Source organism: Scophthalmus maximus, chromosome 4 (genome assembly GCF_022379125.1).
Source record: "Scophthalmus maximus strain ysfricsl-2021 chromosome 4, ASM2237912v1, whole genome shotgun sequence".
Taxonomy (NCBI): Eukaryota; Metazoa; Chordata; class Actinopteri; order Pleuronectiformes; family Scophthalmidae; genus Scophthalmus; species Scophthalmus maximus.
The window spans coordinates 20819070-20890714 of NC_061518.1; the positions used below are offsets into that span (position 1 = coordinate 20819070).

The 71645-nt window shown below is 42.9% G+C and overlaps 3 protein-coding genes across 15 annotated transcripts in view; all 3 read right to left on the reverse strand.

Moving 5' to 3' along the window:
• Window positions 1–19997: 19997 nt before the first annotated feature.
• cylda (cylindromatosis (turban tumor syndrome), a) lies at window positions 19998–40027 on the reverse strand. Of its 3 annotated transcripts, XM_035627647.2 has the most exons (17): window positions 38737–40027; window positions 36820–37362; window positions 35360–35668; window positions 33528–33633; window positions 32551–32652; window positions 32049–32165; window positions 27920–28308; window positions 26657–26822; window positions 26415–26556; window positions 25774–25896; window positions 25341–25432; window positions 25186–25252; window positions 24717–24849; window positions 23753–23861; window positions 23391–23509; window positions 22798–23014; window positions 19998–22319 (listed from the first exon to the last, which is right to left on the reverse strand). In XM_035627647.2, exons 2-17 carry the CDS (start codon window positions 37309–37311, stop codon window positions 22135–22137), a joined length of 2868 nt encoding a protein of 955 aa, XP_035483540.1. In that variant the 5' UTR covers window positions 37312–37362; window positions 38737–40027; the 3' UTR covers window positions 19998–22134. The 3 variants fall into 3 exon arrangements, with proteins under 3 accessions (XP_035483540.1, XP_035483541.1, XP_035483542.1); XM_035627648.2 differs by lacking the exon at window positions 32049–32165; XM_035627649.2 differs by lacking the exons at window positions 32049–32165; window positions 32551–32652.
• A 153-nt stretch (window positions 40028–40180) lies between these two features.
• nod2 (nucleotide-binding oligomerization domain containing 2) lies at window positions 40181–45929 on the reverse strand. Of its 7 annotated transcripts, none has more exons than XM_035627641.2 (10): window positions 45026–45929; window positions 44122–44248; window positions 42126–43899; window positions 41878–41961; window positions 41702–41785; window positions 41492–41575; window positions 41319–41402; window positions 40996–41079; window positions 40758–40882; window positions 40181–40523 (listed from the first exon to the last, which is right to left on the reverse strand). In XM_035627641.2, exons 1-10 carry the CDS (start codon window positions 45545–45547, stop codon window positions 40519–40521), a joined length of 2973 nt encoding a protein of 990 aa, XP_035483534.1. In that variant the 5' UTR covers window positions 45548–45929; the 3' UTR covers window positions 40181–40518. The 7 variants fall into 7 exon arrangements, with proteins under 7 accessions (XP_035483534.1, XP_035483532.1, XP_035483535.1 ...); XM_035627639.2 differs by having other exon boundaries at window positions 40799–40882; window positions 45026–45928; XM_035627642.2 differs by lacking the exon at window positions 41319–41402 and having other exon boundaries at window positions 40799–40882.
• A 14644-nt stretch (window positions 45930–60573) lies between these two features.
• nkd1 (NKD inhibitor of WNT signaling pathway 1) overlaps window positions 60574–71645 on the reverse strand; it is a 76606-nt gene continuing 65534 nt past the window's right edge. For all 5 annotated transcript variants that reach the window (XM_035629544.2, XM_035629541.2, XM_035629543.2 and 2 more), the window contains 6 exons: window positions 69309–69412; window positions 69046–69141; window positions 67124–67271; window positions 66176–66257; window positions 65641–65768; window positions 60574–65108 (listed from right to left, as the gene is read on the reverse strand). In XM_035629544.2, coding sequence (XP_035485437.1) covers window positions 64579–65108; window positions 65641–65768; window positions 66176–66257; window positions 67124–67271; window positions 69046–69141; window positions 69309–69412 — 1088 coding nt within the window. In that variant the 3' untranslated portion in view covers window positions 60574–64578. The remainder of the gene's footprint in view (window positions 65109–65640; window positions 65769–66175; window positions 66258–67123; window positions 67272–69045; window positions 69142–69308; window positions 69413–71645) is intronic.

A 71645-nucleotide genomic window follows, 5' to 3' on the forward strand; every position in this document is an offset into this window, starting at 1 on the left:
CGACTCCACTCTACATACCTGTGCTAACCCCGGCAGTGTAAGCATGTCTTCCTCTCTTAACTCTCAAGCACCTGTTAAACTCTGAGAACACTTGACCGCATGGCTGTGTTCTCTGAAAAGAATTGAAACGGCCTGCTGGGAAAGCACAAAGTCTTTGTGTGCAGAAAAGAAGTTATCAGAAATTGCAATGTTGGCAGTGGGAATGTGAAAAAGGAAACTTGTCCTGCTGCAACACTCATTCAAAGTCAATGGGGTTACACGTAGTAGTATAGTAGTGTAAAGGTAACTGGAAAGTTTATAGTCTTTTGTATTGAAACATAATATATTGCTCATATTATAATTTATACCATTCATAGCTTTTATATTTGATGTAAATGTTGGAAAAAACAGTCTTCAGTAACCTTTTGAAACAAGTCTGCATAGCACAGGCCTACGAGGATCTGCACATAGAGGTCAAGTTACGCAAGGTTAGTTTGATTTAATCTACATTCGTGGAATACATGTTCATGGAAAATGAATGAACTCTACTCTTTTTGGTCATACAGAAACCTGTGACTTTGTTTAACCGCAGATGAAATTCATGCCGCAAGGGGACAAACATCCATTAGCATGGGAAACGTAAACCTTGTTAGGGCTTCAGATTCATCCCGAGTAAATACAGGTTAATCTTTTAATGTGATCGCTATGCCTAATATATAACCGCATACGTCGCGGTATGAGGTTAACGGAAATTACCGGGAAATCGGAATTAAAACTTAATTGTGAACGTGGCCGAGGTGAACTATTCTATCAGTGCCCTCTGCACAAAGCAAATTGTTATGTCTGAGGCAAAATATGCAGAAACAGCACCAGCGGTGTGCGCAATAGGCTTCCTGCTGGAGTTTCACCCAGAGTAAGATGCATTCCAGCTCAGTCAGGAGACACCACGTCCAAACGGGGAGTTTAAACATTTGTTCGCTGTCACGTTTCTGTTTGTGTTTCTGTGTGTTTGTACACATGCAAGCACAATAAAACACAACAAAAAAAACATGTACACACTTGCTGTTTCGGTGTGTGTCCGTCCATGTGCTCTGTCTGGTAACAGTTTGTGATCTGGAGCACAGCGCCCCACAGTGGCCCAGTCTGGGACAGGTTTCCTCTCGCCAACACCTTCGCCCTCCTGGCCTGTGCTCCAAGGTGGACGGCACATTCACGTGAAGGTGCAGGCCCTTTTTGCGCCTGTGATCATCAACACTGTTTATCATTTGATCAGCTATGATTGATGCCCTGTTGATACAAATTTAACTTAGCGTGTTTCCCCCCTGCCAAGGGACCCATGAGGAGGTTCAATTACAAAGCAATCTCATTAATTCGAGGGCTTGTTACGGAGAGAGGACTGCAGGGTTTTTTTTTTTCAGGTTAAATTCTGGAATGCAGATGTGTTAGGGACATAATTAGTAGATAAGAGTCCTAATTGGATCGTGCTGTGTGGCCGCAGAGGGTGTAGCCCTTGCTATGTTTTACAAGTTCCACAGTGTGGAAGTACACTTTTTTTTATAACCTGCTCTCACACACACACACACACACACACACACACACGCCATCCGTCACACACAAGGTGGGAGGGGAGTCCTCGCATCGCCGCTATTGTTAGCAAAAGATCATCACTGCAGACGTATGACACTTGGCGAACTTTGCCTGCGTGCATATGGATATGACTCGCATCACTTCCTTGAGGCCACTGGCACTTCCGTAATACGCCGAACCAAATAACAGGCCGCTCGTTGCAGAAACTTAAAATTGGATGGACATGTTTTTTGCGTTGACAAAGAATGTAAGGGTGAAAAACATCAAACGCTCTCGCGCCGCCCGCTCCCGAGCAACGTCGTAATGTTTATTTTTACGACACAGGTTCTTTTTTCCCCGGCCATGTCTCCCAGGCCATGTAAAATGTCAGAGAGGTGGAGGGCTGCGCGAGGCCCACGGGGGGGCCGCTCCACAGGAGACATATCAAAAGGCCGACCACCCTCGGGTCCAGCACATACAGGCCAGCTTCATTGGCCTCGTTAGATGGCCGTGTTATTTAAGCAGGCCGCGTCTCTCGGCCTCCGTGGAGGGGAACCTGCTGTGTAGACAAGGCCAGGGCAACTCAGCCGCCCTTCATCCCCGGGTCTCCGAGGGGCAGATACCAGCCCGACGGCGCTCGCCGCGGTGGTCCACTCACGTCTGGAACTCCCACGCTCGCCTCCCCTCCTGTTAGGCGGGAGTGCTGTGCGGCGGACTGAAGGCGCGGCGGACTGGCAGGCAGGAGCATGGGGAGGAGGCAGCGGCTGGGTGTGGAGGGGGTGGGGGTGTAACCCCCGGCTCAGGGTGGTGGATGTCCCCCAGCTGTGCCCATCTGAGGGGAAAAGCAGCCCAGAGGAAGCCCCATTAGTTCCAGGGGCGGCCCCGGGGCCCTGAGTGGCGGATAGCAGCAGCAGCAGAGCAGAAACGCTCTCTCCCTCTCTACCAGCATCAGCAGCCCTCCACACTCAATTACTTCTCTGAGAGAGAGAGAGGGTCCGTGGACAATGCACACAGCCTCTGGAGCTCTGATTTATACTCGCACAAGTTTCTTCTTGTTCTTAGTGAAATTAGCTTTTGGAGAAAAAAGTGCACAGGAATTTCGTCCGAGTCTTGTCTTTGGTGGGGTCCGAGGCCCCGGGAGCCATTTACTACGTGTCTCCCTTTGATGCAGGCCGCCGGCTGTGAACGGTGTCCAGCGCTTTACTTTGTTTCAAGTATCGAATCACTGCAACAACAACGAGTCCGGGACGTCCTAGCACTTGTCATGTCCACACGACATGGACAAGTCGCAGAATGGAAGCTGAACTTTCTCTTTGCCTTGTCTTTTTTTATAACAGCTGGAAAACGAAGCCGGTCCAGTATCAGTGTCAATGTATTGAGTGCGAAGCAGCCCTACAATAATGTTGTTTTTTTTCTGAGCACATGACCGGCTGGAGGACAAAAGTCGTCCAGCACACTTTTATAGAAAAGGACTGTGTTGACATCAAAGTCAGACGTGCTCTCGGGAGCCTCCTCCCCGCCCCGAGTGCTTCACCAGAGGTTGATTCATTCACGCCAGCGAGTGCTCCTCTTGCCAAAACCAGACAGAAATGTCTGAACTCTGAAAGAGGAGTCTCCCACTCCTCATTTTTTTTTCCCAGTTTAGGATGAATGAGAACAACAGGAAAAGTCCCACCGACAAACGAGCCCTCCCTCGCCCACCGACCCATATCTCTGTTAATAATGAACGTTTAGCCCATGCCCCGCGCCCTCGACTCTTACGGTCCGCCCGCTCTCCCCCACAAAAGAAAGAAAAGAAATGGACGAGGACCCAGATCGGTGACGGCTCCATGGCCCCTCTGTGACACCGGCAACTCTTATCTCGCATCTATCTGCCCAGCCCGGAGATGTTGTTGCAGTGTTTTTTACATGTGGAAGGGGACATGTGAGAGCATGTTTTCCTCACACTAAATATGATGTTTACACTGCATCTCTGCTCGCCTGTTGTTGATTTTTAAATTTATTTCATGTTTTTGCCGTATTGGACGGAAAATGGAACAAGCTCAAAGTCTGTGCGTAGCGGAAATGCATTAATTGCTTCAGTACTTTACTTGCAACCACCATTATGTCTTTATGATAAACATCTTGGTTTTCATGGGTCAGGTTTTTTTAACCCCTATCCCTGTGTTTCTTCGAAGACACAACACTCGCCATCTCCATCTATCCTCTTGGTTCTATTTGTCTGTTGCTCCTTGTTGTTGTTGTTGTTGTTGTTGTTGTTGATAGCACCTAGCTTGGCTTTGTGTCCGCGTCTCCATGTTAACTCGTTTTGTGTGTGTGTTTGTTTATGTGCCTCGTAAGTCGTGGCCAGGCCATCTTGGCCCGGTTGCCTGCTGTGCTGCCTGTCATTCTTGCTTCCATTGACATTCAGACGGAGCAGCTGTGCCTCTTCATGTTTTTCAATTAGACATCACTTCAAACCACCCTGTTTGGAATTTAAAGGGCTCACTTTCCTTGTTTATACACCCTGGGAACACGGGGAATAAAACTCGGTACTTCAAGCTTTTTTTTGGGGGGGGGGGGTGGGGGGGAGGGTGGAGTAAATATAAATGCATATTTATTGCTTTCTTTCGAAGAACAGTCATCAGAGATTATGACTGGGATACACACGAGTTTAGCATCTACCGATGGCGCTCTTTGGAGGAGGAAAGGCACATTTATATATGTAACCAGGGATTTTATTTTGAAAGGGAAAAAAACAAAAGTATGAGCAGATTATCAGCATTACCTCAACAGGTGTTCCCTCTCGACCCCTGCAGTGGGGGAAAAGACCAAGCACCCAGCGGTGGGACTAAATAACCCAAAAGGATTGCATTTTTCCAATCACAACAGAGGTGTCATTTACGTCGCCGTCACCAGGCATGACCTGGACCCAGACTGAGCCCCGAGGAGACACGCTATTGATCTGCACAGCCAAGAAAGCCAGCTGCCATTAAAGCCATGACAGTGGAACTGTACGGCATCGATCGGGCCGCGCCGGGTCCCCACCATATTATTTATAGAGGAGCGCTCCATCCACTACTCTCTCATGTCTGATAATTGATGGCAAGTGGGGCCCTGCTTTCTACCCTGACCCTGACAAACTGAAAGTCAGATGGATTACATCTAACACAATTATGATTGATATTATCAGATTACACCATGCACGACACGGCATTGCTGGGTGAGCTGAACTAAGTTATTCACTCTTTCGGGATGTCTCGCTTAATTCCTCCAGTGGGAAAAAATGCTGGCTCTGTGGTCAATGGGTGAAGGTGCGTGTGTGTGTGCGCGCACGCTTGTGTGTGTGTGTGTGTGTGTGTGCGCGTGTGTGTGGTCAAGTAGTAGGTTGTATAAGAGGACCTATTAAGAGAATGCTCAGAATTCCTAAATTATTGGCTTTAAAACTTTGATTTGAATCCTTGAGTGTCCGATCACCTCTTATCCATGACGCTTATACACACGATTTACGTTACTAGCAGTTAGCAGCAGAGTTTGTGTGTGGTGTGAAGGCTGACAGTTCAGAAGCTGTGAAAATATTCTGGCTGTTGACCTTGTAGTAAATTTACTTACATCCAAGTTGGTGCATTCCCTCACTTATTCATTTCCAGCGCATTTATATGACTCCCCAAGTGGAGCGGTTGGATTGAGCACTTCACATTTCCCTCCACCTCGATACATAAACTTTGTTTTTTATGGTTTTGTCGTTTTCCTTCACTTTTCGGAAAGCAGCGCGACTTCTGTCATGAGAGATGTGTTCAAACAGAGAGGGCAGACTCCCTCCTCGGCCATCTTTCATCTCCATACCAATTTCTCCACTTCGCGGGGAATAAATGTATCAGTGATTCTGCCGTAATAATATTAGCTTGAACTTGGGTCGGAGCCCGTGAAAGAGAGCGAGTCTCTCACATGCAGAGCCCGAAGCTGATACTCGGTGTTGTATGTTTTTATTTACAGTTGGAGCGTGATTTATGTTTGCGTGCATGTGTGAGCGAGCTTGTCCATGCTCGTTCGCCATGAACCCTCTATTGTAGACACGGCAGGCTGACAGTGGCACATTCAGAGAGCCACAGAAGCCGCGCAGCACAGACCCCCTCCTGTCCCATCAATGACCAGCAGACTGCTCTCAATCCATTTCTTTATATGTTATTATTATGTAGTTTACTTGCATTTTTCCCTCTAATCCGGTTACTCTGGATGACTATAATGCAATTGAGACATTGTTTATTATTCAATTACGGAATATATCCCTCCCTCTCAAACATGTAATGCTTGCCCTTAAAGCCCCTCTTTATGGTTCAGAAGTTTCTGCGTTCTGTGGGAGATCATTGTGATTGGGAATTGGATTAACGTGACAGAAGGAGTAGCTCCTTATTAGACCTAAATTGTAACGACAAGCCCGTTAAAATTCATTTTCCACTCTGATTCGATTTAGCGTTATCATCATCGCTTGACAGATATGTCTGTTCTCGGTTCATATTTGAAAGGAAAAAACATAAATCTTACAAATTGGTGCCTGTCTCTTCTTGTTAAGATGATGGGGATTTATGGCCCGGTCGCAGCACAAGGTCTCAACCCTTCCCCTGTTCTCGCTAACAAACTGTTTCATAAATACACCAACAAAATATGTTTCATTCGCCAGCAGACAGCTATTTGTACCAAATTAAATTAAATTTTCATCCGTCTTCGGTTTGATTTTTATGCCCAATTCATTAGCAAAACTAACATTCGTATTAGATACCGAGAGAGGATGATTTGCACTGCAGAGCGCTGACTAAATATCTGCTGAGTGTTTTAGTATGAAGAATGTGTAATACTGTAAACACCCCCCCCCCCCCCAAACCCCCCCCCCCCCCCCCCCCCCCCCACACACACACACACTTATGTACTTACGTTTCTGGACTGGTGTAATTCTATATTAAATAAGGACCTCACAAAAACAGAAGAATCATCCATAGTAAAGGCAACTTTCCAGTCCACACTTCTAGGTGATAGTTGAGGTTATATTTAGGGTTATGGCTAAATATACTTCACCTGGGTTTAATGTTCAGTTTGTAGGATTTAGTGGCATCTAGCGATGAAGCTGCATATTGCAACCAGCGGAAAACCCCTCGACTCACCCCTCCCCTTCCAGCCGTTACGTTAAAAAACATCTCTAGCCAGTGCTCGCTTGGTCTGCTCTGGACCTGTGAGGCTTGTAATAGTGATGGGTTTTTATTAGAGTATTGTAAATGGATGTGAGGAACGCATGCATGCACCTCACATGCTGTCATTGTGCATGCAAAATGTGTGTGACCATTTGTGTGTGTGTGTGTGTGTGTGTGTGTAGCACTTGTGGTGGAATATGTGGGAATTAGTGTGTCCGTGAGGCAGCGAGGAGACCTAGAGTGCCCTCTAACAGTGTGAAGGAGTGGAGAAGGTGAGGAGGAGCATTCGTGGGGGGGCTGACTCTCCTGCTGGTCCGGCCTTTTGTCCAAAAACAAGTGCGTTTTAACACCTGGAGTCCTGGCTACTCCCTCTCAAAGCACCACACTATAATGACTTGTTAAGGGAGCTCAATGGGAGCAATTCACCTGATGAAAAAGAGAGGGGGCAAAACCGACTAGAGATTGAATGTCAGCCAAAGACAAAAAAAAAAAAAAAGTCCCATTCAAAGGATGGTGTGTGTTACACTCTGGTGAGCCTCTATCATCTTAATTTAATGGGTCTCTCCTCATTTGTGACATTTGATTTCATTTTTCAGTTCAGCAAAGAGAGGGGGTCCTATATGTATGGTCAACATATGGCACATCTTAGATTACTCATATATTGTGTTTTGTTTTGGCAGTATCATCTTTCTCATCCAATGGCTTCATGCAACATATGTTCTGTTCCATCGCTCATATCACAGAGGCCATTCAGGTCTATTTGGAATCCGATAGCAGCTATTATCTTACTCCATATCTGACTAAAGGACCATTCATCTCTTGGCAACTAGCAGGTTTCTTTAGGTGTGAGTTTTTCTTTCCTTATAAACCAAAAAGTTGCCTGTAAACTTGTTAAAAACCTTGGGAACCGATTGCAATGCATTGACCTAACAAATGTTTTTTGAGCTATCAAGCACATTTAATGGAACCAGAACTGGGGCTCAGAGGATCGCTGAGATGTTGAAGAAACCGCCATTCAAAACAGTAGGCTAAACCCTGCACATTTACAGGACACATGTGCTCATGGTTAATGCTAAGCATGCTAATGTGTCCGAAATGAGATTGCAAACATGTAGAGCTGAACGTAGACAATCAATCGTTTAGTTAATCAACAAAACAAAAAAAGGATAATAATAATGATACCAAATTCTTTACAGAACATATAGAGCTGTGTGCAGTGCTCTTTTCCCTGGTGTCACTCACTCTCTCTTTCTCTCTCTGTCTTGCTCTGACACAAACACACTGACCATCAGAAGCAGAAGTCCGGCCCGTAACTTCCTCAGCAGGGAGGCAGCACACAGAATCAACATTACAAATGTCCCTGTGCCAATTCACATGACAAGCATAGAGTTCTCAGCAGACCTTTGTTTAATACTATCTGGGCTCTGACGATTACTGTTCATTACATTCTTTATGCTGACGCTTTTTGTCCAGAGCGACTTACAATCATCGAGGCAGGTCACATTAAGGGCGCTTGCCTCAGGGCCAGCACTGGGATGACCTCGCATGGAACCCCTAACCTCCTGTAACAAAGTCAGCAGTTTAACACACTAAGCTATACCAGCTGATGTTGTCTAAATGTTTAATCATCTAGAGATACCTTCCCAAATAATATGCCCACAAAGTTTGGGGGAAATCCTTCCATGAGTTTTTGAGTTATTTTGCGCACAGGGGTGTAAACAATACCCTGCGCTTGGCTATGCCATTGCGTCAGGTGACAGTGGTTAGTTGACGTGTATTAAGCAGGCAAAGAGATGCTAACATGCTCTAATTAGCACTGACCACAGGGCTGATGGGAATGATATTGGCTTTGTAGGTGATTGGTCATAAACCAAAACCAGGACATTATCAAGTTTTGACCTGATGTCTGATGAAAAGGTCGGGGGATCAACAAAGTTATTACTCTTTCATCCTGAGGAGGATAATAACAATTGCCATATTTCTCTGAGAAATAAAAATCCTCATTATGGCACTGGAGAACTGATCAACATCATTTCAGGCCATTTGCTTAGCGAAAAAATAGCAGAAAAAAAACATACACAAAAACATACTGAGACATGACACCATGCCATTTTATATTTCTTTCCAATATAACATTTTCAGACCCCAAACCTATAATTTCTCAATACTTTAAGTAACAGACAAGGTGTCATTGCTATTTTTTGTAAATAAGCCTGTTTTGTTTTGTAAATTCACTGTTCTACTATTAGCATTATTTGTTGCGGTGGTTGCAGTAAGCTTTTTATCAAGACATTTGACTTGGTTTTATTAGTTGAATAAGTATGTAGACTTTGTCTCCACCAAACCGAACTAACATTTAAAAACTGTTGACCTTCTTGGCTGCTGCCTGCAACTCTGTGTCACGGCGCAGAGAAGCAACAGTAGAGACAACAGAGTACTGAAAACACTGGCATAATGCTCCGCTGAAGGGAGAAGAGTGACATCATCGTGGACACTACTGGACACCACAGCCTCGCTGTTTTTTCCCCTCACAAAACATAATGGCAGTTTGTCTCTCTAGTGGTGTCCAGTCTTTGTGTCTCTCCCCAGGAACAGGAAATCCATGTGAAGGCGAGCTGTGGCGCTCCAAAAGAAAGTGATGACTGCGGAGAAAAACCTTTTCAACATAAAACCTGTCATAGCAGGCCCAGTTGAGCTGCTCTTGTGATTTGGCATCAGTGCAAAATGGAAGTTGTCTTCCAGCAAACAACCCAGAAATAATTTAAAGCACTTTGACGGATACATGATCCAATGGCCAATATTTGCCAGTATAGGCAGATTGTGAAATTCAGGTCATTCTAGTTTTTACATATGTACAATGCTGCTGAAATTAGATGTCTTTTTCTTTTTTGGTTTGATGTACAATCCTAAATGAATCATCAATTGTCTCATGTCTCCGTCTTCATCTAAATTGTATCATGAAGTCAAAACACAATGCAAAACATTTTCAGCCCAGCTATTGTGGCAAGTAATTGAACACGTCTTTTCGGAGGAGACGTAGTTTTGTGATGTGGGAATCGTACATTGACAAACGGATTGCATTTATTTCTGCCTGCCCTGCTTATTATCAGTAACGTGTAATATAAATATGCAAATCTGCTGCTTGAACTTTAGAATCCTCCGTTGAGGCCATTCATCTCCTTTAAAGTGTTCATTTACATGTGGAGAGGCCCCATGCATCACGCCGTGTCATTTTGAAAGCAAATATTAATCAATTTTGCATTGTGGATTGCCCCAGAGCAGTGCGTAACACATGCGGTGTCTTCGCCAGGATGGATGTAAGCAGACGCCTCTCCGCCCAAACTCCTAATGATAACTGTGAAGAGGCCGATTCAGTATCACTGGGCTTTATCATATTAGGTGCACACATGCCCCTGCAATGACCCATCTTAGATTGCTATAATTGTGGTGACAGTCTGCCTCTCTGAGCTCACATTAGTGGAGATCCATGCTTTTAATTGAATAGCCAGAGATGATTGTGTGGATATTATCTTTTTTTTTTCTATAATCACACATTACTACTAATCTTTTGTGATGCATTGCCCTATAGTACGTACAAAGGGAAAACTCGCGGTGTAACTATGATTATTTTCATCAAACAATAATCAAATTCTTTGGTATGGGAGACTGCACACCTCTTCAGCTCACCACCACTGCTTTGAATGAAGACTTTCTATCATGGTGAAATAATGGATACACGTTGTTTCTTGTTGAAAAAACTGAGCTTGGCTCAGAGAAGTAAGGGCCAGCGCTGAGTCACGCAGCCCTGCAGAGAATTCCACTGCACTTGCTATCGCGAATGGCGGCGATGGCGTCAACATTACTAGCAGCAACAGCGCTGGAGCTGCACCTGCACCTGCTCCTGTTGGCCACCGTGGCCCAGTCAGTCAGTCCCCTGGTCCCTGAGAAAGACCCTTTTATTGACGGGATAAGACGAAACAGGCATTTTAACTTTTTATGGTCTTTTTATAAAAGTAAATTGGGGCCGTAGTCTGAATGCTGTCCCTTATCTACACACAGCATACAGCCTAAGTCACGCTGCCACCTGGTGAAGAGATCTCGATACTCTAGATACCTCTTAAGACTCCTCTCTCTGGAGAAACGCTTGTAGGGATATGTATTTGGTTTACTGTCGGGTTTGCAGTTTGATTTCTATTGTTATTCTTGCAATGTTCCATTACTCATTGGGCATATTAGTCGGGATATGAAAATGCATTCGCTGGTATTCTGATGGTATTCAGCCTCTGTTGGACCTTGAAGTTCCAACTGCTTCAATGGGAAATTGTCGATATGACCTTTCCAACTGATGATTATAGAGAATCAGGAGAGCCATCTGGCATGTTGGCTTACTGGCAGTGGCATGTGTTAACTGTAAGTGAATCAACCATATTGTCCAACCAAGTGTTGGACAATATGGATAATAAGTGTTGCCTGTTCAGTTCATAATACCTGCTGAGCCATCCGTGATAATCTATCAAAAACAGGCTGAAGTCATTCATGAGTCATGAAAAACTGGTCTCTCTCAGTTGCCACTGGTCTATTAATGTTAATACCAGTCAGACCTCATTAACCTCATTCTGCTGGGCCACAGCATGAGTACTCCGTTTCAAAGGAAGTTTCATCAGTTTCACTTGAGTGTAATGCATTGGAATAATACAGTGATTTCCTGTGCTCAGACTCATAGCCCGAGTTATTTGCTTCTGGGTAACATAATGTGGCGCTAACAAGCTCCAGTGTCCCATCATGTTTTAATATAGTGGGGACTGCCAATATCATCTGCCAGCGATGGTGAGAGCCTGTTTGGCCTTGTTAGATAGCTATAATCTGAACTCCTGTGCTTTTGCCTGCCATAGTAGAGAAACATCTATGTCAGTTATGGCCCCTTCAGTTGAGAATACAAAAAGGTATAATAGTCATAGTAAATATGATAATTCTAAGTTCTACGGAGGGGAATTTTGTGTTTTTGAGCAAAATGTCTGAACTGTATTTCCGTACGCTCATGTTCCCCAAAGGACTATAATAACTTTGAACTATAAGGAACTATAAGGTGAAAATCTTAATAGCTAATTTTAATATTAAAATACTACTATCCAAACTGTTCCCGAAGTAGACAAAAGTAAAGTGATGTAAATTAGTAAATGGTGCAGTGACAATACAAATCACAAGTAAAAGACAAAACATAATCTTGCTTCGATTAATTCAATTCAAGTTTTCACAGTGCCGTAAATGTGGCAAGCAAACCAAAGGAGATCATTGACACCAGCGCTATTTTGTGAACCTGTGTAAAGGCAGTCACACTTCTAACGCTTCTTGCCTTTGTTTTACTGCCATTGAGTTCTCGATGAGCTATCATATTGAGTAATACAACATGAATCCAGACTGTTGTTTTTTGTAAGCATGTGTCACAAACCTTACCGAGCAATTTGACAGGCTGTAACAACAATTCTGATAAAGCGAGCCGGTTAAAAAAAGGAGCATACAGCAAATACAGCAGCCTGCCCCCATTTCCCTAAGGGCTCCCTCCTACTCAATAGCATCAGACACGGCAGACAAACGATGATAAAGTGATCCTCTCATGACTTTGACAGGCACGACAGACAGCGACAGGGCAGGCCCACGCAATAACGCCGGGGAACCAGGCTCTCACTCAAAGCACGGCATTGAGACACATTTCATCTGCAACAATGCAGTCAAACTAAACACCTACGCCTACAATTATGTCCCTAATTATTACCATCAGCTTCTTAACGAATGAAAGCATATTGCTGCTGTCAGATCAGTGGCACTGGTCCTTTTTTTGGGTGGGGGGGGGTGGGGGGGGGGGGGGAATTTCAAATGAACAATCATGCACATCTTTCCTACAATATCCTCTAGACAAAATAAAGGTTGACCTTTGGCCTCGAGCTTAGCAGGGGTGTAGAGATGCCTGCTGATGTGGCTATATATTAAAAACAAACATCAGATATTTGTAGTGATTTTGACTGTGATGTGAATTTTGTAATGGTACAAGGTACTATTACCTCCCAAGTGGGTGGCATTGATAATGCTACACTGTAGGTGAGAAATTTTTGTTGTTTTTTTTTTTAAATGAGCAATGACCTTGCAACTTAAACTGTCAAAGACCTTGTACATGTCAATTGATCTTATACATATGAAAAGGGACAAAGAACTAAAAATGTTGAAGCTGCGATCATTTCACAACAAGAACAGTGGCGCTCGTTCAGAAAATAAGGCTTTTCAAGATAGTGACAGATTTATATGTAATTCAGTAGGAAATTATTGGTATAGGACCCTTTAGGCCCTGTTTGGTCTTCCAGGGGATTCTAAGCACCTGGAAGGACAACATTTGATTCCAAGAACCTCACAAAATGCTGCAAGGCCACCGGGAGAGAGGCGGAGTCAAAAGGCCAAGCACGTTAGATCAAGCAGACAGCACACTTGACTACAGTGCACAATAGCCTCTGGGAGCAGACGGACTCTAGCCAATTCAACATAGGCCATCCATTCCTCTCATCCAATTCTGATTACAGACATATCGCCGCATTGAAGTCCACTGTTCCTTAACATATTCCGTGTCTTGAGTCCTTTTTGTCGCAGGTAATGGAATGCCAGCTCAGTGTGATTCCTCAGCGGAGTGTTGATCAAAGTGACCTCTGCTCCCGCAAATCAATACACACAGTCAACAGGACCTGACAGGGGCAGGCACAACATATAATACATGACAATTCCCCATCACAACGGCGAGAGCATATCTGACAACTACTGCTCATGGCAGTCATTTTCATGTGATGCCTCGCTGTTATGTTTCAAAGTGGGATTCATTTGCCAGGACTGTCTCGCACAGATGCTGATAATACAAGGCCGACTTGTAAGCACCTCATCCCCCAGTCATACGTCCGCGCCAAAGCTGTCCTGGCCAAGTGCTGACAGAGGCAACGGCATTACAGTTGTATCTTTTTTATTGTTGTTGTCTTTCAAAGGGAGCTTATATTGAAAGCAATTTTCCTCTTAAGGGAGCAGATTGTTCACAGAAAATTGTATCTGCCATCGCTCGGTGATGATTGGCTGCATCTTTTGGTGTTTTTTGCAGCCAAGAATTGGAAGGATTTCATATGCGGGGAGGCGAGGAGGAAGAAACAAGAAAGGAGTGGTGCATATTAAACCATGTGTTGGGGAAAAATGAGTGTGAAACTTCACAAGCTCCGGATGACGAAAATGGCTGCTGTTTTGCCAGGTGGACGGGAAATAGAAATCTGATGCGTGTTTGCTGACATGCAAAGAGGCGGCGGCAATCTGTGGGGTTGGGAGACGCAGGCCTTATTACAACCCACACTTAGAAAGAAAAAAAAAACTACACTCAGAAAAGAGACTGGCCCATTTCACTTCATGTTTCGCAGGTTTGCAAGGATCAAGAGGATTTGTTTTCGGCTGGCGGCTGAATCAAAGGAACAGGGCTTCTGGGTCGTGTTGTGGACCATAGCCGAGAACAACTCGTGCAAAATATCAAATGTCTGCCACTTGAGGAGGGTCACAAACAATTAGAAAAATATCACGTGTGTGGCTCTTGTTTCATAGTGGTGAACAAAATTCTGCCAGTCTGCTCTGAGGTCTGTTGTCTCACTGCCTGATGGCTCGGCTACCACTTGTACATAATCATAAAACGTTTCAAAATAAAAATTAAAATACGAATACTTGTGTTGTATTATGCCACATATGGGATGTAGCATTTCATACTCTGCATTAAATCCCTCTGAAGCATCACACAGTGAGTCTATCGTTTATTCAGAATTATGATACTTGTTGAACTGTAAAACAACTCACATCTTCTCAGCGTATCGCTCGTCCTCGCTGTAGCTGTTTCCGCTCCATCTCTGTCTGTTCTCCAGTAAGCAAACAGGCCACCGCCGCCTCCCCGCGTCCCTGCAGCTGCTGCTAATTGCCCAGATCCTGACGTTCCTCTTACTATGGACATAATGAATTATGAAAGTGCCAGATCAAGCCTGCCCTCCCTCTGGACACACACACACACACACACACACACACACACACACACCCTCAGACACCTACCAATAAACCTGTTTGTTTTGGGCTCGCCTGCTCCATCCATTAGTCGTTTATTGTTTTCTCTAAACATGACATCGATTCAATTTGGCGCCAATCAATTTCAAATGGTTCTGACATTCAGATATGACCTTAAAGCGGGGCAGAGCTAGGAACTATGATTAGGATTAAACTTTTGTTAATGAGGTGATTTCTCTTCACACGGGGGGGGGGCGTGTGACACAATCCAACAGGAGTGGTCAGTAAAAAATTAGATCAATTATTGTGAACTAAGCCGCTTTAACTTGATTACCCTTGCACCCGCTAATTTGTGTAATTAATAACCTCCTCTCAGCTGTGGAGAGCAGTTTATTAATAACAATCTATATCTGTGCTCCTTAATGAAATGGATGGGTCCAGGCCATCCGTTCTGCAGGTAATGTCATAATCAATGGTGCCCGGCGCGCATGTTAATTACCGTAGTTATTAATTGTTACAGTTGGACTTGAATGCTACATGCTGTCAGCTCCTTTGTCCCTCCATGTATGGCAATCAGTGGATTGAAAATGGCAAATCTAATTAGCCATTCAGCGAGCAGACTGGGAATCCAAATGAGACAGTATCAGCCCTGACAGCTGGCAGCCGAGGCGCCGTTCACACTGGGCCGTGAACAAAACCGGCATTATCCACTGCCCCGGGAACAACAGGAAAAGGCATGTATCGCAAACTAATAAATACATTCACAGCAGCGGCCTGCCATATCACACAATGGCCTAATGAAATGCCTGCTTGATGCCTTTGTCTGGGTACAAGGAGTGTTTATGCATTTATCTGTACAAGGGCGAACCTCGTCCGTCCAGCAGGCAGCCGGGAGTCTTTTCTGGGACTCTGTATCAAGACGTGCTTCTGGTAAAGTAAATATTAAGGGATGTTATGACATGGTCATATGGGAAAAGGATAGACTATTTTTATTTTACCAAGATGTTTCGGATTTATATAAGTTATGCTCGTTTAAGCATTGTACTTATGACAAATTACATTACAATAGGATAACATGTAAATATATCATATTATAATATATAATAAATATCTGATGAACTAAAGACCACTTTACATCTCCATAAAAAAGTGTCAGGTTTGAGGATAACTCTTAAAGTAAAGTAAACTAAACTAAAGTAATCTAATCTCATCTAAACTTAACTTAACTGAACTAAAGTTTCTTATCTTGAGAGTCGTGATTATTTGCTTCTGATAACTTGAATGCTCTTTGAACGTCCGTGCAATCTGATCACTGTTGTTCAGTTTGTGAGATAAGTGGGTGCCGGTCAGTGTCGGTCTAGGGTCCGTCTCTGTATGCATTGTCCTCATGATGACACATACTGTCTGGTAGGGATTTAAACCAGAAATGATATTGCTGCACTTCATTATTGTGGAGATCTTGTATTGTACATGAGGTACTGGCTGTTACCTCTTGGGTAACAGGGGTTAATGGCACTAAGTAGATCAGAGTGGCAGGAGTGAACAGCGTCTACTCCTGTTCAAAGAAATGACCCCCATTGACCCCATCGTCCGTGCAAGCAGTTTATTACAACCCATAGCTATAGTTTTATTGTACAGGCGACTGTATGTGGTTATTATGACAGGAGCAAAGGAGGAGGTCAGGTACTGTAGTATACAGAGCGATGGAGTCTGCGGGTTCGGGTAGATGGCCTGGTCGACAAAACACAGGATTCTTCACATCCTAAAATCCCTATAATCAACATTATTCATGATTTTTTCCTTATGAACATAAAGTTAATTTTTAGGCCAACCTGCTGCTGGTAGGCTCCTATATGTCATATCCGAGGGTAGGGACATGCGGACAGGTGGTCGTTTAGGTTGCAGGTTGATAAAAGCCCTTTTCACATTGTTTTCACGTTGTAATTTGATATGCTGTTTATGGTCGCTTGGAAATACAGTAAATCAATCTTAAATTAGGATAACCTGGTAACCAGTATCATGTATCGGTGGCCTGGCAGCTACTTTTCCAGGAAATTGTCCCGGAGAGCAGAAAAACACCAGTATCTATGGAGACATTTGTAGACACACCAGTTTTATCTGATTATCGATATTACATCACAAATCGAGTGATTACAGAAAGAGTCAACGTTGTCAGACAATTCTGCGCATTGCTGTTGGAGGCACATTACCGCTGTTTGATAAAAGACAAGCTGACAATTACACATTTCAACAACAGGCCTCTGCTGTAGCCACTGAACAATGCAAGCTCTCTCTCTCTCTCTGTCTCTCTCTGTCTGTCACACGCACACACCCACACGCACGCACCCACACGCAAGCACGCACGCACGCACGCACGCACGCACGCGTGCACGCGCGCGCGCACACACACACACACACACACACACACACACACACTCCAGAGGGCACCTGTAAATAATGCAGTGTTAAAGGTGGCAGCCATGAGGGAATTAGGGAGCACCCTCCACCCTCCACCCTCCACCCATACACCCACCCATGCCCCGGTGCCACCACGACACACAGCCATGCCGAAGTCTCACTCCCAGCCCCACCATGCGCAGTCTTAACACCACAGGTGCTGAGCTCCAGCATGGCAGGCCCAGGGGGGCCGCCGGCCTTTCCTCTCGCCATACTCAAAGCAGTGATGGGCAATAAAAACACTTCACACCTTAAGTGAAAGATACGACTTTAAATATTTTACACACATTCTGCATATGCAATTTATCCACACCTGGCTCTCAGGAGCAACAACATCTGGTCGCAGTTGTTTTAGAGGCAATTAATTCTTCATCCAAGCAGTCGGGGTGCTTTCTGAAAATGTGGGGACTCTTCTTCTTAAGGATTCAATGAATATGGCTCTATTTAAATATTTAATTTCCATTAATACAATGGAATTTGTTTAAAGGATGTTTTAAAAACCGGCAGACGATCAACCTGTGGATCATTTGGAAAAAGCATGAGACAACGATCACAAGGGTGATGATGAAAAATTACTATCTGCCGAGGCCTAAAGATAAAAACTGAAGGAAAGATTTTAATTAAGCTTAAAGTGACTGAGTAACTACTGAGTTAATACTCTTGGCTATAAATATTTAGGTTGATTACACTACTTTGACTTCATCAGAACCTGACCTTTGAAGACACCAAATCAAACTGGTTATCATGATGGAGTTAAAACAACACCTAAGTGGTATATTGGGTTAGGACTGATTGGCTTAAAACCAAGCGCAACTCTTTTTCATCTTCAGTGCCGGAAATCACTGCTTTCCTGTTTTCTGAATGGCCTCAAATATTGACCTTCCTTCGGCAGTGATAGGATCCCTTTGTTTATTGCTGCCTTTTCCCATGGGAATGAAAGTAGATTTGGAGTTCAATGCTAAGTGACAACTGACCTGCATTCCCATGTTCTGTATAACAACAGTCGGGGGGGGGGGGGGACGACACACCATATTCCCTTGTGAGGCGGTGTTTTCTATGACCATACTGCCACCAAGGCCTGTGTCCATGGCATGGATGTGAGAACCACCCAAATGAAATCTTGGCAAGGTTATTAAAAGAACAACACAGCCCTCTGCGAGTGAGAAAGAACAGGGAGGTCGGATTTTTCCAAATCAGCACCGAAATACGAGTTTCTGTTTTGAGAGATTTGTACAGTTTTAAGGTCAGAGGGGGGCTTGTTGTGGTGCGCGGAAATTATTGAAACTCTCCGCAGAATCGGGCAAAGTCATAATGTACTTCCTGTCTGCTGTCTGTTTGGGTTTGGCCGCTGTTTTGGTGAATAGAGAGTCTCAGCCCAGAGCAAGTGAGGGTGAACTACTGTAATCCTGTTACCAGTTAGTGGGTGTGTGTGTGTGTGCGTGTGCGTGTGTGTGTGTGTAGGGTGGGGTTAAGGTGTAAGATGGACAATGGTTGCACTGGCTGTTTATCATAAACACAGCCTAGCCCAGAGAGGTCCATCTGCTTTGATTTTATTTAGTGATTCCCCCCAGGGGCCCGGAGCTGGAGAGAGAATAACAATACTTGAGCCCATCTGTTCCCGTAGAACCAGCCCCAGCTAAATTACCACGCACTACGAGCGGCTGGCATATGCTGTGGCATAAAGCTACAAGAGGGCATTGTGTGCCAGCTGTTCTGTTGACAAATACTTATCTGGCACTTCTGAAGTCGGCGAGCTAAGCTGGTTTCAAGTTTGACTAGAAACTAAGAGGGGTAAGATGTGGCACGGGGCTCCTGGTGGGGGAGATGCACGGGATTTGCAACGCACGCCGATTTATCCCGGGGGCATCAGTGTGTCGGAGGTTGTCCGGGGAATTGGGACAGTGGACGTGCAACATAATCTGAACATATACAGTAGGACAGACAGCAGACTAGAACCAACCAAGTGGTCAAAACAGTAGGATTAATCTCTCTCATCCGACTGTAAACATAAGCTGGCGATCATATTGATGTGATATATTTACAAGTCAGCGGATGATCACTGTTTCAGAGGCTTAAATTGGGCTTGATCATTGTAATCCTATCAGTTCAGAACCAGATCGTTCTATGGGTGGATAACACACACACACTGGAAAATAGGAAACAACAAGGATTTACTGCTGCAGCCAAAACCTTTCTGTGTGATAGTAATAATAAAACAAGATGACATCTCCAGCCAGTGACGTCAGTATGCTTCTGGCCATAGTCAGTGTGTCATTTTGCAGAAAAACTCTGTATAGCAGTTTAATTGTCCCTGTAAGTGTTTTTTGCAGGTTTTTAATGAATATATCTTCCAAATGCTTCCAAAGAATTTTTTTTTTTTTTGAATTTTTCCATTTAGGTTTATATAGAAACAGCTATTTCCATGATCTAATATACTGCTGGTAGCAAAATTCTTCACTCTCTGTTACTTGTTCAAGCCAAATAGTGAGCTTATCTTAAAATGATACATTGTATGTAGAAAATTTGCATTTATTTGTCTTCAAATTTTATAATCACTCCAACCTTTTATTGTGTTTTATCAGAGCTTTTAATTATCCACTGTGTACTACATTTCCACTCACAGAAAGTGTGATATTGTATTGTCATATTTACCTTCTGTGCATGGTGGCTTCCCACCGCCATTGGTGTTGCTGTACCGTGGAAGTGAAATAACTGAATGAAAAGCGTCGTCAATATCGCTGAACCTGCCGAAAGAAAAGCCACACATGCTGGTTACCCTTCAAAATGGGCTTTATTTTTTGTTAACATTTACAGGAACATCACTGACATTAATTTTTCCACCCGTTACATACTGTATGTCTATACTGTACAGATGCAACAGAAAAAAAATCAAAATCAAAATCCCATGGTCTGTTCAAGGCTCCAGTCAGTGACGAGCTTCAGCAGTGCATCAAAACGAAGGGTCTTCCGTCTGAATCCCTGGGACAGTGGAAACAAACGGAACGAAACAGAAGTCGTCATCTGGAACCTAATTGATAAAACCCTTACACACCTATTTCATGCTCACAACTGAATCCATGATTAAGTTGCGATTTTGGAAAAATACATGATGCCAACATCTGGGGTTTGTGGATTTTATCCAGTTTAGTAGGATATATGGGGGGGAAAACAAAAAAAAACTACTTCACTTTCTCCATCCGTGGTATAATTGAACTTGAAGTATTCTGTAAAACTCGAATACAATGGAATCAAGCTTTTAATATTTTTAATTCTTTAAATACATATACATGGTGCCGCAAGGTTACCAGCCTTGTGCCACTTCATTTCCCGTCCTCTGTTCAACGCCACACTGTTCAACGTTTCACTATAAACATTCAGTAGTTGCTATGCGACAGCGTAAACTACAAAATCTCACTTCAATATACAGTGAAAGAGGACGAGGAGTACCCAGACCTTACAGTGTCTTCAACCCTGCGTCATTTTCTTAAAGAGGGACGACATGAGTTCGTAATAGGATTAGAATATAATAAATAATATCTGAACACAGTTCTTTAGTTATCGGGTGCTTGGCTGGACATCATGGCACGTCGCATTTTCATGAAAGGCAGCGAGAGTCAATGCGCGCTCCACTTCGCCCATAGGAAATTAGACCCGCCGCGACGGGCAGGGAAAAGGCTTCATAAACATAAAACTATAATTTAGATTTAGTCATCAAAACAACGCATCAGAGACTTAAAACACTGCATGTGAAATCCTTCACATCACACACACACACTCTTTGCTTCCAGTATTTCACCTCATTGACCCTATGAACGCACGGAGTGCTCCACCGAACGGCTTTACAACAGGAGCCATTGTACAAGTCTCCCTTCATGCATTTAGCTGGCATCTACTCTGCATCAGCAATGCAGCCCATTCTTTACAGCTACAGAGAAAGGGGCACATTTGTATTCTGTAACACAAAACTCGGATGTCTCCCGACCAACAAATTAGCGTTCGCCATGACTTCCGATAGGAGAGAGAAAAAAAAGAGCAAAAAACCTAAACCTTTCCTATAAGTCCACTTGGGGATAGAACAAAAGTGCAGCGTTGGTTGAGTGCGTATGCAGTCAAACGTGAGACTTTTACAATGGCTACATCTGTTTCTGCAGAACATGTACTGTAAGGACATTTTAACACAGAGCGTTGAAAAATGCAAACCGGTTCACAAAGAGCAGAGCGTTCTTAATGCAACTGCACAGTAGGTTCTACGCTGTTGATTTGACTACCTGGAGTGATCTATGCTACTAAGAGAGTTTACACGCATTTTTTAGGGCAGTACACACAAAGTTGGATGAGGAATTGTGCACTGGATTGCTTCCTGAACATGGCGTCGCTCGTCGTTTACAGTGATTAAGAATAGCAGGACTCCTGTTTTCTTAAGGTAAATGAGGTGGCCAAGGTTCTCCCACAAGCTTGTCTTGTTTTTGTCGCGTGCTTTGTCAGCCGCGACGTCGCGGACATGCCCCCCCCCCTCCCATCAACCATCTTCTTCTCCTTCCTCCCAGCAAAGGGAGGGAATCTTCATAAGGCCTGCTTCATCCTCCACCACCAATGCTCAGCTGTGAGTCATAGGGAAGCTACATAGGACTAGATGAAGAACACAACATTTGAACAAATGCACAGTGCAAATAGGCTTCTCCCACTTTCTTCCATCTCGCCCAACTTCCGGAGACGGGCAGGCGTAGAGGAGAGAAGGGGCGGTGCGGGTCAACCCCAGACAGCACCCCTGCCGGCAGGCAGTCTTTCTTTCTTTCTTTTAGTTTCTTTTTTTATTTTTGGTCTTTCTTGGAGTCTCCTGCCCTGGGGGGAGGGGAGTCTGTGTGGCTGGGGGCCAGGAATGGAGGGACAGGGGTTTGGGGAGAGGATTCTACTTGTACAGGCTCATGGTCGGGCTCTGGTACATGCACATGTAGGCATCGCACAGTAGGCGTCGCGCCTGGCCCTGGATGCTCTTGGGATCCAGAGCGTGCAGCTCCTCTGGGGTCATTTTCAGGTAGGTCTCCACCTCAGGACAGGGGGAAACCTGGGGGATGTTGAAGCCATTCTGCCCTCCTGCAGAGCCACATGTAGAGGCGTTAGAAATAATAACTTGTAGCGTCATAGTCTTGGCTATAAAGTATAAACTAATTATTGTCTAAGTCAAATCTTAGTGTCCTGGAAGATGCTAGTGGCAAACTAGTACATCACGTGTGTTTTACATTCACCCTTTCACTGTAATGTTTTACATAATAATTTCAAAGAGCAACTGAAGCTTAAACCATTCACGGTGGATCAATTAGTCCATCAACAAAAAATATACATCATTTTTTTCAACTCATCTACTGTGTACACTGCGAATCCAGGTTTGACAATATCACAAATCCTTAGTTTGGTTCTAAATTTAAACTGTTACTTAGAATGCATCGCTTAGAGTTAATCTTTTTACTGTAGTTGCAACATTTTCCCACATATATCCAGCAGAACATCTTCATTTCAAGGACCAGATTTATGTCATAAAGGACACAGCATTAAAAAAGGCCAGGAGACCCACCATCACGGTCTGCCATGCTATCAAAGAAGAGCCAGGCGGAATCTGCGCTGCCGTATTTGACGAAGGCCACGTAGTGACTGGTTTCGATGCACAGCACGGCGAACAGCTCCATCCTCTGACGGGGGAAACTGCCCTGCCGCACCGTGCCGTCCTGTAGCTCCTTGGGGACGGACAGTTTGCCGTGCCGATGGGTTTTCCTCCTTGGGTGGAGGTGAACCTAAAATCAGTGTGCCAGCAGAAACACCATCACACACACACTCTTTGTTACTGTGGCCTATAAATGGGCTCAACAAAATGTTTAAAAATTAAAACTTTAAATTAAGCATTTAGATTTTAGATTCATACAACATGATAGGCAAAAGAGATATGAATTCAATACTTTTTGAGTAAATGCAAAGACTATTTTACTAGAAAGAAATGAAAAGACCATGTGTTACAATTTACTGCTGGAGCCACTGTTCCGCAACTAAACGGCTGCATTGAAAAGGTACTATTCCTTTGGATTTGGCGCCACCAAGTGGATAATCCTGACACAGACTTTGCAAATTCTTTTTTGTTCAACTGGTGTTGCCACAACGCCCTCTGTTGTTTACCTGTGTATTGCACTTTTCGCAGAACTGTTTAATCTTGCCAGCGGTAATGTCCCCGTCCTCATAACAGTCCCGGCACTCGTAGAGAGCCAGGCCGCCGCAGATTCGACATTCCCTTGGAGCTGGATGATAAAGACACGTAGGTTTATTATTGGTGACATATCACACGCAAGTGTAGTTTTTCAGTTAAGAGCAGGTTTGAAAGCGAGGGGGAAAAAAAGGTTCCTTCATCTCAGCTGAGTCGCAGTGACAACTTTCACAAATGTCATTACAGAACGCCACACAGCTCTGAATTATCATTGATTGGCCAGAAGACAACCACACTCGCACACTGGAAACAAAATAAGATGTTGGCTACAACTCACTGTCTTCAAGAAGGTCTGTGATGTCTAACTCTAGCGAGGGGAAAATCTTGTTGAACATTTTAAAGTCCTTGCCAAAACGGGGCATCTGGATGATAAGGCAGGAGGGAGCCTGTGTGGGTGGAGGGGGACAGAGAAAGAGAGAACCGGAGTAGTCATCAACAAAGCAGCATGAACGTATCAGCAAAGCTCAGCAAACTGAAACCTGAAGCCAAGGGGTAGCCAGACACGTACTTGATGTCCATCACATTACAAAAACTGAACAACTAAATCTTTAAAAGTACGTAAAGATAACAACCAACCTACATTCTTTATTTTTTATTTTTTAAATAAAAGGATGATCAAATATAAGGAAATTAAAATATTAAATTCTGAATACAAGGATCACAGCTCACGGCATTTTCTTCTCACAATCCTCATTTAACAGCCAAAAGATTCACTCGATTTTGATAAAAAAATTAAAGGATAATACTCAATATACAATTGTATTCAAAACAAAATAAAACACCTATGTACTAATAAAAATTACATATGTAGTTATGCCACATGTCTTTCAATAACCATTAATTCTCACAAGGTGGAGACAATCCTATACTACAGTGTTATTTTACACACATGTACTATCAGATTAATTAAGAGGTGTATGATTGATCTTTTTTTTTTTCACTAAGCCATTCATAAGTGCACCATAAATTACGAAATAAGATTTAATATTTTCTAAATCTGAATCCTCACACTCTGCCTTTGTTGGATTAACAAGGCCATGTTTTGAATGCTAATTAATCTCCTAAACTTTCAAAAAAACCTGTACCTACACTACAACAGTATAAGATATGAGATGTTGTTGGAATCTATGAGGTGGGAATGACTGTACCAAACCAGCACAGTCTGACCAAATCCAGACACGGCAGCATACGACCAAACCTTGTACTTGCTGACCTGGTAATTAAATCAAAATGAAAGTCACCTCTGCAAACTTCAGGTCACTGTTGATGAAGGACCACTCCAGGAGCTGCTGGATAGTGGGAACTCCCACCTTGTCCTTCTTGTCCATGAATATCTGGTAAAAGTAACAGTCCTGGACCTTCTGTCCGGCCGACCTGGAGAGTTTGATTCACATTGTCAATTTTCACGGGACAAAACTAACAGAATATCAAATGGACGTTATTTTCACAATCAATACAGTTTATTCAATTAGGAAAATCATATTTTGCTTTTTTTCACCATCTGGTAGTTTGACATTCAACAACTTGAAATTTGTTGACGTAAGTTTTTGTATCAGCTTTATTCTCTCTCGGATGAACTGTTAAGACAGATATCCACCAGCCTCTGATTTCAATGCTGATCAATTTTATCAAAACATTTCACACTGAAGCAAGGCACTCAATTTGGCCAAAGAGATTTTGGATTTCTTTTAAAGGAGGACTGGTCCTTACCTTAGCCTGAGCAGCGGATCCACCCTCAGTATGTGATGGAACAGGATGTTGAGGAACTCCTCAGGATCTACAGCACAAGATTTGCACTTTAACATTAAAATAATCATCGACATCAATGAGACATTATTGAAAGACAAGCTGTGTCCTTCTCCTACCTTTCTCTTCAGAGGTAAACCCAGAGGCAGCTTCGACTTTCTCCAGTATCCTCCGTAGCTTCATCACTTTCGTAGCACACACGTACCCATGTCTGGTGGACAAAGGCAGAGTAAGTTACAATGCTAGCTGATTAGCCAAGTATGCTATAGTGACTTTAGATTTGCCAGTACACTTGTGTGCATTCAGGAGTTAATGGACTTGATAATAGCAATAAAATCCCAGATTCAAAAACATGTGTTTGAGTTTAAATCATGTGTGAGCTTTGATTTAAAAGTTGTATGAAATCTTCAGCATGCTACTCTAGAAGAGACGCTTTGAGCTTATCATAAAAAATAAAAAACAAGTCAAAACCTGTATGTGTGTGCTGTACTGTGGGTTTCAATGTCAAAAACCTGCGACACAGTATGCATGGAATTAAGCACCTCGACTTACATTCGCAGAGGGTTGACGATCTCTGTGCGTAACAGCTCTTGGGTCTCTCTGTAATACTCAACATCGGTCTTTGATCGTGGTCTCAGCAGAACTGTGTCCAGAACAGAACTGAAGGAAAAAAGACTGCAGGGCAGAGGGATTCAAATTAATGCATCTGTTATCTAGTTTACACAAAGTAACTCATGGTTAAACTGTATCACTGGGCTGATAGTCACTGATAGTCAAAAACTGATATTATATTAATAGTCATTCGTAAACAATCATGTGATGAATGCTCAATTGCATTTGTAACAACTGTGTAGTAATTTGGAAAAAGACTTTCTATGTGAAAGTCGGATACTGAATTTGCTTTTTTTACTGGAGCTGAAACTCTAATTTTAAGGGATCTCTTGTAGTTCGGGATGACTGCTTTGTTCAAAGGCCCGTTGGCAGTGTTGGCAGAAACCTCTGCTAACAGCTGGAATAACCCCGGCTGTCAGGGTTAAAACAGTTTACTAATAAGGCTCTGCCTCTGGGCAAACACAGCAACCGCCGGTTGAGGAAGCACCATACAGTCAATCAATATGATGGCAGGCGTTAATATAAAACGGCATACGCTGTAGCGGATTAAGTATTTAATGTGAGAATAAAAGAGTGCAGACCAGAAAAGAGTTGAATCCAGGTAGCAAGAGTTGTAGTGGCCCTGGATGCCTTTCTTTTTCCCCACCATGACGTCCAGACCATCGTTCTCTGTGCGGGGAGGCGTGTTCTCATGTACTACCTCACTCAGGTAACCCCCAAATGCTGCATGAACCAACAAAGTACAAGTGTAATCACAAAGCATTTTGGATGCAATAGTTAATTTGGTGCCTTTAATAAACTCATACTCCTCGTACTGACTCACCAATAGAGTTGCACCTCTCTATGGGATTGGAGGAGTGGTGCAGGGACGGGAAGCGGGAGTCGGGCCGGCAGCACTTGAGCTTCACAAACAAGGCTTTTTTGGGTGGGCAGGTGAAATACCGCGTGCCTTTGAAGGTGCCATCAGTGCAACCTGGACACTCTTCTTCCTGGAAGAGAAGGTCAAGGTCTGGTCATCCAATCACTGACTGGTGCTGCCGGTGTATACAATATCAAAACATGGCCTTTCATTTATTCTGCCTTAGGCTGCCCTTATGACCGCCTGATCAGGTATCAGGTATTTTGAAACTGAATATGTTTGCCAATTTCATAAGCAGTAAGTGGCTGTTTGGTGACAAATGTGATATTTTACTTTACTCAGACCTTCTGCTTACAGCAGCATTGTGTTTGAAAGAAAATGTGCTTATTTTATATTCTTGTTCTTGTTCTTTTTATAAGGTGCAATGACTTCATCGAGTCTTTACCACAAGGTTGGCCACCAACAGATCCATGAAGTCGCTGTGTCAAGAAATAGTCAGGTATTAAGCCCCCTATAAAATCACAATTTGTCATTTGCATTATTTGTTTTTTGTACAGATTAAGCTACTAATATTAAGAAAGGACAGTGTTTCCCCCGTGTCCAGTCTTTATGCTAACCTGAGGTTATCAGCTGCTGGCTTTAGCTTTATACTATCCAAAAATATCAAACTATCCTTTAACAAAATGTTCTTTAACTGAATCAAACAAAAAGGTGATGAATTAGTTTTTGTGGGACAGTTAAGGTGTATTATGTTAACAGGAGTCAACAAAATGACAAGATAAATGGAAAAGTGTGACACTTTTATCCAATTATGTGACAAGTATTATTTTTAAGCACCTAGATTTTTCCAAACACTTCCCAGATGGTTCTGGGTAACAAACTATCTGGCACATCAAGTTAGCATTCAGAAACGTATTAAGTTAATATCAATAACTGAGGGAAGGCTGGGATGATGGGTGTTATGCGAGTTAAACACTCTTTAAAAGGCTAAATCAATCTGGAGCAGAACAGTTAACATGAAGAGTAAGAGAGGGTACACCAGTGCCTCAGTGTCACAACACATTACATTTGATATAAGTTTACTAATGATGTTTTGTAACAGACCGTCTCCTGGACTATGTCTATGTCATTTGTCACACCAGTATCATTCACTATCTGTGATATTTTCCCCAAGTGATACTGAAATCTAAATCTAACTTCTAACTTTAGACTCTTGAGTTGTCTCACCAGCTCCAGCCCAGCTAGAGGCTCCGGCAGGCCAGGAGGCAGACCCACCCAGCGAATGACACCGCACAGAGGGGGGTTCTCCTTCACCTCCACCAGAGAGCCCACCTCCAGGCCCGGCTGCCCACGAGGAGGTGTCGGAGGTCGCGGCGAGGGAGGTGCAGCAGGCGACGGGGGCTCGGGCTGCTCTCCCATCACCGACTGGACGGAGAGGGAAAGAGGCCCATGGCTCATGCTGTCAATGGGGCCGGTCTTACGGTTCAGGCTAAAGGGCAGAGAGTGGAACTTGTTGTCACTGGACAACGAGGCAGGGGGTGGGGCTCTGGATGGTGGGGAGGACTGGTTGAAGTCGGGGGGCGTGTCAGTGAGTGACTTGGCGGGGTCCTCCCCAACTGCAGGAGAGAAACCACAAACCAAACTTAATCTCAATTGTACAATATAAAACACATTATTATGCAGACTGTTTACCAGTGTAGACAAGATCCCTAATTAAAGGGGCAGTAAGCATTCTGGAGAAAGCTTGTTTCTCTATTTGGTGTTGTGTATTTAGTGCTCTGGCCGGGCCACTAACCCGGGTCCTCCGGTATGGGGGAGAGACTAACCAATAGGCAAAACTGCAGGGTGTATTGCCTGAGAATCGCTTACTGCCCTTTTAACTCACCTCTTCTGGTTCAAAGTGTGTTGCAGAGTGACCAACAAAAACAAGATTGTAGCTGATGTGGAGTTACTCTTTAAGCCGCACACGTGCTTTACAGATACACAAAAATCCAAATAGTCAGAGACCACAACTCTCATATATGTCAGTATGAGAGTTGAATTCTCCTAAACAATTTAAATTCTTATCAACATTATTGTATTTTCACACTTGGCCAGATATTTTCTTGTAAATACCAGGGCATATTCCTCTTGTAAGGTCCAAAATTTGTTCTATATTCTAGCATATTATGTCCATTTCTCAATTGACACAAAATGGCAATTATTTGGTGGTATAACAAATTCTTCTGAGGTATTACAACCAGAAACTTCATCTTATTGCTGAGACACAGCAATATCAGGATTACTACAAAAAGAAGTCAGAGCATTCTATAGACATATAAAAAATATATTTGCCTAAGACTGATCTGCAGTTGTGGCAGAGCGTCTATTTTATATTTAAGGAGAACAAAATACAACCAGGGAATCTGTGATAGTGTTTACTGTGAAGTAATTGCTGCTGAATCACTGATCAGCACTATACACTAGTCCACAAGAGCTGATTCACAGCTTGGACCGATTCCCATGTATAAAAAAATATTGATATTTCTGGAAGGATAAAGTTTTCCGCCTGGACTCAAGTTTCTGGTTTAAGTGTTAAAATACCCTTAGTGGAGGTGTGATGTCTGGGGTGCCGACTCATTTTCCCATCTGATGCAGTTCTGGAATATGCTTCAATATAATTTTCAGCTGACACACCAATGTAACTAAAAGGTCTTTCAATTTTTGTAGAGCATCAAATTGCTCTGTGGAACGTGTCACAAGTTTCAAACCACTGATCATTCAATTTAAAACAATAACTACAAGTTTTTGCATCAGATCAGTTGAGTCGATACACCTCCAAGCTAAAAACTGGAGAATTTTTGCTGTGCCATGTGCATTGTATATTTTGGACTCATTAAGAAAAAGACACTTCTTTGACTAGGGTTTGATTTTTGTGCAAGTTCTTGGGAACTTGACATGTCATCCTTAGCAGTGAGAGGTCACTAAAATTATGTCCCTCCGGTTTTCACTGTATTAACAGATTCTAGTCAGATGCACGTTTCTGCTTCTTCTCTACTGTTGAAATTGAAATTGAAGATTTCACAGACATCGTCACCTCAGACACCTACACATAATCATAGCATTTTCTTTTTGTATGTATGTGGTCTCTGAAGTCTGACTTTCGGAAAAGATCACAGGCACCGACTAAACTGTCTGTCTGTATTCATCTTTGAAGTTGTTTATCCAGACAGAGTTATTGGGAAAGGTGAGCTGGTCCTTCACTGAACAAACTACATAGGTTTGTAGTTTTGTCGGCTGATATGACAGAAGTTAGAGCACCCCAAACCTCAACCATACCCAAAATTCAGATACATACGTACAGAAAATACAGATAATTCAAAATACAGACAGTGACCCTGAGGAATATGAAAGTGATTATACATGCACAGGATGAGTAAGCAGTTGTGAAAACAGCAGTCAGGCATTTATGACTTACCCCTGCACATTTCTGCAGTTTGTGTTAATATACTATTGCAGGCACACAGGTGTTTAATTTTGCTTTAGCAGATGGTAACACCAAAATCATAACCTCCCCTTTATGTTCATATATTTTTTCTTGTTTTGGGATGTCTTCAGTTTTTTGCAGAAAAGTATTCGCCTTGGTGAATGATTTGTTCATCCATAATGATAACATAAAGCTTATCGTCAATGTGACCATTGTCAACAGAGAGGAACATCCAGACGGCTACATGCGTGTAAAACACCCTCCGTCATAATCTGCCTCGAAACTGCAAAAGATGCTTTTTAAAAAGTTTAAAAGCAAAACAATTCTTCACAACTGACACTTTTGGTGATGACATGGGCAGTGGAATTTCATCAACAAAACAAACTTGTGTCCCTACACCAATGAAAACACAAAAACAATGACAAAATGTGCTGACTGAATCAGTCAGTCAGGCCTAACACCAGAAACAAAGGCTTTTACTAATGCTTTGGCCTGCAAATAGCATTACACAGATTTATATAGATTTATTATATTATATATTTTAATTGCATCTGAAGCCAAAACAAGACAACAGCCAGTTATAACAAGTCCTTTGCAGCACTGAGCATCACTGAAAGCCTTATGCAACACCAAATACTCCATGCAGGTGGGACGGGACACTGAAAAGGTGATGAAAGACGAGACTAGTGGAGAGGTCTTTATAGCAAGCTACTGCAACAAACTACTGTCTGTTGTTTTCTCTCTTTTCCTCTTTTTTATATATATATATATATATAAATATATGTATCCAAACTTGTTGTAACTTCCTGTTGTTACCAGAATCTTATAGCAACTGCGTGTACAGTTATTACAGAGTGTAACCTCCATATACTGTAAATTTTGAAGGAAACTCAGATTCTCCCACTTGAATCTTTATGACTCAAGGTTTCTTATGATCATGAGAGTACAATTAGAATTCTACAATAAGCTGACGCTTTTTTCCTGAAGCCATTTAGTCATCTATCTTACGGACAAAATAGCCATCAGAGTCGATGTGGTGGCCTATCAATATGCAGGTGTGTCTCAGGTTTCTATGGCTACAAGTTGATTTATTTGTCTGTTTATTTTGTTTTACAAACCTTGAGAAGCAACCAGCCCAACCACACAAATCTCCTACATTGTTGTATGTCTTGAGCTTAATGTCAAATATATCAACAGTGGTTGTTCAAGATGCCTATATTCAAAATTACAAAAAAATATCAAGACCAATAATGCCTGGAATTCATCCAAAATGTTGTCTATTGTGTATCCTACTGAAAACTATTTTTGTTCATGGATCAGATGAGTTGTGTTGGTGGTATTTCTTCAGCTGACTACCACTGTTTCATTGCTCTACTCCAAAAATATCTTAAAGAAGCAATCGCTTCGTATATAAATGATGATGACGTTTAAGAATAACTTTCTCAGTTATGCGATATTAGAAAACCTCATTATTGTCACTTTTTTATTTCACAATTATGAGAAACCGTTACTCACACAATAGGAATAATAATAATGAGGGTAATAGTAAAACTGACATGATCACTTAAAATATTATGTTCCAGTGTGTTTTTAGGTGGGAGAAACAGGTTCCCACACACAACTGTACCAATTATTAACTATCTCGACTGTATTGTATGCTACTTTTAGAGGACACGTCTATTTAGAGCAACCCACAGTGCTGGAGTTTGTGTTTTTTAGCACAGGGGGTGCCCCAGAGGAAACAGAGCCCCTGATCCCGCTAGTGTAAATGTATTAAAATTACACAGCACCAATAAATGTGTGCCTGAGTGAAACCAATTAGTAGGTAGCTTGATGTGAACAGGAGCTTGCCGGTAAGATGGTTGGCGTCCCACGATCCCCATGTTTTACCTTCATCAATGTACCATGTGCTTTTGGATTTGGACTGGGCTGGGGGATCAACAGAGCTGCCATTTAAAGTATAGTAAAATTCAGACTTGCTTCTACTGCCACAGTGATGACCTAATCCTGTAAATAACACAAGTGCATAACAGTGTGACAGTTTGAACAGCAGACCAAGAGGAGAATAAAGAGGTAGAAACCTTAAAGAAAAATATCAATTAATCAGCAAATGAAGGGAGTTTTATCCAAAAAACGGAGTCATAAGAAAATACAACAATAAGGCTGGTAATACATCACAAGTATTTCTTATTAGTTCGTTAGTTAGTTAGTTATTAATATCATTTTAAAGGGACTCAGTAAAATATTTTTTTCGCTTTCCCTGGCTAAAATTATTTTGAGGGTATGAAGAATCACAACCCGACAATTTGATTGAATGCCCCTTTTTGGAGTTATCGTTACACCATATTGTGTGCATGTCTGTTCGGTTTGTATCACAACAACAGTGCAGTACCTTTGCTCTTTGGTTTGCTTTGGCCAGAGGACAACTTGTCACTGTTGGTGCCTCTGGGGGCAAAACTGTGCTTTTGCAGCCTTTGGTCCTGCATGGAATATTCTGAACAGCCCAGAAACACATCAACATTAGAGACACAACAACCTTCTCTGTCCAACTTGAAAATACCATGCACCAAATGTATGCCACAGCCCACATGCAAAGCATTCAGTTTACATTGGCCCCCTAAATGTGTCGCTGTAAACAGAGTAGCAAAAGCATACCAAAATAAACAATTATCATATTTTGCAAAAGAGATGATTGATTAACATTGATTAACAGTGTCAGAGACTTTGTTTGAATTTCCTTAGCTAAAGGAAGGCTACTCTTTTGTTTGACACTGCAGTTGAAGTAATGCGCCATGTGGAATAGTGTGTTATAAAGTAATAATTTGGCCCACAACATTTAGCCTTTACTGCAAGTCAGTTCACATGTGCGTACACAAAGTTTTCTTGCCTCTCACTTAGCAAACAGGCTGACAGTCACAAAGGACGACTTTAACTATCCAACTACACAATCATGACTAATTACGAACCGATGACTTATGAATGTTTTTGGGGGGTAGATTTTAAAGTAGCTCTACTATGTGACAGCATATACTTGGTGAAACCCATCAAGAGGGTGAGAAAGAAAGGGGTTGTTCGAAAAGAGAGATGAGAAATTTGCAAAATTAACAATAGTTGGAGCTGGAGGCGGCAGCAGCGCACATAAACATATCAATATGCCAATGGGTAGAACAAAGAGCCCGAGTATCTCACTTGACTTTCAAAAACAAGTGAGCCATCAACACAAAAGGCTCTCTGTTTCCGCTGTGAGCAAAACACAAACTCAGAACGCTCAGAAGGGGCTCGGTGCTGGTCCGAGAGACGGACAGCTGAATATTTTCAGTGAGGTTTGACAACATACACATGGTACAACAACGGCAACAAATGACTCACCTGGCATTACGTCACAGATGGGGACAAGTCGAGTGTGTTCCAAACTGGCAAAATTACATAGCAGCTTCCCATCGATCACACCATCCCAGTCCCCGATAGGATTGTCCTGAAAGTGTTGGAGACATAAGAAGCTTATAACCCTCTCAGGCGCTCTTCATCTCTGTAAAACTGGATTCAACCTGGTTGCCACACGTGCTTCTTTCCCTTAGTATCTTCTTGGTGGTTAATCAGGTCTATTGTCTTATCGCTCCATCTAAAAATAATGCTTAAGCTTGATCCTGTGTATTGTGATGATCCAAGTGCTCATTTCATCTTCTCCACCTAAACAACAGATCTTCGAGCTCAAGTCCTACCACCAAAAGGCTCCGTTTTCCTCTGCGAGCGCGAGCAAACAATTCCTCTTTAGTTCGGAATCCAGGATCCTGCTCCAGCGGGATAGTCTTAAGAAAAGCATGAGGCCAGTGCCACCTGCTAAAGAAGGCAGGGCGAGGCTGGACGCAGAATGAGGCAGAGCAGTGGGCTCTCCTCAGCAGCCTGCTGGCCCCTTGCCACGCTGTTGGGTCATACAGCACTAAGTCTTTACCTCACTCCCCGCGTGACTGCCTTGCCTTTGTGTGGGTGGCTCAGATGCACTGAGTGGGCTGCTGCTGCTGCTGCTGCTGCTGTTGTTGTTGGTGCTGCTACTAACGATCAGCAGTCAAATGCCTCAGTTATGTGTTTCAATCTCTCCATGACTACAATACCACTCCCGCCTGACAACAGTAGTCATAGATACCAGCTACTGTGATCCCAGGCAACAAGACAACGTTTTCCATCACCTTATGACTCCAAAAAAACTGTCATGACAGAAAACCTGGGATCCACACTAACTCCAACAAATTGACTTTATAAAATCAATCTGTGACTTCCTGCATGTTTGCTGTTCTCCACCGAGATGACGATAAGTTCAAACTACAGCACAGGTGGGAGAACTTTGCTAAACACCATTGTAAAAGAGATGGAATGAAACACGTAAGAAGCAAGGGATCGTGTACTGCAGATTTTGCAATATTTGAGCAAGTTTGCCTTTCTTTATTGCTTTCTTTTATGGATTTGGGTTTGAACCCATTTAACTTGCACTGTCAGCCAGCAACCTGTTCCCTAAAGCAACGACACTGAATCGTAGAGCATAGACAGAACTACCACGACATAAAATTCTGTCTAACAATAAAAAGTTACATAATTTTAATTTTAATTTTAAAAATTATAATTTGCTAAAAGACAAAACCTTAAATGCCAGGGAGAAGCACAGAATTGAAAGGGAACTATTTTAAATCTAAGTGAAATGTTGTTGACGTTTTGGGAAATGCAACGTGTCTCTTAGCTGAGCTACCCAGCTGCTGGGAGACATAAAGGTGGCATCCATCTTATCATCTAAACCTTTTACAAAATGATAATGATGAGGTTGTCTTTTCAGGGAAGTTAGTCCTTATGTCAGGATACATATGATTTGCGGCCCAATTAACCAGATTCTTTTTTTATTGGAGATTCTTTTATGTTTTCGCTGTATGATGAAATTGTGAAAATGTTAAACAAAAAAATTCCCATGATGATCAAACTGATTGATTTGTCCAAGCAGAAATATATAGTATATATGGTATTCAAGTTATGTTTTTATGAAAGAGAAAAACAGCACAATCGCATATTTGAAAAGCTTGAAAACAAATGCTAGATTTTACATTCATTTCTGTCAAAACTATTTCACCATTTACTATGTGGTCTTGAATCTGTCTAGAAATACAGTGGTGGGTACAATAAAACTACCTTCTGGGTGTACAGAGAGCCTTACTTACCATGTCAACTCCCACATAGTAGCCCAGGCTCTCATTTCCTGGCAGCAGGTCACAAAAAATGATGGTGCCTCTCTCTGGCCCGTCCCTGGTCTGCACCAGGACCCTGGAGTTCACCTCCAGCGGAGGGAAGTCCTGGTCCTCCACTAGATTGACATGGTCCACCTCCAGCTCGCCCGTGCCGTCATCATCATCATCCTCCCAAAGTTCAAGTTTATCCAGGGCCACAAACACGCCGCATTCATCCTCGCAGCGGAAAAGTTGGCGGCCCTGGTAGGAGCCCTCCGTGAAGCCTTGGCCCCTGCCCTCCTCCTGGGAGAAGGAAGGGAGGCAAAACAGGAGTAAAAAAAGATGGCCGACTTATTGTCATAACAAGGAGGGCACGTAGGGGAGCTGCTTGCTCAGCATTCAGTGAAGGGAGGTTGACACCATAGGGCTGCGAGAGCTTCTGTGATCGATTACAGCAGCAGGAACACAAGTTGTTTTACTGTGATGATAAAGACATTAAAAAAGATCTTGCATGCTACAACATGTTCTCATATAGTGCTTCCTTTTGTCAGATTCAGGCTGTAGATAATAAAAAAGCACCAAATCCCTATAATTATTGGCGTATACTAGCAGAACTAACAAAGTGATCTCTATTTGGTAAGGGGCATAAAATCTAATTTGGTCTGATGCTAATGTGCAAACTCAGAGGCCTTTATACTGTTTGAATTCTTGAGCTCCATCAGCCCCCTCAAGAAGACTACAGCCGGACTCAGTCGAATAAAAACAACATTGTGCTGCAATAAGCAATCCTTTGTATTTTGTCACTTACTGTACATACGGCACAGAATGAATAGCATGACATTTAATAATCTGATTTAGTGTTGAGATTGAAGGAGTAGTTAACACAAACATGAAAATGCTGTCATTATCTGCTTGCACTTGCGTCAGTTAAAACCATGCAGCCAAATTATGACATCATTTAAAAATGTTTCTTGGGTAATACAAAATCAGAAAGCTCTGAAAAAGGAGTTCTGCTGCAGCTGCTTCTTTTGTTCTGAAAGTTTGTGACAGATAGTTTTTTTTTCTAGTTCTTCAATAATCTGATCTGTGCCATTAATAAACGCTTTTGTATAAACATTGATTTACTGCCAAAGTGGTGTGTTTAACTTTTGGTTCCACTACAGCCCCTGTTGTTTTCAAGCTGTGGTATTAAAGGAAAGTGAAACAAATTTTGTTATGTTTTTCATTTAATTGTGTTAAAAGACAAACCTGAATCAGTTAGAAATATCATACATTTCCAAATGTATAAAAAGAAAATCTGTCCCTGTGAAACTTAATCAGATCTTTTGATTTTTGAGAAACACAGTAAATAGTTCTGTTACAGTGAAATTCTCATGCACAATGAACACAGAGGAAACACAAAATAAGCATCTACTTCCAGGAGAAAGAGAGAAAAATAACTCAAGCGTTCTCACCAGCAGCTCGACTCCGAACCAGATTCCAGAGAGGGCCCTGTCAGGGAGCAGCGAGCCCTTGAAGCGGACCACACCGGGCAGAGGTTCGTCCCCAGAGCGTAACTGGACGCGCACCTTGGAGCCACAGTCAATATCACAGCAGCGCGCTAGCCGTGAGTTGTTGCAGAGCAGGGCATATCTCTCCTCGCAGTTGGTAATGGGGAACAGTAGCTCAGCCAGCTTCTCGTCCAGTTCCTGGACATCCCGCTCGTCCAGACTCAGCACCACGTTGGTCTGGTCCAAAATGCGGAGACTTTTCTTGCCTTTGCACGTGGGCAATGTTCGGCCCAGGCTGTTACGTTCCTGGCAGGCTTGACCGAGACTGCCACGGGGGATCCTCAGGGTCTTCTGGGGAGGTTTCTCCACCGTACACTCCTTCACGACCATGTAGAAGCGCCAGTCCTCCCTGAAGCCCCCACTGGGCTTCTCCTGGCTCCACAGCACAGAGCTCATGGCTGCATGCTAGGCAAGAGGTTCAACATCAAGGCAAGCTTGACCTGTGATCTGTGGTAAAGAATAACACATATAACCATCTCTAAAAAACTATTTATTCCAACCCACTTTGTGCCACAACATCAATAGACAGGAGCAATTGAAATGATAAAAGCAAGAGTGGATCCCTGAAAGTTTGTAACCATAGATTCATTTTTACAATGTTAAGTAATTTTAATCAGACTTAGTCAAAAGACAATTAATCTAAATGGTTTTCCACTGTGGTTCTTCAATCTGTTATAAGACAAACCAACAAATATACTCAACAGCACACAAACTATATGACTGCACATAGAGTATATAGACATGGGGGGGTTTTTTTAAGAACACTTTAGTGCTCTCTGGTTGTGAACACAAAACACAATGGATATAAAAAGCAGCAGATAAATTTTAAATAAAGGATTACTGTAACTCTAAATACAGTACACAGATGGCGTGTTTGTTACATGTTTCTTTTATCTAAAAGCAGACTTGGGCATAAAAAACTGAAAGTAGTTACGGCAATCAGTTGTAAATGGATGGCTGACGAGTCATAATAATAAACGACTAAGCCCGACCGAACATTAGATGAATCCCATGGACTCTTTATAAGTCTTAATATAGATTTTGATAAGAACATTTGAACTGCATTATGACAAGGGATAATGAATAATGGAAAAAGGGTGACTTCAGTAATGATACAGCCATCCCTGTGCAGTATCTGTGTTTACAGCGGGTACTCGTATAGGATGACTTGTATCTGCTGATTTGAATATTCTAAAAATTGACGACCAGCAGACTGTTGAGTTTTTCTGGCACGCACGCACACACACACCTACAGACACACACACACACACACACGCACGCACGCACCCACACACACACACACACGCACACACCCACACACACAGACACACACACACAATGGAAGATTGGAACCAGACCAATGGATTTCCCCTGATGACACCCCAGATATGATGATCAATCACCTGACAGTCAAGTCAAGAACTCATATAACCCGTCAATTAGTTCAGGCATGACAGCGGAAGCTGGTTTACCACGTTACCTCGGTTGGTAAAGACGCAACTAGAAAATTGAAGGTAATTCTAACCTGACGGTGACACGGGCCAGCGCTTAACCCCATTCGACACATATCAGTCACACACACACACACAGAGACGTGATCACAGTTGTGTTTAACTCCGCCGTCGGCGTCACTCACAGCAACATCGTGCCTCGTTTGTTTTTAAGAGAACATTTTCCCTGACAACCGGAGCAGCAGCGTGCCATCACCAGGCAGGGGCTGTCAATCACAGGCCCTTTAAGAGAGGGGGAAGTAGCCAACGTGCCGCGGTCTTAAAACATGCCACTAACAGTATCCGGGCGAACGACGTCCCCCTCCCTTACCTTGATACGCGTCACCCTCGGTTACAGGCTGCCGGCGACGGTCATGTTTGAAGTGGTCACCCCGGTCAGACGCAGGCCTTTCGAAAACGAGCTGGGTTCCTCCCGTGGATGCCCGTTAACCTCTGATTAGCTAGATGGCTAGCTAATGCTAGCGCACACTGAGCAGCCGAGTATCACGCTAAAGTCAGCCCGGCGAGCTGCTCGACGGCAAGCAGGCGGGCAGTGGACCGCCACCCCCCACGGTGCGCTGGCAGCATTCAGCTCAATCTGCGTTCTCCATGGGGAAAAGACGTGAAGACGACACAGTGTGCCGCTACAGCTATGAGATGTATTATTTACAGGAGACCACCCGACCAAACTTAAATGCATGACGTCATTGCCCGTCGCTGACAGGCATTGGTCACGCTCTTCGTTCTCGAGCGCCCATTGGTTGTTCCTTGTGTCTGTACAAACGCCCCGCTCTGTGGGGGTTTCCCATGAATGGCAGAGCACGTAGTTTGGTTGGAGTGTGGCTAGTTGGGCAGATGAGAGCAGAGGATGCTGTGAATATTTACTTCTATAAAAGAGGTAACACTAAATTATGAATATACTCGTTACCTTCAAAAGGTCGGGGCTCTAAATGTAATTGATTTAGTTCTAGATTTGTGTTATTATCTGCAGCATGTATTTGGAATCAAACGTAAAAGTGTTCAAAATGCAGAATAGTCCCCCTTTCCGGGGTTAAAGATGTGGTATGTGTTATGTAATTGTATTATTATTATTAGTTTAGATGTTTTCCTACTGTATGCACAAGACAGTTCCATGTTGCAGTTGGTCAATGAGGAGCTGTTTACCACTGTTTATATACTGTTGGGAGGTTCACAAATGTCGAATTCTTTTTAAAATAATCATGCTGGGGATTCTTTTTTTTTCAATCAGAGCCTGACCGATTCATCTGTTGGTCAATAAACCAATGTGTCCTGGTTTAAAAACATTAATTTTATGAAATAAACAATAAAGAAAAGATGTGCATTATGTTTATTGCATTTAAAATAAATTAAATTGAAGTTAAGTTAATTAAAGTTTTACATATTTTGTTGTATTTGTGTTTTCTTTTCATTTAAACTTTATTAATGTTTATCGCTCAACTGTAAAACATCAAGGCTCAATCACATTTCTTTGTCATAAGGGTTCAATAAAGGAATCATTGGCAAATTTTGTCTGATATATGAGCAGACAATTTTTTTTACTCCCTAATATCGGTAGCCTGGGACCCAGAGGAATTATAAGCCAGGCTATAATTTCGGTATTGCCCCGAAAACGGTCCAGCTCTCGTTATAATGTCAAAAAAAGTAGCAGAACAATATTTCCCTGTAAAAAGAAGTGGAGCATAAGTATAAATATTCAGAAAACTTTCAGATAAACCCTTAAATGGTAGCATTTAGATCTGAGAAACTGAGACAAATATGTTTCACATTTTAATATAAAATATTCCCTATAATAAAATAGAAACATTTCTCAAAGCAAAACGCAGTCCTAGGTCAACTTTGAAGCTGTAAAAAGGGGGCAGGACCAGATTAGCTTCTGCTTCTTTCTTTCCCTTCTCGAAACCCAAATAATGTATGTACAAGATTTATGTTGACTGGAGATTTTTGTCATGGAAAATATTTTTGTTTTACTTTTTTGTAATTGATATATTTAGATCCGGTCAAATCAAATCAATCTTTATGCGAAATCAGAAAACCAGTCTTGATTCCAGTTGTGTCATCTCCTGTACCTCTCCCAAACTGAGGTCATTGTTTCTCAACCTGCAGTGCAAAAGGAAAAAGCAGAGTGAATCAATAATAATGCACAGCCAGTTTGGAAATAGAAAGGAAGCTGTAACCAAAACAACGTTCTAGTTGTTCCAGAATAGGAAGCCGTGTCAACAGCAACAGTTTGTCTTGGCACCGAAACTAGCAGCACTGTCATGCCTTGCCCCACATGCATGATGCAAACAACCGCCACTAACATGTACTAACCACATAAGAAACAGTGTCTACCTTTGTATTTGTGAGTGTATGGCTCGGTGTACATCACATACCATACTGATTTCACGTGAATATTGTGCTTTAGGGCTTGAATCAGACATTCCACTCCTGTTCTGGTAATGCAGTTTTCTGTCAGCCTTTTACAGGAAATGAAAGTGTGGAGCAGTTAAAGCGTAACTGTACAGTGAGCAATCAAATGCCAGAACAGTCACTCGGTTAATACAAATGTCAACTTGGCTCTGACACTTACCAAAGCTCTTCCAGTGACGGGCTGTTCTTGATAATGTTGGCGAGGGCACATGCTCCTGCATTTCCTACACCATTACCTACCAGGCTGACGTAACATAAAATTAGTTTTATTCAAGTTAGTACTCTAGAGCTACAGGAAAATGCATTGCCAATAAGCAAAACATGCACAGATGCATATATTGCACCTTACATAATTATTTCATACAGCAGATATACACATTAAATATACATTTGTGGACATTTGTGGTCATTATGCAATGACGCATAGGTGGGGCATATATTTTTTTCACACTGTCTTAAGTCAACCAATATAGCAAATATTACCTAAGCCACAACAGTGATTTACTGTTCTGTAGTGCACTAGCCAGGGCGTCTGCTCCTGCATCACCTATCTTATTGCCCCAAAGTCTATGAATACAGTACAAAGGAAGATTAGTAAATGGAAATCCACAGCCAATAGTATCCATGGATTATTTTCAGGATCATTTTTCTTTTACCCTAAAAACCTCAGTGATTGATTGACTTTCAGCCCTTCTGCCAGCTGCTTTGCTCCTTCTGCGGTTATATTATTGTTACCAAGCCTGAAAGAAGAAGAAGTTAATTTGCTTTTTCTATTATACTACACAGCCTTAGTTATTAGTGTAAAGTCAAAGTAGTGCCACATCTGGTGATTGCTCACAATATTAGTTATATCAGTATGTGCTGACCTTAGAGAGAGGAAATCCTGCCTGGTCTTCAGAAGATGAGAAAAGTGCTGAGTGCAAGCATCAGTTAACTTGTTGTTGAAGAGCCTAGAGGGAAACAAAACAATTATGTAAGATAACTGATCAAATATCATTTGTATCTTCACCGTAGTCTTATTAATCATCTTGAAATTACATACGCAATTTTCTGGAAGTTGTCACACTGGATAACTTTAGAAATCAGTTTGCAGATGCCCTGATCTGTAATGTTGTTATTTCTGAGGCTGATGAAGGAAACATAAAGCACATGTAGGTTAGTATTTATTTTTCTGCCTTATTGTCCTTAGTAAATTCTATCAGGAAGAGCTTGTTCGTGATAATAAAAAGATGACTAAGGGTTTTAACGAAGAAAAATTAACAACTGAATAATTTAAAACTGGATACTCACTAAAGAGAATTACAGATGTGCATGCAGGGAAGAAGCTGCTCCACTCCAACATCGCCTACAGAGTTGTTGTCCAGCTGGAGGCCCACAGGCTTTCTCAAATGCTGGAGCACATAGGCTAGGGCAGTGCACTCTACAGGACCAATGTTACAATAGGTAAGTTTCAGGTGGTCCACGTCTAGCTTACCTATAGCATTTTGAGCAATTCTGCTCTCCTGCATCTCATAGATGCATTTGATAAGCCAGACAAAGTCTGGCATTGCATGCATGCTCTTCTTCTCCCCTGCTACAGGTTGAGGGATAGACTTAAAGTGTTTCTGCATGCCTTTAGACAGGCATCTTGAAACATGTTTGATCTTCTTTTCAATCATAGCACTGGGGCAGCAATCGACCCACAGGCTTCGATGGCGCTGGGACAGTAGTCCAGACACAAAGGTGGCTGTGATTTGCAGATTTGGTCTTTCAGCTACTGTATCTTCCCCTGCTAGGATCGGCTCTTGTTGGATAGTGCTTGGCAAGCAAGCCCTGAAACATTTGCCACTCTGACTTGTCTCTCTCATGTCCCGAAGCTCAAAGATCTTGAGAATGGTTGAACGGTCAGTGTCACTCGACAAAACAATGTAAAGAGCAGCAAAGAAACACTGCATCGTCACATGAAGGAATTCATAGCGTTTACCGTGGGTGGAGGACATTTCCTTGCTTTGAATGAGAAAGCCCATACAAATATCCTTTTCATCTACACCACATGTCTTCAGGTCTGTAGATGAGAAGATATAACAGGAGGTTCCTATCCCATCAAAGGCAAGCTGTCCTATATGCAAGACTGACTGTAGGTGGTCATGAAGCCAACCTAACCCCATGGCACTCTTCAGCGGGCTTTGGTGCTGTAAAAAGTGCTGTAAGATCATCAGGTAAACATCTGTGATTGTTTGTAGACTGCCCTCTCCACAGCCTAGCAGCTCCTTATGGCACTGTGAGACAATCCAGCAGAGGACTGGACTGTGACACAGTCCAAGCAAAGCATTGTTTGTCTGTAGGGACTCCAAAACCTTAGCAGCCATGGTGGGATCACTGTGATGCTTCTTCACAAAACAGTCAATCCCACTTGGGGAAAAACCTTTCAAAAGGACCTCTTTGCGAAGGTGTCTCCTCAACACTGGCCCCACCGCCTCTGAACGGCTCGTCGTCACTTTCAACACCCCCTTCATTAGCGAACCTTGGAGTAAGTTGAATAATAACGTGTGAACAGGTGCACGCTGGGTGGGGCAGCAGAGCCTGTTCTCGTCTGAAAACCTCTGCTTGAGCTCATCCAGGCCATCAAAAGTGAAGAGGGTGAGATGTGGATGGTCCAGGATGAACTGGAAAATCTCTTCCTGCTCCCTGTCTGGCCAGCAGCAGTGCTGAAAAAGCAACTCTTGGGCAGACAATTCCATGTGCTCTGAATTCAGCCTCCGACAGCTGAATGGGAACAGAAACAGAAAATCCTGGAGGGCTGCGCCACGAGCCCAAAGCAAATGCAGCTTTTGGAGAAGTGTGCTCTTCCCACTGCCCGCCTCCCCAGACACGAGCACTGTGTCAGCCTCCTCATTCACTGTACCTGCTGTACCAACTATGTCTTCCAGGCCCAAAAGTCCATTGGCACAGTCGTGAGCCAGTTCCAGCTGGCCTTCGGTGTAGATGTCATCCAAGGACATGTGGCTGATCCCTCCATAAGTACTGAGGAAACAGGACTGGGCAGACACAGAGCTCCTCAGCTTCTTCTGATACTTTAAGAACTCTGCAGTAGAAAGCCCACACATGAGATAAACTTTAATAAATACATGGTGCTGAAAAATGATACATACTATATATTTCTATAAATGTGGCATGCTGGCAACAAGTCTTTTCACATATCTGAATGACTCATTTCTATTTTTGGACCGCCACCACTCGCCTATTACTACTGTCTATACAATTGCACAACGTAGTAGTTTTCGTAATGATAATGACAGTGACATACCTTCTGGAGGAGACACTTTATCTTTGGTCAATGAGGATCCAGATGTCTGCGTTTGCTGAATGTAATGCAGTACCACCTTTGCCGCTGACTCGCCTTTTGATCTGACATGATCCAGCAGACGCCTTGCCTGATGTGAATGACAACACACTCATTATCAAAGGACTAGTCCAACATTTTGGGAGATGCAATTATTTGCTTCTGTGGTAAGAGTAAGAAGATTGATTGAGAATGCAGCTTGTGCAGCTAAGCATAAAGACAGGAAACACTGGGAAACAGCAAGCTTGGCTCTGTGTGAAGGTACCAAAGTCTGCCTACCAGCATCACTGAAATTCACTAACCTTACCTTTATACAGCTAGGCTGAATATCCCATAAATATCCCACTTTTTCAAGTCTTTATGCAAAGCTAAGCTAATAGACTGCTAGTTCCCCATTAACTGAACTAACTGTGTGGTATTAATCTTCCTATATACCATAGCTCATGGCAAAAAGTGTATTTCCAAAAGATTTCAACTTTTTCCTTTAAAATGAGCATTGATTCAATGGCATTTCATATTTGTATGTCATTTATTGCAACCAACAATTTAAGACTACGTAATCTAACTGTAAATGGAGGAATCTCTCTGTCTGTCTCCTTTTCAATTATGTAAACAACAGCTCAGCCGATCAACTTCAAACTCTGTGGATGTATTACATTGAACATGCAGAAATAAAATATTCTATATAATCCCTACCCAGCCATTCAAATGGCAGAGGGTTCAATGACATCACAATAGTGTAAACCGAAAAAAAACATAGGCATAGAACCAGAGGCAGTATTAGTTCCATAATAATGCACCAAGTTGTCAATAATTGGAAGTTGCCAAGCCACAGATTAATGTGTAGAACATACACTATTTACAGTACCTGCTGAGAGGGGGTGCGTGTAGGAAGCCGTACGTCATCGCAGTCCCCTGAAGTGAAGTTTCCAGACACAACCAAAGCGTCCAGAGTTCCCTCGATGCAGCCTTGCAGCTCGCTGACGAGGTCTGGTCTGTGAGTTAGAAGGGTCTGAGTAGCTGTGCTCCGAGATACTCCTTCTTTTTCTGGATTCATACAACATCCCGAGAAGGAGAGACCACCGCCGTGCACTTCTGGCAGGACCTGTTTAAGAGCGCTGAGCAGAGCCTCACAGGTGTCCACGCCTTTTGTGTAGACCAGGTCGAGCAGCTGTCTGGCACTGGCATACAGTGCTCTACCCGGGACTTGGATGTTCTGGTAGTCCTCCCACACGAGCTCGCCGCGGGCCAGCAGTACGTCCAGAAGTCTTTCCAGACGCTCGGCTGACCCGCTGCTGCACAGTGCATGCAGGATCTCTGTCCGTTGTTCCAGTACTCGCTCCTGGGCTAACGTGCTTTCTGACAACCCCGCTTCCATTTCCAGAGACATCACACGTGAATGTATTCATGTTCCCAGTATCACGACCTGTGATATGTCACCATGTTACCGCAGTAGCAGCCCGCCTTGAGCTTCACCTGCGTGGCACCGTTCTATCAAATTCAGTCGAATCTGCGCACCTATCGAATCCGCGTCTCGTTCGTTCGTTCGTTTTTCAAAATAAAACCAAAAAAAGGAAACCAAAACAAAAATCACTTGTGTTCTCAATATTCGTTTCCAAAACGGATAACGACGCGTTTTCCTATTTCCGATTTTGTGCTCAAACGAAAAATGGAAGAAAACAAAACGGATAGGTTTTGTTTATCCGTTTTTGGATGTCCAATCCAATGTTGGATGTTTTCGTTTGACGCAAGTCGCGTGACCCGGAAGTGACTTGTTGCCTACTTGGTGGAGCCAACTACCGCAAACAACGAGCGGCAGCAAAGGGGAGGGAGAAAAGGAGGTTTAAACTTTTGGAATAAATCTGTTGTTGTGTCCCAAAATGTAGTTCGAAGGTTTGTGAGGCTTTATTGACTTTGCTCCGACGTTTTCGGAGTCGTTAAGCGGACTCGCCGACTCTCCAGAATGACCGGGCGGTCAGCGCTCTCAGTGCCCGCCGAGAGCAGCCTCATCTCGGCAAGTCCTGCCCGCAGGTTCCGCTGACTCTGACGCGGTCGAACATCAGGCTGCTACGACACAGCTTCGTTTATTGTTTTTGATTGCTGCCTCTATTTTATATGAATGTTATTATGGAAGATTATGGTTTTCTTTCAATAGCTTCCATATCATGTGACCCAGTGACGCAAAACCAGGGTCAAATTGTAGTATTGGACTGGACGAATAAGACACACTTCCTTTTATGGTATTGAAGTGCTGACCCTATTTCATATGAATATTAATTCGGTCACATGATATGAAAGCTATTGAAAGAAAATCACATCTTTCCAAATTAATATTCATATAAAAAAGAGGCAGTTTATCAAATACAATGAATGAAGGTGTGTCTTATTCGTCCACTCCAATACTACAATTTGACACTGGTTAGGAGTCACTGGGTCACATGACATGGAAGCTATCGAAAGAAAATCATAATTTTTCCATATTAACATTCATATACGACTAAAGGTCACTCAATTTGCGTCAGTTGAAAATATCAACATTGGATGAAACGCACGTTATCCTTTTTTTTCTATTTATCATTTGAGCACAGAATAGGAAAAACGAGTCGTAATCCATTTTTTTCCCTTTTGGTTATGGAAAGAATATTAAGAAAACAAGTCTTTTTTATTTTTTATTTTTTTATTTTGAAAAACTAATGATACACGGATTCCTCCATCTGAGTACAGAAACCACAACACTTAAGGCTTGCCTCTTCCTCATTCCACAGCCGAAACCAAAACCTGTTCTGCCACTAAGCCTCTTCTGTAAAATGGAATCAAATTCATGCCAGCAAATGATATAAACTTATCCTGAATTCAATATAGTTTGCCACAGTGCTCACTGTTCACTGCAGTCCACATCCTTTTGCCTGTGGTTTTTAAGGGTAAGGGCGAGGCATTTAGATTTATAGAGGAGTGGAATTATACTTTTGAAAAGTAGAAGCCCCTGGATTATTTAACACAAATAGTTCACTTTGTATATGCTCACAAGATATACCACCAGGAACATTTTGGTAGTTCCTTTACTGGTTGCAATATGCTCATGCAACCACTTGATGGAACTATTGCATTAATCAACCATCCTTGTTTATCCAATTGGCTGGGGCTTCTTTCGTTTTCTTCCCTTTAGAGACATTTTGTTATTCCCATATGTTGAAAAATGTCTTCATTTCATCATCCTACCAGTGCCCCAAGCCCTCTTTTTGTGCACAATGTACAGTTAATTGTGAGCGGTTTCATTCAGTGGAATGAGTACAAGCTGTGGGAAGTTCGTGAAAGGTTGGTAGGAAATAATTACAATAGTTAGTAATATAATTGATGTAGTTGATAACCCAGACAGCCTCGTGAAAATGCTGTGTAACTGAGGTTACTTAAAAAAGGGATATAAAACATGAGACTCATATTGTAATTGCCCTCTCCTTGCATTATTTGATAATATGCTAGGCTGCTTTTTGGACAGTTTATTTATTATTGCTGATTTTATACCCACTTCCCAATGAAAATTATCACGTTATTCTCTTTCTGTGTTTTGTTTTCTGTGTCAACCCCGTTTACTTGCCCCCTTCATACTACACTCACACACAAGATGTCACCAGACTTCCCCCAGACAGGTTTTCTATTTCCAATTACTGAAACTTCCCTGCCTACCTACACACCTGTATGCCAGCCCTTTCCCCACTTATTGCCAAATCATTTACTCATGTCTCTGTCATGCAGTGGACATTCATTCTACCTGTAGGTAGTTACCTGCTGGTTGGTACCTGTACTGCCCATCCATGGGTCTGTAAGCCTGATCCTCATCATTTAATCTTTCATTGCAACTGAGCTTGCGTCTACTTCGGTCTGCCCTTTACCTGGGAAGACACCTTTCTTCATGAACAGGCTACCTTTTGGAAGTGGGACCCTGCATTTGATTGAGATAGGAGGAAATTTTTCTTCAACCCTGATCCATGTCCTGTTTCTTGCAAGACTCTTACCTACACCACTAACACAGCCATACTGCATGTCTCCCAAAGACCTCCTTCCCAGTCTGCCTACCCTGCAGCTAGCCTAAAGGTCTGATGGCCGCCAGCCTTTGGCTTGCAACAGCACCAGCTAGCTCTGGTCTTGTCAGTAACCAACAGCCAATAAAACAGCTCTCTAGCCTCATGCTTGCTTCTGGGTCAGCTTGCCTTCAGTCTGGTCCTGCCTGAAGTTCCCAAGTCATGTCCTCATCCATGGGTCCAAGCCGACCACCGGCCTGATCCAGAGGTTGTCGTCTCTGTCATCATTTCTGTCTCACCCCTGTTTATTGGCCTCCTCTCGTACTCCCCCTGGCCACCAAATTTTCCCAGGGCTTTATTCCTGTTTCCAGAACCATCTGTGAATCTATTTCCCATGTCCAATCACTGCAACTTTGCAGTCTACCTATACACCTGTTCCTTATTTCCATCATCTGCTCAGGGCTTCATAATAGCACCGTTTCTTCTGCCAGATTGTTTGCTAATGTCTCTCTGTGTTTCCCCTTTTTTTCCTACTCATGATGTAAATTCCTATTCTTGCTTCCCGTCGTTACCTGTTGTCGAGGCCTAAATTGTACCCGTCTGTCTGATTGCCTACTTGTCTACCCATCTGTCTGTCTGTAAGACTGACCTTCATCACTTAATGTATTAAAGTTCTTTCATTGCACCAGCCTGTCTCTCTGCCTGCAATGCGGTCTTCCCTGCCAGTGCTCTTACCACCAGCCATGACAGTTTCTTCACTGTGCCCTGTGGGGCAAAATCCTCAACACACACAAAGACATGAGTTATCAAAGGCAGACTTGAAAAAAACTTTCTTAAGTGAGTTTCTTTGTTTTCTTCTTCTTCATTTCCTGTCTAAGAAACAGGCAACTCTACCAAGGGGAGTGTATCGCAGAGTACTCTCTGTCAGGCATCCTGCACGAGGCTCTAACGTGGAGATCTGTCATCCAAATCACAGTAGGAGGTCCAGACAAGTTTGGATGGAAGGTAAGAAATTGTTAATATGATAATACAGGTATATTCCCAAAATATATCTCTGAGTATTACGGATCATTCATTTTGACTACACAACCTCCTTCATTATGATGGAATAAATATTTGGACTAGTAGTCTTGTAGTAATTGTGACAGGAGAAAGTATTCATGATTCCACCACAGATACACTCAAACACATTTGTCTTGAGTTGGACTGGAGGATCTACTCATGGGCTTGCAGTTTATTGGTCATGAAAGTTAAGTCTTACTCCACGTGGAGTCAGTTCAGCTCTTTGTACTCCACTGAAACTGCTGCCCAGCACTGCATAACCATGTCCACCAAGCTAGTTTAATATGTATATCACTGAATATGAGTGCAGTTCAATGCTGGATCCTTCCCTCTTGCATCGCAGAGATGGAATATTTTGGCTCCAGTCATTTCATCACTGTGCATTCTTTCAGCGCAGATATCAAAAGCACATGTGATGAGCTCAGTGTTAGGCCAGGTGCACTGATGGACTCCCAATGTACTGATTGGTTTGCCAGAGATTCAGAACTCCCAGAAGCAAATGAGTATATCTGAAGTAAATCTACAAGCTAGTTGATATAGGTAGGCCAACTATCTTTCATGCTCAGAACTTATTTGTTTTGTTTAGGTTTTCATATTATGCACTTTAAAACAATGGACAAAACTCCAGACAGATTTAATTTGATTTGATCATTCATTTTTCCTTATCCTTTATTATGATTTATTATATGATAATAACACAGCACATATATTTATATTCCATGTTCTTGTGAAGTTTTTGCAGTTCTTACATTTTTTTTTACTGTTTTACATTGTATAAGGTGTGTTTTGTGACGGATACCTGCTGCTGTAACACCAGAATTTTGTAGTTTGGGATCAATAAAGTACAACTGTCTGTCTGTCTGTTGGTCGATATAATAGCAGCAGCAATTGCAGCTCAAGACCATTTAAATAGCCATGAAAAGAAACCGATCCACATGTTTGGATCAATTAACTGATCAATCAATCTTAATGGATAGGTGCAAGACAATCTTAATACAATGTACATACACCCATGTGTATAATGGCACACAAAAAAAGGTTCCTACTAATTCCATTGTAAGAGATAGGGGACCAAAGTCCACAGTCCTTAAAGTTAAAGTTGTTAGCATCAGTGTATGTTGGCACATGTTTGCTTGCTGAGCTTCAGTGGCGGGATAGTGAAATACAGAGGGAATTTCATAAAAAGACTAGATTTTGAAGAAATGCATTTGATTTGTCAAATCCCAGCCCCAATATGTGGGCATGTATTTAGCCTTGTGTAACTGAGGAATAAATGTGTTACTAATTTGAAAAATTATGGACATACTGTGTTAAAGGGACCAAGGGCGTTTATATTCACCAGTTAAAATCTCTTTTTCTTTTGCTTTCAGAGATCAGTTACGACACAAGAGCATAGATTTGTTACACAGTATTTTACATATTGTAAATTGCTCTGATAAATATTAGTTTGAAAATATAACTAAAATTTCACTAATATATTTTAATGAATTAAACTTTAAAGAGAGTTTATATTAAGCAAACAACATAGAGGACTCCCAGTCCCCGAACAAATGATGAAGCAAAATTCTTCTACCCTTTAACACAAACATTGGGAACTTTTACTTACAAAGTTATAAAATGCAAAGACGAATTACAGCCACTTTATCAGTGGTGTCATGTGAAAATACTGCAAGTCACACATTAACAACCTGTAATCTCACATTCCTCCGAGACAAAGGGGAAGACAAATAAAGGTGGATTATCGCATTAGATTGTAGCAATGCCGTCATTGAAGCCTCAAATTGATTCATACATTGGAAGGATTACTGAAAAGGCCTCTGTAAACCAGAAAAAGAGCCATTTAACACAGGGAGTGGGGGGGCATCTCTTTCAGAGGTAACTGGCTAAGGGGAGCACATGTGTGTGACCATGTGTTCATGGGTGTGTGTGTGTCAATCAGGATTTAATTGACAGGAAGATTAAAGCTCGCACATCTGAGCGGCCTCCTTTCTTTCAGGAGAGCCAAAGTTGATGGAGTCTGGTCTCCAGTGTCTGCCCGAGGTTTTGGGGTGCTGCACTCAAGGTTAACATGGGCGCCCCGCTGCGTGGGCGCTGTCTATGATGGGTCCTACTTGTTGGACATTCATTATCAAACTCTGTTTGCGCCTTTCATCTGCCGCTCTCTGCAGCACTCAACGTAAACTACAGAGGCACCTTGCAGCCTGACATCTCTCCATTCACTCTGTACCTTAAACAGCATGCTGCCACATGAAAGAGCCGCGGCTGCCTTTGATGTTGCAGAAAGAAAGAGCTCCAATGATCTACTAAAAACCAACGCAACTTTCTGGAGCCTTGTTTTATTCATTCGCCATCTCTAGAAGTCTGGAGTCCGCCTCTAGAAGTTCCGACAGGAGATTTGGAATTTGGAAATAGTTGAACTGTGCTCTTTGAAAAATTGAAGTGAAGGAACAACTGGTGAAAAGAGAGCCGTATTTATACCAACATTTTTTGAATCTCCGCAGCGGGGATGGGGGTGTCATATCTTATAAAGTTGAAGAGGATTGTTATCGAGTTTCAGATTTAGGGTCTTAAGTAAAATGGCGAATCAAAGGCAAAAAAACAAAAATTTATTACTGTTAACTAATCAATAATTCATAAGAAAATGGACCAACACCCTTTAGACAGGGTATTATATTGAATCATGTATTAATTGGTAAAAATATTAAACAAAGCTGTGGTTATCTATGGCTTCAACAGCATACAAATCGTGAATCAATAATCAAGAGCTTGTATTAAGACTTTAACCATTTTTAATAAAATAATACCTGCATTCACTTAACATCAAGACATTGTAATTAACAAAATGGTCAATGTTTTTCTTTATAGAGAATAAAGTATTAACAGTCCCAGGTTAAAGTTTTATTCCACCAAAAAATGTATAGTAACAGAACATCCTTAACGATTAAGCTGTTTCAGACATGAACTCCAGAAAATATCTGGAAAATTGGACATTTTCAGATGTTTGTTAGATATGAAAAACTCAGCAGGAACATATTTCCGTAACATTCAGACAAGGGGTGGCGCCTGGGTAGAGCGCCCACTCGCTCGCTGTGAATCTTCACATTGGTTCACTCGCACATTTTCCAGAGATTATACTAGGGGGACAGGCAGGAAAAGATGCTGAAAATGTCCGGAGCAACATTTGCAGACAATATGCGTTCTCACATACAGCCCCTCCAGGAAAGTTCAGGAAAATGTCCAAACCAGTGCATGTCTGAAAGCAGCTTGAGAGCGCTTGGCTGAAACTTTGACAGTATTATAAATGTTGTCGCACATATGGCATCTTACTCAGCCACCTCGGTACTTAAAGGATTAGACTGGTGCCTTTCTTCATTTTTTTATTGTGAACAAATCGTATAAAAGGCCAAACCATCTTTCAGTACGACCCTGTTTAAAAGCCATTAAAAAGGGGATTCAAAGGGGGTAAAACGCTCAGGGCATGGTGGTTTTCACAGGACTCAAAGCAAACAGGAGCAAGTAGAACATTTAGGGGGATCAAGTTAAAATAAACAGTAGTGCACAAACTGCCCGTGCTCATCGTATTAAAGGAACATATCACCTAGTGCACGGTTAACTGATGTACTTTCAATAGTTTTTGGTTTGCAATGGAGTTTCTATGGCACAGGAGGATAAGTCGTGTCAGGCTTTGGATACACACAATACTCCTTAATAGAATCAATACATTGTTGGTTTTGCTTGGATTTTTTAACAATTAGAAAAATATAGAATATCACCAGAATTATCTATTGATGAAAGAGAAGGATATGTGACCAAGTAAATACACTTTCTGTGGTTTCAGGATGCCGATCTCACCCTGACACATGCACATGCATGCTAACACGTTGGTGGAATCAGGGCTTATGTATTTTTGCCTCTGTCCCTAAATCAATTTTGATTTCTGAAGATTGTATGTCTTGATGTGTTTTTACTTGGCTTTTTTTCATTCATGAAAAGTGAATATTGTACTGATGAAGACGCCACGAGGGGAAAATTATCTCCTTCAAAAATGGCCCATCGGTAATTCTCTGTTTGCTTGTCATGTACCTGAGGCATTCTAAAATATGAGCAGAAACTTGATACAGTCTTTATACTTGCAGCATATCTTGACTCACTTGAAATTAAGATGTTATTATAATTATTCGGAGAGCGTGACAAGTGCTGCGCATGAACATCAAGAGGACCTAAAGACAAATAACCCCCACCCCCAGGCCACAGCCACATCAACATCACAGCTGAGCAAAGATCGCTTTCTCTCTCTCCCCAGCATGGTTATTATAGGGTGAAGTTAATCCGGCAAATTATAATTTCATCATATATAACGAGGGAAATGTTGACAGTAAAAAGTGACATTTAATGCAAATGGCTACTGGGTCAGGCACACTGAACTTTAGCACTTTGTCAGCCTGTTTCCTAATTGAATGAACTTGACAATAATTGAAGTGTTTTATTTTTGCCCTTCTTTCCACACATAAAAGACTGCCATGCCAATTAGCTTTAATTCTCCCTTTTTCCCTCTTGCTTTTCATGCTCTTGAGTAGGCAGCGACTGGCGTATTCCGATCATTTGCATTATCCAAAGCGAATCTGCTTTGAAGTTCTGAGATTCTGTAAGAAAAAGGATCCACTCATCCCACATGAAAAAAATGTTCAAAGCTCATAAATTCCCTGGAACAGATGTACATTATCATTGGATTTGTCTCTTTTTTCCCCGTTCATTGCTCCTATACTGGTAATAGACTGCCTCATGTCCTTCTCATCCCTTAGCATTTAGCATCCTGCCTTCACAGAAGCTGGCACCCTGCTGTGCCAAGCCACACTTCAAAGCTCTCTGCCTATCTGCTGGAAACAAAGCACACAACACATTATGGCGGCCTCTCATTTCCCCATATTTGAGTCAATATCACTGCTTTTTTTTGCCACTGCTTACACACAAATAGGTTTTATTTCCATCCCAAAAGACTATTTTCTGTAACCCATGTCTCCTGTCAGCGCAAATACAACACCATACACATGCACGGTGGAAGGATATTCCTTATAGTCCCTGGTTTTTCCATGACAGTCACTGAGCTGTTCGAAGCTCCAAATATGGTAATGCCAGCGATGTGGTTCTCAGAAAAATTACATAAAACTAAAATAAACTTTTATGATGGTGAGACAGTTACACATCAGATAATAACTTACGTCTCCGAGAAAGAAGCCTTTTGCTTGGCAAAATCTATACGGTTAAATCTATACACTATACAATTTATACTTTAATATCCTCTTGGCCAGTGGCAGAATTAATTGAGTATTTTCAGATTGTAGTCTTAAATACCTCTGAGCGGTGCTGAGAGCCCATTACTCCCCTCACTGCTGCTCTTTATTCTCTTCAGCGCACGGCGCGCGGGTCTCTGGAGGAAGATTCTCAGAGAAGCTGCTCAATGTAATTGCTGCGTTTAGTGCTCATCTATAAATGTTCATGCACCTTTCGCTCGGAGCTCAACTTCCCAGGCTGTAAGCCACTGACCTTTGTTCGTCAAAGTTTTGAAAAATCTAAGGCACTCAAGAAGGTAATATGTTTTAAAAAGCCTTTAATACAACTTGGCTATTAGGTCATTGTTACAATCAGAAACATCCCAAAGCGTTTCAGCCGTAGAGCTTTCAGGGCAAGTTAAAATGGTTGCCTTCAGGCTGTTTCTCCAAGTACATGACAGACTATTAGAAAAAAGCTGCCCGAATACACTATCTAGGCAAAGCAACAATACCAAAAAGATGATAATAATAATATTATAACACGAAAAATGTATGTTTATAATTCTATTTTAAAGATATACAGCAGAGTCTATACAAAATGTTGGACAATTTGGGGAGGTCTAATTCTTCATTTCAACCAATCATGATGTAATTTGCCATCTTGGGGGATTATCTGTCTTAAGAGTTCACAATGATTTTAACATATGCCAACATAGCCATAAACCTTTGTACTGATTGATTGAACAGTTTGATTGGATGGTCAGTGGGAGACATGTTGATTGGCTGGTCAGTTCAGGCATAAATACAGGACCAAAATTAATGCTTGGAGCTTGAAGATTTTAAATTCTGTGTCATGCACTAATAAGACATTTTTTAGACTTTATGAGCATCATGCTGAAAGCATTTCTGCACAAAATAAATGCACAAAAAAAGATGTATAATGCTGCAACAACTTTTGACACGTCTACTTAGTCCGCATACTTGACTGGGAAGTTAACAATCAGAGTGTTTTAGCTAAATCCTGTGTGTTTGTTCTACATGTGTATTCTTACTCTTTCACACAAATTGTGTTGACATTATAGGAATGATGACCTTCTGTTATTCTGGTTATGCAACAGTATGTCTGTGTTCAATTTTTTGGCATCTGCAGTTCTTCTATGAACAAAAATATCCTCAGAAATCCAGTTGCACTTGAATCCTGCCATGCCTTTGTGGCTACCAAAGTTATTAACCTACACACTAAGTCAATATTTTATGTACTCAAGTTGACCTGTAGAGTTATGTCTAAGGAGATTAATGTCTGCTGTGCATCAAGGACAAAGAGAGGACTGATACAGTGTAATGGATGTAGAATACAGTGGTATCAATACAGTAATAGTCATTGAGCATCAGTTGAAACGTGAGCAAGTGTAGGTCACCTTTCTTCAAAATTAAGCCTTAGTTTGCAAAACTAACTTCTCTGCCTGTCCTGAACCAAAGACAATGAGAAGTAGACACAGGTTTATAAAGGAGAGGAAAGACACCGTCTCCAGTGCTGTCCTTTCAAAAGGCGTGACTGCATTATCAAACTGCACTGGAGAAGAAAATCTCCATGAACACCAAGGCTATTACCAACATATGTGAAGAGTTGAAAGGAGCACAGATCAAAGTCAAAGTGAAAAAAAAAAAAAAACATGTAAAAAAAAAAAAAAGTGCCAGGCTACAAAGAAGGGAAGAGAGGATGCTGGAGTATACAGTAGGAAATCGCCCCTTCGGCGATACTGCATCTTAAACTTGCAAGAAAGTTTTTGAGTTTTTAAGATTATTACTTTTTCAAAGAAAACTCAAAAGGACAAAGTGATCTTTGTTCCCGGTGGATTGAGTGCACAATCCGCATTTCACAAAACAACAACACCACAATGTGTCACTAGTTCAATGTCAGAATCCTGTGATTCTGAGAGAAAACCTTAATCTATCATAGTTAAGGGTTAATTATTGTTTGCTGAGCTGGTAGTTTGAGAAGTTCTATCTCGTCAAAGTCCTCTCTTTAATATATTCTGTATTCAGCATTTTATTTTTTTTTAATCATAGTACTAGGCGGTCATATCTTTCAATGGTTATGGAAAATATAGTTGAGCAGTTTTATAGAGAGCAAGTATGGGATCTATTAGGTTTGTCAAGTCCCTATCTATTTCTGTTTGAGTGATGCTCTTGTCTTTAAATCACTGCAAATATTTTTCAATCTGTGTGTAGGGATTGAAAGCTGAAAAAATAGTTAACAGGCAATAAGACTGAAAGAGAGAAATTTTCCGAGTAGGCTTAATTCAGGCATATTTGTTAAATATAGCACCATTCTGCATTGGCTACCATGATGATCACTATAAGCCATAAAGACATTTATTTTTAGTAATCTGTTTGCACCTATCAATAGGAAGTATTGATAGGTCAGTATGCTAGGAATATGCTTGTTCTTTTGTTTTTGAAAATGAAAAATCTCCAGAATAAGAACAAATAAGACAATAGGAGGTGAGTGTCTGTTAATATATGGCTGCGTGGAGAAAGCTGAAAGTGCCCTGCATTTTTGTCGCAGACATCTGGCTCAGTTCAAATACTAACCCAAAAAATAGCTATCAATTCATTGAAATCAATTAGTTTTTAAAAAACTGTCTAATATTCATAAACTTTGGATAACTTTTAGATCTAACATTTTACTACAGCCTTACAGGAGTGTAAATACCATGTGATTACGATTGTGACCACTTACTTTGCACCACTGATATAGATGACTAATTCTTTTAATAGCTCAAATGTGTGAAGCAAGTAGTAATTACCTGGTAAGCTGTGTTGCGATAGAAATAAATTGTAATGGCAATACAAGCCCTGCACCGGCTCGCTTACACAAATAGACGTGTTCGTGAGAGGAGGGCATATCACATTGCCAAGAGGCGACTTCTCTGCGGCGGCCCGGCCAGAGATAAGCTGCTAAGCTGCAGATGAAAGTGTGTGCGCATGGAGAGAGCGTGGCGTGGTGAGCAGCTGTGGTCGGACAGATTTGGGAGCCTTCTATGACACCGGGTTTAAGACACACACACACACACACACACACACACACACACACACACACACAAACACACAAATTCCCCTCTACCTTTTATATGAGTCCATCTTCTTAGATATCAATGATAAAAATGTATTACATTACATTTACTTTTACTCATTTGGGACAACACTGACACTTCAGAGCAGTAGGAGAAGTTGAGGTAAGTGCTACGTGCTAAATCAGTTCAATAAGACAAAGTTTTGGAGGAGAAGTGCACCAGAAGTGCACAGTAAGGGCTTGTTGGTCAAAAATGTAAGGGTGGCAGAGGGTGATAGGAGAAGAGGTGCTCTCGACATTGATGAGTCTTCAAGACGTTCTTGGAGATAAAGAGAGACACCCCTGCTGTGATGGCATTTGGGTGGCTTGTTCTACTCTCTCGGTTGGCAGCGCCAGATGCCGTTCCTTGGAGGAATGCGGTGGCCTTCGAGGAACATACGCCCGTATGATTGAGTTCAAGTAGATGGCTGCAGACCAAGACGTTGCTCTACAGGCACGCATTTCTGACCTGAATTTGATTCAGATCAATGTGTAGCGGTGTGACGTGTGCCCTTTTGGGCTGATTGAAGACGAGACGCACCGCCACATGCTGAACAATCTGTAACTGTTTCACAGCGATTGAAGGGAGGCCTGCCAGAGGGGCGTCGCCAAAGTCAAGGCAATAGATGCCCATAGCATTTACCAAGAATTGGGAGGCATTCAGAGTCAGATAAGGGCTCATTTCTCATATGTTGTACAGTGTCAAAGCAGTATGACTGGGAGACAAATGCCATATGTTTGGAGAAGGTGGCATTCAAACATGACATCCTGATTTCTCGTAACCTTTGTTGGGGTGAAACATAAAGGGGTGATATTGATGATGATATTGTGCTGGAGAGATTGATTGGCTGGGAGATGAGCTGACATTCGCATTGAGATGGTTGGGAACGACGGTTATAGTTTGGTATGTTTAAGTAGTAGTGGTATGAAAAACCATGTGAGCCGATAATTGGACCCAAGTAAGTAGTGTATATCGCAAAGCAACCCTAGCGTGACTCTTGGGCGAGGGGATGGCATGAGGATTCTTGTCCCTGCCATGACACATGGCACATGAAGGGAATGTCCGGTGAGATAGGATTCCATCCAACAAAACACTCTGCCAGAGATGCTCTTATCGGATAGAACGGATAGCAGTGGTTCACTGTATCAAAGGCTGGGTATAGGTCCAGCAACCGACGACTGAGCTGTAGCTCAAGCTGCCCTCAGGGCTTCAGTCACAGATAACATCGGTTTCAGTGGAGTGGCCACCCTTAAAGCCAGACTGATTTGGATCAAGGAGGGCATTCCGTGAGAGGAATTCTGAGACCTTTTTGAAAACCACCGTGATGACAGCCCTAGATAAGAAGTAATGAGATTGGTCAACAGTTCTCAACTGGAGCAGGGTTTTACCTGAGTGTGTTTAAATGCAGCTGGAAATGTCCCACCAAAGCCAGGCAAGCTTTTTATCAGGTGTGTGGCACAATGGTGGAAGACATAACTTGGAGGGTGTTGATGGGAATGGAGTACAGCGCACATGTCGTAGGGTGGCTACCACACTTGTACGAGTATTTAATACCTTGTTCTCAGTGAGAGGCCTGAATGAGACAAGTGATGCACCACTGACCAGGGTAGACAGAGACGTAAGTGTGGTTGGACTGCTGAGCGAGGTGGTGAACCATAGTCAGGAGAAGACGGAGAAGAAAGAGCATGACAGCAGAACAGAGTGCTGGAGTGACGACATGTTTGCCTTACTGCTGAGCTGTCGTCAGTGAGAGGGCTGACCACGGTGGGGGGTCTATAAATGAAGATACATACTGTAGAGTGAAGGGAGTGAGATAATGGTCAAAGAGTTGCATTGGTGTGACCGTTATGCAGTGTGTGGCACAGTGTTAGACGAGAATGAGGTCAAGCTAATAACTAGCTTTGTGACTTTTTTTTTGGGGGGGGGGGGGCAGACGAATGTATCAGGGTCAAAAAGTCGGCCATGTGGATTGTTCATGTTCTCCATGTGCCTCGCTCTGCAGGTTAGGAAAAATGGGACATTGTTATAATTGTAAACATAGGCTGACAATTGGATGTCTGTCTGCATTTGTTTTAGTCTTTAATTTCTTAGCCCTGTGAAAGCCCCTCCAGGCCACAACCCTACACGGGATTAAGGGTACAGATACAGATGGCACCAGATATTGATCTTTCAGTGTGTTGTTGACCTAAATCGATGAACATGTTGCAGCCATGTTCATAAAAAGAAGTCAAAACTGGTTTTCATTCAGAGAAAGTAAGCATCATCCACTGACAAGACTCCATTAGCTTTTGACATTTTCGACATGCTCTGGCTCAGGACGTAGAGACGGCCGCCCACTAAACTGAAGGTCGGCGGTCCGATCCCTGCTTCCCCTAGTTCGCAGGCCGACATGTCTTTGGGCAAGACACTTCACCCTAAATGGCCTCTGATGGCTCTTCCTTCAGTGTATGAATGTGACTTGTACTGTATTCTGCTTTGAGTGGTCAATAAGACGAGAAAAGCGTGATATAAATAGTCCATTTTAAAAGGGGAGAGACTGCCAGCAATGCAGAAGAGGTGGTTTCAGAACATCCATGTGTAAGAATCTAGTGTTGAGGCCAAGTGAAGAAGAAAATGACTAAATAAGAATACCACTCGCATGTCTTTATGGTAGCTATGAAGCAGCCGTCAATTAGGGCACAGCATGAAGACTGGAAAGAGGCGGCTCCATTACATTTCCTTTTTAAACCTACTGACCCCTCTCAACGGTAAGTCTCATTCTCTCTTAGCAAGATAGTGAACACCTTAATGTCCTAAATTCAAAAACATATGTCAGCAGATTTTTATTGCAATTCAGTACAGATGTTCTGTTTGTGCATTCTCATATCCTTAGCTGGTATCAATTTATGATAAAAGTTATATGCCATTTACACAAAGATCGGTGAAAAATTAAATGAAAACTCCAGTCAGTTAGTTTATCAGGAACATGTTCATACTTTAATAAAAGGGTATTTCCCTTGGCACAGATCTGCTATCAAATAAATAGAGCAATTAATCAAATACAATCTATATAAACTAAACAAGGTCATGGGAAAAAAACAAAAACATTAGGAGGGAAAGGGAAAGAAGAGCTAGTGCTAAACAAGGTTCTTTTACAACAAATACCGAGTGAGAGTGTGTCCGTGTGTGGAGACAGAAACAACTTGTGGTAGAGGCAGAGAATCACTTCTCCCTGCCGAGTCAGATTGGCGTGGCAGATACTGTGTTAAGTAGTAGTACTAGCTGACAGTAGGCATGTGAGACAGTTCGACAGTCATTCGTTACATATAAGACTTATTTTCTTTCTACATTATGCTGGTTCAACCGTTCTGTAGTCCACTATATACACTGGATTTAAAAACAATGTTGATACATCGATATTAGTTTAGCAATACACACTGTAGTAACCTGGAGATGAGGCTCTGGATACTGAATATCCTGTACTACAGGACAGGTGATGGATCTAGGGCAGTTTGTATGACATGATAAAAAAATTAGTTCCTAAAGGAGACGTTGATAATTTCAAATATTAAAGCCACACCTGCTCTCACATTATAATCTGGGAAACAAACTCCGGTAGTATTAGAGGGATGGCTGACGAAATGATAAGAACAACCGCACGTTTTTTTCACCCCTCTCAAAATATTGATATATTATGACAATATGACAAAAGGTGGAGTGAGAGGGTTAGAGGAGAGGGTTTTAAGATCACGGTTTTTAAAGGTCTGCTCCCTCTAAAGAAGGCTGTGTGATAAATAAACAGAAAAAGAACGGTTTTCCCAACCCTGAACAAATGCTGTTGAGGTGCCCTTGAGCAAAGCAAATCCTCCCTCGTGGCTCCAGCGACTGTGCTTCGTGGCCAAAGTACATTTGTCGTTTTCTAGAGAGTAGTCGGTAGGCTCTAGTGTGTCTTCAGGTAATTCTATGCATGTGAGGCCAGGGAGTGACAAAAATGAGTTTTGTGTGTTCTGTAAAACCCTGGGAGAGAGAAATTTAAAAAAAAAAAAAGGTAACCTGACCGAGCTTTTTCACCCCAATTCCTTCAGAAGCCCTCGGTGCCCTCACCGTGTCGAATCAGACCTCCCTGCTGGACAAACAGTCGCCTGCACAACCATTTCCACACTGATTATATTTAGAGTCACACATTGGTACCAGCATCGTTTTGGATGAGGTGCAAGATTATAGAAAGGAGTCACAGTTTTACGAGGGGGCAGGGAGCTCCACGCTTGTCCAGGAAAAGCGGTGTGAGGTGCGGAAGCTGAGGTATGGAGCGCAGCTGTGGTCCCCCCTCGGGGAACGACGCCGTCTTAACCACTGGGTCCCCGTGAGAGGACCCCGCCTCAGTGGTGCCTCCCTCCTACAGGACAGCTCGCAGCTGTGAGAGCACACTGAGCGATGAGGACGAGACTGGCATACACTGCATTCTCGCTCATCCCATAAACACATGCCTATGGTGGACTATTACAGTCAAACACACTGGATTGTTTGGGAATGAAGCCTGCCAACGATAACGGCGTCATCAAATCACCTCCCCTCTGTGTTCACGAGGCGACCTTAGAGCGAGGCACTTAAACTCTCGTTGCTCCGACAGGTCAGCAGACAGGCTCCGCTGGAAAGAAACAGGAAAGTTCTGCATAAGAACTTGAGCATCAGTAGGAAAACCAGTAAACAGTCTTCGCTGACTCTGACGGACCAGATGTGACAGTTAAAACACAGTTGGGTTTTTTTTTGCATGTTAGTGCCATCAACATCTGCTCGTTCATGGCAGCGCAGCATAGAGCATCGTGGGACAGGATGAGCAGACAGTCGGTCCCCCGTTGGCAGGAGAGCAGCAGTGGTGAGTTATGGGTGAGGTGGAGACTGCGGGCCGGGGGCCCAGTGTTATCCAGCACCAGAGGAATGAGACAGCTGAAAGGGCCGTCGCCCCGCCGCACCACAAAGAAAGGACCTGCTGACAGCTGCGGGACAGGAAGATGCCGCGGAAACACAGGGAGGAGCCGTGTGATCCCGGGCCAGGGGCTGGACAACAGAGCCGCTAAAGAAAGTGATTGGCTTGAAAAGTCGGAAAGGCCTAAGTCCAAAAAAGTAAACCGTGGCACATGACAACTTGCCCGGTGTGAATATGACTTACTGCTTGGATCTTGAGCCACTCGGCCACTGGGGAGGTTTACGTGCACACGCTGCACAACATTTCTACTTCTCTACATAAATAACTGTTGAGGGGGGGGAAAAGGTCACAGTCCATACTGATAGATGAATACAACATCCTCTGTGACAGGCTGGATGAAACAAGGTTTCTGCCTATGCAAAATATGTTTAAAGACATTTTTAGAGTGTTCTCTGCTGCTCTGACCTCACAGATACAGACATTTTCTAATTTTCATTTTAAATGTACCATGGGACCGATGACGTGATTCAACTGCTGACGTTTTGGACATTGAAATTAAAACAAAACCCTTTTGGTTCAAACACTGCCCTGGCCAAGGGAATTTAATGTGATATGTATTTCAATTGGTTAAGGCTGAAGATATTTCTAACTAATCTTAACAAAAGACCAATATAGTAACGTCTATATGAAAAGCATGCAGGCCATTGAATTACAGCTAAGCTTACAGGAATTGAACTCCAGTAACATTCTTTGATATGTATTCAAACTTACAGCCGTGTACCTTAAAATAATTACTGTTTTTATCCTGGTCCATGAACACAACTGAGTGATACTGAACAACAGCACTGTTGAGAGTTGGGATTTGACTCATTCTGCCATAATGACTTGGTCAGTTACGTTACGACAGTCGAAGCAGAGAGAGTGTGAGACTTAATAATAATAATAATAACACAGTTGTACATATTCTCGTGAGAATGGGACTCATAGTGGTCTTATAAAATGCGGTCGCGTAGGAAACCAAACAGGAGCTTCGGATAGCGAATACAAAGATATTACATTATCAATAAAGCTTGTAAAATTGATAACAATATATACCTTATGTACAGTTAATGTGAGTTAGTAAAAGTAAGGAGCTTTTTGACACTGCAGTACTACAGGTTGCGACACAATTCCTCTTCTTTTGAAAAAAAGTTACTTGAAAATAGCCTCTGAATGTTCAGTCAAAGTCACCGTTATAACAACAATTAGGATTAAATTAGAGGTAGCAGCGGATTTGGGATCTCTCTTGTTTTTTGTTTTTTTTACTTCATAACATTTTCAGCGTCTTCCTTCCCATTGAACTTGCTTACGGGGTAATGCGTGCTTAGATCACAATCTTCATTTTCATCTTCAAAAACCTGCTTTAAATACTCACGCACCCATGAGCGCACTTCAAGTGGTTTTCGACTGACACCAGTGTCGTGACACTCACACACTCGCACACAGGCTCTTGCTACAGCCACACATTTACACAATGTTTCACACGCGCACACACCAACAGTCGCACTCGCTATGCCCTGCTTTCCTATCACCTATATTCCTTCATATGTTTTCATCTTTACACCAGTCTTTCCTCCTGTCGTCCCCCCTGTTCCTCAAAAAACCTTTTGGCCTCGTGGTCTGGGAGGGTTGTGGTGCTGGTTCTGGAGCCGTAGAGTTTATCGGGTCGTGGGATACGAGGTGGGGGGGGCGGGGCGGGGGGCTTCTGAGCTGTTCCCCCATCCCTCCTCTCGAGCCCCAGCAGTGATCCTCAGTCCTGCTGCATACCCGAGCTTCTGTATGTCTGACCAACCTCTTCATAACACTGGTTAACAACATCCCAGCACTGGACAGCCCCTCCCACAACCCTCCTCTACTGTCCTTGTCCTATGTCGCCTACAGAGCCACTGGAGCGCTAACGGCACAGTGACTGAGGAGGAGGGCGGCTGCAGTCCGTGTGTCTGCAGGACTGGTGGGGTTTTTTCGTGGGGCTGCGGGAGTGCTGAGCTGTCACCGGAAAGTGTGGAAATTCAGGACTGATAAAAGTGGTGATAGTGGTGATGGTGTTCATGGTGGTGGTGATGCTCATGCCGCTGCACCACTTGTGCCAGCCCCCCCTCATATAGCAGCACGCTGGGCAGGTCCCTCACCTGCTCCTTCTCCACCACTGGTCTCGAGACCAGAGGGCCTAAGGCACGGTAGCCCTGGCTCTCCTTGGACCGCTGCTTGTGCTTGCGGTAGGGGGCTGTGGACTGGTGTGGAGGCGTCTGGCTCGGTAGAGTTGGGGGAGGGGGAACGCCTCGGCTCCTCATCACCCTGCCGCTGACTTGTGCGGGGGGCGCGCGGCTGTGGGTCTTGGGAGAACGGAGGGCATGTTTCCCCGAGTCTTGGCCTCGCGGCCGGGGCGGGTGGAGGCTTTCCGCAGCCACGGCGTCCACAACAGTCTGCAGGCGGCGGTGGTGGGAATGGGCGTGGCCGTTTTCCGGTTCATGGGAGCGGGAGCGAGTCTGGTTGGATGAGCGGGTCTGAGGCTCCGCCTTCGTCGGCTCTGGGACGGGAGCTGTGAGACAGACACAGGTGGCATCAAACGTCAAGGTTGCGGGTAAACAATTCCATCACGGGACAGCTTTAATACTCATTGAATGGGCACTCAAAACCCATTAATGTTCCATCATATCACTATTAAATATCCACTTAAAAGCTCCACGATAAGATTCGACAGCTGTGGAAAACCCCGACACACTGAGACTCAGAGCAGATCTCTGTTAGCACCTTACTCACAGAACAGATATTAAACTAATCATATGTCATCACTGACAATCAGATCAAGGCTACTGCTTATTAGACCCAGTATTTCACTTCACAGCAGCCCGTTCTGTTGACGGGCTTTAGCCTGGAACACTTGGTGTATTGTGCTTTTCTGAGCCCAGATGTTTGTGCTGGCGAAGAGCTCAGTGGGCTGGTGCTTCTACCTAATGGCTCCAAGCAGGTGCCGCAGTAATGAGGGCCCCTGGATGCAGCTTCAAAGGGGCCACGGTCTGCGTTTTCTCCCCCCCCTCCCCCGCCCTTACCCCTGGCACCGGTCCACTCACCGGCTCCAAAGCGGGATGTGTAGTTTTCAATGCCTGCCAGGTCCAAGTAGTGGTTCCTGCGTTCCAGGTTCTCATCCACACAGTGGCGCTGGCAGCCCGGCTGGGTGTGGTGGTCACTGTGGTGGCGCCTGTGGACACAAGCGGCACCTTTCATTAGGTAGCAGTTTGGGTCATCGAGGCGCAGTATGGTAGCGTTTGTGTTCCTCACGATCCGGCAGCGGCAGAGTAATTGTTAAGAGAAGCGAGATTGTGACTAGAAAATCACAGGTTTAAACCTTGTCTGTACGTGTATGCGCAGAGAGCTGACTCTCCCCTCCACCGTCGACTCCTCCTTAGTACAGTGGAGGGCAAAACTAATTTAAGAGTAGACGACTATTGCAGATCCCACGTGTGTTGAAAAAACAACTGCCTCTTACAACTGTTTGAGAAAATCTATAGTTTTTAGATGTTCAAATCAATGATATATAAAAAAATGTAAAAAAATAAGTAAAAAAGTTTCAATGATAGAAACCAAAGTGTTGGGGGGATGGTTTACCTTAGGAGTGCACGGGTCTTCTTGTCTGCACTCTTGGGGTCTTCTATACACTTGTCATTTTTCTCTCTAGGGTGGGACAAGTCTGTGTATGTGTGAAAGACAGGAGGCTATTATCAAAGAGAGCTACACAGAGCAGCCACACACACACACACACACACACACACACACACACATGACAACAGTCACACAAGCCTCAGAAGAAAGCAACCTTTGTTTTGGGGGTTTCACTTTGAAGATCTATAGAAAAGGAAAAACAACAATGCTTCATTTATTCTATTTTCAAATGCCAGCCTCTTATAAGGCGTGAAATGGAGAGAAAAAAAACGGCCGACTTCAGAAATAGTTTATTAAGGCTGCGAGATCTGATGCAGTTTGAAATTAGCATGAAGGCAACCGGCGATGTTTTCAAAGCGTGCTCTGTTTGAAACTCCTGACGGATATTTATAGCCGAAACAATAGGATGCAAACACACAGGAATATATACTTTTTGAGATATTTTTCACTGACGACTTGTTTACCAAGTCATCAGTGAGAAAAAGTTAAGTTGAACGTAGCTATATTTTCCCGGCAGCTCTGGGGGGGGGGGGACGAAAGGAAAAAAGGGAACTTTGGAGAAAAGAAAAATGGCTGTGGTTATCAAAAGGACTCGGCACATCTCTTAAGGTTTCTTTCAGAGTATTTGAAGGCGCTGAGGGAGGGGGCCCACTCTTGGCTCTGTCACTCCCCCCCATCATTAAAAATGAACCCCATTGAGTGGGAGAGAGATGGAGCGACTCAGAGACTGCACGGAACAAAGCTCTGACAGGCCTGGAGCAGCCGCCGTTCTGCATGACAACAAACACATCTCTGGCTGAGCTGACAGCCGGCAACACAAGGGGGACCCCGAAATGCCCTCTCTTCTCCTCCGCCCCCCGCCCCCCGCCCACTGTGCGCGAATGCGGGCTTTACCTGCCACACCCTGCGTACAACTCCTCCACCGCTGGCTGGAATCGGGGGCCACCGAGAGCTTGACGCGCAGCGTCTTGCTGCTGCTGGGAGAATGGTTGACGGAGGCGTCCACGACCTCGTAGATGGTGTGGAGCAGGCTGGTGATGTCCTGCAGGAGAGGGGTTATGGGAACATGTTCAGTCTTTTGATACACAGCTTCACTTTATCACTCAATCACAACATGCAAAAAAAAAAAAATGCAGATCTTTTGTTCACACTGACTTTCAGGGCAGATATTTTACTGGGGGTGAGGGGGGTGGGGGGGGGGGACTATTCTTATTACTGCTCCCTTTGAATTCAGTTTTCTGTATCTTTGTGCATGTGACACGAACTTCATGCTAGCTAGGAATTTAAAGAAGTGACTCAGACAACAGTGAACAGAGAAACACCCCGATGTCAGTTGTTTTAGATCAGCCTTCCAAGTGAAGCGATCAGACAGGGTGTAGAGTCAAGTTATAAATTCATGAAAAGAGATGTCTTGACGGTGGCAGAGGAGGCTGACTGGGATGTCAGGCCCGATACGAGTCATGTAACAGCCGTGCGCTTTTAACTCCTCGATTTCTCTTAAATGACTGGTGTCGTATCTGCATAGAGGGAAGCATCGGTGAAGGTTTTCAAATAAATGCACAAAAAGAGTATGGATACATACAGTACAAGGCAAACTCAAATGCAAACTGTCCACGCATGTAGGAACACAGAGGGCAGCGAAACGGTCATGATACTGCTCTGACTCAGGCCAGAGAAAAGGATGGATCACAGAGAAATAACCAGAGGGAGTCAAACCTCTCAAATTATTAATGATACCATGTTTACTTCAGAACGAAGAATAACTAACCAAATGTGCACTGCTCAATTTGCACATAGAATAAAGCCGTCTCCCGTGGCTGTTTAGAAGCTCTACGATCACACTTACCTAATGTCTCCCTCCTGGGTGTTAGTTAAAGCCCTGGGTCTGTTCTAACCCAATCATGATTTTAGGTGGAAATTTCACCTGGTATTCAAATGAAATGAATTGTCTTATACTGTATCTCAAATCTGGCTCCATCTTCAGAGCTCATTTGACAAAACTGCTGAGAATGACGCCTGTGCCCCACAGAGCCTGTGCCACTCTGACTCGCAGCTAAAAAGGGACTATTATGAATTCTTCAGGGCCCGGTTCCACACACTGGTTTCAGCCGTAGACGAAATGTCGGGAAAAAATTTAAATAAAACAAGGGCTTTCTGTATCATTTTTGGTTCTCTACTTTTTTTTTTATTTGTGTGAAGGGGTAAAAAAAAAAAAAATGGGTTGGAGAAGAAAGCTTTTCTTTCCTCCTCCAAGCCGCCGCCTGCCGTCTCGTGAGCCATGGAGCCACAGGCGATGCCAAAAAAGCTGCACAGCCAACTACACAGAGGACAGCTCCAGTCTCTTTGCGCTGTTTCAAGTTGTTCTCAAAAAACACGGGCCTTTCTGGATGTTCCCTCAGATATGTACCAGGCAGACGCGCGACACAAGGTACATCGCAGGAGCGGGGACACACACACAGACACACACACACACACACGGTGCTGGATTTGGTTCTTACGAGTGAGATTGAGTTGGAGGCTCAGAACTTCTCGCCTCACTTCGTTTTTGGGTGTGGTAACACCAGAAAAAGTTAACAGAGAAGTTCCTTATTCATTTTCAAGTAAAAGAATGAATGGGGCAGGTGCTGACCAGCCATTTTTTAAATACAGAAAAATAAAAAAAAATGCAAACTAGGAATGCCCCATATCAAAGAATCTGAATTACTTTTGAACAAAGTGACCAACGAAATCATCCCGGTGATGTTGGCTAATGTTTTGTTTTAATGGTCAGCTTTGTGTTCATTCACTTTCTCCAGATTAAAACCTCAGATTATTACCTCTCGGGTAACTTTGCCGTTGTTGTCAAAGTCGTAGAGGGTGAAGGTCCACTCCTGTCTGTTGTCCTCCTCCACAGACACAGCACACTCCAACTCCTGAAACAGCACCAAACGTGGAACCATCAACATCATCCAGTGTGTGGGTGCGCGTGTATGTGAGCGCGCGTGTGTGTGTGTGCGCGCGCGCTTGTGTGTGTCCTGCCATTGCCCTAGTTTCAATCAGAGGGGATGTAATAAACGTCCTGTTCAGTGTTGACACTCACTTCAAACTGGAGCTGTTTCTGTGGCCCTGCGGGGGATTGGCCGTCCCTCTCCTGCATCTTCTCCTCCACACAGCAGCTGTCTGTCTTCTCCGGGGGTAAAGCCACTGCAGCGACACACACACACACACACAAAAACACACACACACACACACACACACACACAAACACACAAAGATAAAAGAGAGAGCCTGAGGATGGGAACGTTGGGTGCAGTCATAACCTGAGGATATGTCGTCGCCTTCAAGTGTTGCCTGTGAGCTCCTGCTTCCGAGCTTGGCAGCTGCAATTAAGTTGTGTCACACATTCTCCTGGTTAGAAATAAATCTACACAGCCACACTCCTCACCGTTTTTGTCTCTGTGAATTCTATCTTTATATTAATATTAACAGATTGATCAGTAATATCATACATTCAAAGGCATTATAGGCACTGTTGTGCCAAGCAAATGCATACAAATAATCAACATGTTATTGATACAAGAAACAAGTTTCAACTTGAATTTGTGATAATATTCAGAATGTGGCAAAACATCAAAGCAGTTTGGATGGCAGTCAAAAGGGTTTTTGGAATTGTCACAATTATAAAACACCACGGGTAAGCAATCAGAGCAAATTGATCTGATTGACAAAATCACAACAGGTTTTTAGCTAAATCCATGAATACAATCACTAGACATTTTGAGGTACTTCTACCGGTACTGAAAATACACTTTGGGTACCGCAATTGAGGAATGGTTCTCTTTTGATGATTCCCTTTTTGCAGTGTTTCGTGTCAAATAATAATCTGCAGCTGCGTCATTGCAGAGAGCAGACGTGCTGAAGAATCAAAACATCAACATCAACAAAAATAGGGATAATAAACGCCTTGTGGTTGTATGTGTCCGTCAAACAAGCCAAGTTGCAGTTTACGTCTGTCTGTCCAGACCAATTTAATAAAAAAGTATCAAGTGTATTCGTTTTTCTCTAGTTATGGCCAAAAACATGTTTTTTTCCTGGTCACAGTGACCTTTGACCTCTGATCATCAAATTCTAATGAGTCCATCCTTGAGTCCAAGTGGACATTTGCGCCAGATGTATTGAATCTCCCTCCAGGCATTCCCGGAGATATCGTGCGCACAAAAATGGGACAGACACGAGTTCAGAGAGATCTAATCAGTTTGTCCTCAAGTCCAAGTAAACGTTTGTGCCAAATTTGAAGAAATTCCCCCCGAGGAGTTCCTGAGTTGTTGCACGAGTTCACCAGAGTGGGACAGATGGACGAACCCGAAAACATAGTGTATCCGGCCACGGCTGACGCTGGCGCGGAGCCACGTCAATGTTGAAACTGTGACAGCACGGACTCTCCACCATATAGTAATGTTTTTTCAACTCTGAGCAACAGTATATATATATATATATATATATATATATATATATATATATAATATATACTGTATACATCCCAGTGATTTCACACTGAGAGGGGATGTCAGACATGAAACTGAATGGTATGACATGCCTGAAACATGACAGAATATCAGGTGGCATACGAATATGAATGGTGGAACTAAAAGAAGCATCTGAACATCAAAGGCCTATATGAGGCCCCCGAGTCCCCGGCTCCGTGCAGCAAAGCTCATCATTTAATGGAATGACATAAGAGTGGAAGGAGACGGTCCAGAGGGAGTATGAATCTGTCACATTCACTTTCCCTGTCTAACTGGTGGTCAGACCAAGCGGGTGTGCAGCCTGAGGGCACTTCCTTTACCAAAGAAGACAATTAAAGTTCCTCAATGTCTTGCTGAGGTAAGCTGCCGCGCCTGGACTCTCCTTTAACGCGGAATATCAAGGCGTGAGCCTAGAGAAGTGTTCTCCACTGGTAGGAACACATCTGCCCTGCTTCACTATGAGTCAGTGAGAAGAAGTTACTTGAAAAGAGAAAACTAAACGAGCACCTTACAATGAATACAATCCATCAAGAAAGTTGTGTAGCCTTCAATTATTAACACTTCATAACTGTTATAATACGTATTACAAGTTCTAGTTAATTTTTTTTCTGCGTCAGAGATGGATGTTGATCCAAATGTGAGGCTAGCGGACATTGTTCTCTGTCACATTTGTGTGGCACATGTGACCACAGATACAAACACGTATCGGAGGCCTGGGAGATGAAGGTGGCGTCGGCTGCTTTTGGAGCCACCGTGAGTTACATCGCCTCATCTTCATGGATGTCTTTGAGCATTTTCTCAGAAGCTTGTCACAGCCCTTGTAGGTTTCTCGTCTCGCTCTGCATATGCAGCGAAACCCCCCACCGTCCCCATCCAATCACATCCCGGCAGTCCGTGAACACACCCGCAAA

What these genes read in the sequence shown, in the direction of transcription:
- cylda (XM_035627647.2), bottom strand. Translation starts at nt 37,311, where the DNA reads ATGAGCTCTGTGCTGTGGAGCCAGGAGAAGCCCAGTGGGGGCTTCAGG. An exon ending in AGAGAGGTGCAACTCTATTG is followed by an intron (nt 26,557 to 26,656) that starts GTGAGTCAGTAC and finishes TGGTTCATGCAG; the next exon opens with CATTTGGGGGTTACCTGAGT. An exon ending in CACAGACCTTCTTGAAGACA is followed by an intron (nt 23,510 to 23,752) that starts GTGAGTTGTAGC and finishes TTTATCATCCAG; the next exon opens with CTCCAAGGGAATGTCGAATC.
- nod2 (XM_035627639.2), bottom strand. Translation starts at nt 45,547, where the DNA reads ATGTCTCTGGAAATGGAAGCGGGGTTGTCAGAAAGCACGTTAGCCCAG. An exon ending in CACATCTGTAATTCTCTTTA is followed by an intron (nt 41,962 to 42,125) that starts GTGAGTATCCAG and finishes TTCCTTCATCAG; the next exon opens with CCTCAGAAATAACAACATTA. An exon ending in CAGGATTTCCTCTCTCTAAG is followed by an intron (nt 41,576 to 41,701) that starts GTCAGCACATAC and finishes TTCTTCTTTCAG; the next exon opens with GCTTGGTAACAATAATATAA.